General features: G+C 36.1%; 1 protein-coding gene across 1 annotated transcript; it reads right to left on the bottom strand.

Moving 5' to 3' along the window:
• Positions 1 to 47,669: 47,669 nt before the first annotated feature.
• On the bottom strand, positions 47,670 to 48,492 carry LOC307160605 (uncharacterized protein). Its single transcript, XM_079874783.1, has 3 exons — positions 48,387 to 48,492; positions 48,193 to 48,231; positions 47,670 to 48,116 (listed from the first exon to the last, which is right to left on the bottom strand). The coding sequence occupies exons 1-3, from the start codon at positions 48,395 to 48,397 to the stop codon at positions 47,771 to 47,773; spliced, it is 396 nt and encodes a 131-aa protein (XP_079730909.1). The 5' UTR covers positions 48,398 to 48,492; the 3' UTR covers positions 47,670 to 47,770.
• Positions 48,493 to 72,089: the final 23,597 nt, after the last annotated feature.

Here is a 72,089-nt window from a genome sequence, read left to right as displayed (position 1 = left end):
AATGCTGCTTGAAAAGTATTACTCTGATTCGTGATCTGAAAGTTTGGCCTCCTGGCTCACTAGCTAGAGAGCCCATCTTTCATTCCAACTGTTGTGAGATCAAATCTCGCTGTTTTAGCGTCCTGTAGGTGTGGATTTTTGCTTGCCAGGACAACACCAACTCAAACTCCTCCACAGAAAAGCAGCAGCAAACTAATATATGGTAAACAAACACTTAAGATGAACTTTATTTCCATAATCTGTGCAAGGAAATATTTTGGCAATGTCCGTGAAGTTTGAGACTGTGCAGTGGTTATGCAAATGATCCCCACAAAATGATGCCTTTGTGTTTTATTTTTATTTTTATTTTTTTACATGACGGGGTGCCTGTTCATTTGATTCTCACATATGGCAAATTGTTTTTTTACAGCACTTCCTCTGATGCTCAGTGGAACAGAGATTAGGGTACACCACACGCCTTGGTATAAAAGTGTCGTTCAGTTCTCCTACACAGCAGTGCATGACCATCTGCTTATTATAGCATGCTTTGGACCATCTTTTGCTTATTATCTATCTATCTATCTATCTATCTATCTATCTATCTATCTATCTATCTATCTATCTATCTATCTGTCTATCTGTCTATCTATCTATCTATCTATCTATCCATTGTTCTATCGTTCTATCTATCGTTCTATCTTTCTATCGTCTGTCTGTCTGTCTGTCTGTCTGTCTGTCTGTCTGTCTATCTATCTATCTATCTATCTATCTATCTATCTATCTATCTATCTATCTATCTATCTATCTATCTATCTATCCATTGTTCTATCGTTCTATCTATCGTTCTATCTTTCTATCGTCTGTCTGTTCATATACAAGTAGCCTACCAGTGAAAATGCTTCTATTTTATATAACTATGTAATTACATTTTTTACTTTTTTCTATTTAATATTTATTATTCATTTTATGTAATTACATATCTTTGTTTCACCTTTTTTATTTTCAAAAGTTCAGTTTATTTTTTTAGATTTAAATGAAAAAAAAAAAAAAAGTCATATTTTCATTTAATATCAGATCTTTGTATTACTTAGATTGTTGCTTTGTTTTTCTCCTGGCTATAAACTGAACACTTTTATTAATTTATTGTTGGCACTGTCTGCTTAAACCACAATTTAACACTACAAAAACTATAATCTACATTTTGATGTGTTGTGCTAAATTCTATACATAAACTGTTGCATTGGTTCAGATGTTATACTTTGCTACTAGTAGCAGGTTGGTTCCGGTAACATGTCAATGCATTAACTGTGTTTATTTGTCAGGGCCAGTGGATCCCACGGCCCTTCCTGCCAGGGTGGGTTTTGGAGGAAAAATAAAAATAATAAACCATGTTGCATTCCCTTTAACGAAAGAAAGGAGCTAGACAGAGTTCAACCTGTGGGAGGAAACTCAGTGTTCAAGGCTTTTCTCTTTGATTCTTTAAATTCTTTATTTATTTATGCTTGCAGTCTGACTGTCTCTCAGCAACCACTGCTTATGATGTGACTGCATGGAGCTTCTTTAAATAATATTTATTCAAAGTGACGTATTCAATACAAATCAGCCTGATACTGCAGTATAAAATTGCTACCATGAGGAAAACGAAAAAGAAATCAACCGGAACAAAATCTGCAAATGTTGGGGTCAGGGGGAATATATAGTTTGAAAATGGAGGACATATTAAGAGTTTGATAGAATTGGAGTGTTTTGGGAAATTTGCTTTTTAAATCTGGATTCCTATCAATAGAATTGCCATGAAAGTTTTTAATTAAATAGAATAAATTCCCTCCAGACTTTAAGCAAACCATGGCTGCGTTTCCCAAAACCTTCTTAACGCTAAGTCGTTCTTAAGTTAGTCCTTAATCTGTTCCTTATCGTTAATACGTGTTTACCGAAACGTTTTTAGTTAAGTATACCTTCTGTAAGTCATACGTTCGGAAGGTTGGTCTGAACCGCTCTTAGCTTTACCTTATCACTGTTGCAGGTCTATATGAATATAATTCTGAAGTTTTATTACACCCAGACAGTGTTCAATTAGGCTAATTCAAGTGTTTTCATACAAAGAATAAAATTGTCATTACACTGATTGTTGTTAGATTTTTAATTATATTATTATATTTATTATATTAACTGTAATTAAAGAGCGCTTTTAAAGGCCAGTGAAAGCATAGGATACTGTCAGTTAAGTCCTATTCGGACGCTAATTGTTTCTCATGTGTTCGTATTTTAACCATTTACAGGGGTAAGTCATGATTTTAGTGCCATCCGAATCCATAATGTCAGTGTTTTTCTTCACCCAACCCATGTAAAAATCCCTGGCCAAATTAGTACCTACTGTTTTTTGACAAGCAGGTTGTGTGGTAATTAAATTGCCGTCTGAATCCACATCACTGAGTTTACAAGAAGAGATTCAAAATTCACTGTTTAAATCCTTTTTGATCACTGCCGAGCACCGAATGTAAGATGTACACTTTTATTACTGAAATGCTGTAAAGTATTTACAAGAACAATATTTCATCGCAGCTCCACCTCAGCGAACAAAAATGTGAAAGAGAAGAAAGCACGTAAAAATTTGAAATGGTTATCATGGCAGCAATATATGATACAATTTTAAAATATGTAGGCTAGGCTATTATAGGCTATTATAGTTTGGATTCTTTTTTATAATATCCCATGAGTCCTGAAAAAATGCAATTTCAACTATTTCTGAAGTGCTTCTTTTATAAAGAACACCGCTTTCTCACATAATGCAGTGAAGCAGCCCCTGCACGAGAGAATAATTGATTCTCGATTCATCGATATCAACCATTTCAGCACCATCGCCACGGACTGCACCGGGTAACGTCGCATGTAAGAAGGTATATCTTAAGCAGCTTCCTAAGGTATGGTTCGGGGAACACGCCTAGAAATGATACACCTTTAGTTAATTTATTCCTTAAGAGTCTTCGTAGCACGCTAAGAGACAACGTTATCGGGAAACGCAGCCCATAATTATATGAACGTTTTCTTATATCTTTATAACGAACTAACGATGTAAAGTTAAAAACTGAAAATTTTGGCAACCCAGAAAATTACCACCATTTTGATATTGTTGAGGTTTGAATCGGGCTTGGAAAGTGCCAGAAAAAGTGTGACCCTCATAGTCTCATAGAGCCTTCTGTCTACTACACCCTTGATTAGGGCTAAAATATGTTGGTTTTCATATATGTTAGTAGTTCAAAAAACTGTAATTGACAGAATACTAATCTTCTCAACACAGACAGAACACAGATTGGAAACTTCTAATGTAGAAAGAGGGTGATTTACTGTGTCTCAATTCTTTATGGTCCTACAGACAGAAAGAAGCTTTTCCTCTCTCTGGGTTTCTGTAATTTTAGTTTGACTGACATTGAGCAGATGTATCATAGCTGATACACTTGGAAGGGCAAACAGAGTTCTGAAACAGAGCCATCTATACTTGTTGGAGACCATCAGAGGGACATTGTGCTACATTGAAAACAGTAATTTAGTTTTATGAGGCCGCTTTACACCCTCTCTCAGAACCTTAGAATTAAACAATTAAACATTTTTGGCTGCTTTGCCTCAAGAGGAGCCTATGTAAACACACTCTTTCAACTACAATGCATATTCACGGATTGCAGATTTGTTCTCTTATCAAATATAGTTTGCATTGCTCCATCCTTTACTAACAGTATTTTTGCGAAGACTCCATTACATTGTGCTAATCCACAATGAAACTGACAGTGTTGGGAAGGACACTTTCAAAACGTATTCGTTACAGAATACAGAATATATGCCCAAAAATGTGATTTGTAACGTATTCTGTTACGTTACTCAATCTGAGTATCGTATTCTGAATACTTGGATTACTTCCACATTGAATTGCATTTTATAAGTGTTGGCCATCAAATCCTGCTTAATAAACAGACCTATTCTTGTGGGGTGGGGGTGCGGTGATGCGGTGGTGATGCATATGCCAATAAAGCACCTAAAAGCTGTCACAAAGAACCGGCAAAAGTAATAATTATGAATATGTCAAATATAGAAAGGAGATATTTTAATTGTTTATTAATAAACAAGTGTTTTCTTTGTCAGTGTCAGCTACAAAGATGAAGTTGACGATGCTGACTCGCGATCTTCGATCTTAATCTTAATATTTCCCTCATATTAAATATAAAACGCATGTAGACCGATATTTTTCTAATGTCTGGACTCCTTTATTAAGGGAGTGTGGATATATAAACAGACGTTTCACTATTGGTATTAATGCATTTTCTGAGAATTTATATTTCAAGTTTTGACTGCAAATGTCACGTCCATATCGCTGGAATTGACCAATTAAAAAAAAAAAAATCTTCAACTAGTTTTGTGGTGTAGGTCTACGTACTTGAAAAAAACCTACTTTAAGATGCTTCTTCAGGTTTGAGGTGGAGTCTTTGGACGCTGAAAGGAGGTTGGTTGCTGTGCTACCTCACAACTAAGAACAAGCACAATGTTTGGTCAATTTTACTTTCAACGGTCTTTTTGGACAACACAATTTTTTTTTTTTTTACTGCACATTTACCTATTTAATTCAACTCCTCAATTTACAAAAAGGTCAGGCGATAACTAGAAATAAAGTGATTTAAAAATGTCTATACTTTAAAACTTTAAAAGTTTTAAGGTGATAGGTAGATATGTAGATGGATAGATGGGAGAAAGACAGACAGACAGACAGACCCGTACATGCGTGTATATAAGATGGCAGCACGTGTCCACTCATTTAGGTTTATGCTAAGGAGCCAAGACGAGGGCCATTCAGTGGTGGTTCAGGAATGTGGCAGGAGGGACGTAATGTCTCTGTTCCCTCCATCAGGGAACAAGGGTCACATCAGAAACCAAGACGTTCCCCATCTGTCAGTCACTACAACACACAACATTATGTCGACTGACAAAGAGGGTCCCAATGGAAAATGCCACAACCACTGAACTGTTTTACGAGTGATGAAAGCTGTAACCGTTCCTTTTAGCAACTGCTCCCATTGAGTCGTAACCTACCCAGCGCCCCACGTAAGCACAGAATGATAGTCCTCTATGCCAACAGTATGGAAGGGACAGGGCTTACAATGGAGACGGTCATAACTGCTGTTCCTTTACATTGTTATTTCATGGAAAGAGAGCTTCAGTTCTCAATTCCCTTTTTTTCAGCCATGACCAGTGTTTGTTAATACTGGGGAAGTGTACCTAGTCCAGTGGAGATGCACACTATGGATGCCACATCCTACCCATAAGGAGGAACATGTGGTAACACACATATGGACTGACCTGTGGGGCAATGCTACAGATGAAAAGACCTCTGCGGTAGGTCCTGCCTAGACAGGGATGAAACTACTACAGACACAGAAGTGGGGCAGAGCAAAATCTGCCCAGGGAAAGACATGGGTTTACCAACAGGGAAACCGTACAGTGGAATAATACACATATGGGATTACCATGGGGGAATCACAACACATGGGGCATCTTATAGACGCTGACCGAGCAGGAATGCACTTGATTACTGGGCCGGTACGCATCCGCCGCATCTGACTGGCGAAGGATGCTCGGAGAAAACACAAAGGTGAATTGTGTTGCAAGCGAGACACCAAGCCAGCCTTCCCGCACATTTTCTCTGTTTGTACCCAACACATAGGAAGAAACCGGCTCCACCCCGAGATTGTACAATCTCGCAAGGGTGTTAGGTGTCACCTAGCCTGCAGCTCTGCAGATGTCAGCCAAAGAGGCACCTCGCGCCAACACCTAGGAGGAGGCAACACTCCAAGTGGAGTGAGCCCTGACTCCAAGGGGGCATGGCTCACATTGAGACTGGTACGCCAAGGCAATGACATCCACTATCCAGTGGGCCAACCTCTGCTTGGAGACAGCTTTTCCCTTCTGCTGATCTCCAAACCAGACAAATAGGTACTCAGAGCTTCTGAAGCTCTGCATGCTGTCCACGTAAACTCACAGGGCATGAACGGGACACAGCAACGCCAGGGCTGGGTCTGCTTCCCCTGGGGGAAACGCTTGAAAGTTCACCACATGGTCTCGGAAGGGAGTGGTGGGAATTTTTGGCACGTATCTGGGCCGGGGTCTCAGGATGACATGAGAAGAAGCCGGCCTGACCTCAAGGCACGATTCACTGACCAAAAATGCCTGCAGGTCCCCTACCTTCTTGATGGAAGTGAGTGCGGTTAGGAGCGCTGTCTTTAGGGACCGGATCTTAAGCTCAACTGACTCAAGCGGCTCAAAGGAAGCTCTCTGCAGATCAGAAAGGACCAAAGAGGGATCCCAGGAGGGGGTGAAGTGTGGCCTGGGAGGATTTAACCTCCTGGTGCTTCTCAGGAACCTGACGACCAGGTTGTGCACGGGGGAGTGGCTCAGCATGCAAATTCCTCTCGCCAATCCCACTGGCTGTTTTTCTAAGACTCAGAGGTGATTGGGGCTCCCAAGTGAGAATCCATTTATCAGTCTATATAACTTTGTATTGACTGACAGATGTGGAACATGTAGAGGTAGTATGTTCCAGTTATTTGGAAATTTTGAAAGTTTTGTTCCCATGTTCTCAACATGGGGTGTACGATAAAGTTATGTTAGCGACCTTTACAAAAATGTGTTTGTAGTTTTAGTTTGAAAGTATTATTTGCTACATGATAGTTTGCAGAACTGTGCAATAACTTCAGAAAAGGCTGTGTAACACAGACATGGCATTTTACACAAGCTCAAGCAGGTGAATCACAGCACTACATATTGTAGCACATGATAATGATGAAAAACAAAACTCGCTGAGATCAAAACACAGTGGCAGGTTGCCACATAAGTGCACACCCACAATTGCTCCTGTGACAGAGGACAGTATAGCCACCTAATCTAAGTCAGAGTACTCTGGCTCTGATTTGTAGCCTAAATAGATGCTCTTTTGTCTGCTCCTTTATTTAATTTTTACTTCAGTGTGCGTGCGTGCGTGCGTGCGTGCGTGCGTGCGTGCGTGCGTGTGTGTGTGTGTGAAGGAAGGAGAATGAGAGGAAGAGGGACTGAACAATTTGTGTTCATATCTCTCCTCCATCTTCACATCAAGGACACTGCATGCCACTGCTGAAGCTGCCGTCGTCATGGAGACTAGTGCTAGTTGCCTTGGGCACCATAGGGATTGCAGGTGATGAAAGCTGCTTGAGCCACATGAGGTTGAATTGACCTTTGACCCTGGGATGGTTGGATCAGCAATATCAAATCACCTAAGTTTAAATGGTCCACTCAGAGACTATGGTGCAGGTCACACGAAAACATGCTAATAGACAGATAATATGAGGAAAATTAAGCATGTTTTAGTCCATTGTTTTTGCATTTAATTTTTGCTACATTATTTTCATGACAATGAAGCACATTTTATTTACAATTAAACCATTATGTTTTCTATGTTTATTTTTTTTGTAATTTATTATTAAATGTCACTTTAAATGTAATATCTTAATATATCTATTTTTATAATTGACAAATTAAATATTATAATATGTAATAAATCAGGGCCTGAATTTTAAAGGGAAAATGAAATTCCTCCTTTGTTTTGTTTTTTACAATTCCTAATTCCTAAATATTTGCTCACTCAATGTTTTTTTTTTTTTTCTTCAAAATGGGGTAATTTTTGTGCAATAGCTTACACACAGCACAAGGATGCTTGATTTCAAATTTTGAATTGAATTTAGAAACAGTCAGTTATCAGTCAGTAAAATAAGAACAAATAAATTACTGCACAAGCAGTAACACAAATAAATGCAATTTAATAAAGATACAAATGAAAGGTAGGTGTAGCAGCAGTCTTCAGGTACAGGATACAGAAATACTACAGAAGTTGAATAAAGTTATCAAATGTAAAAAATAAAAATAAAAAAAAACACTGGATATTCTTCACTGTAAATTTAAAATATGACATATCATGTTACCACAAGTTAATATGACATTCCCACGAGTTAATATGTCGTAGCCACGACAAAACAAAGTGAACCAAGCATGTCCTCTTCCAGTCACTACTTGGACCACTGAGCAACTTTTCAGACACTTTTTGACGTTGTCTCTGTTTCAGGATTGGCTTGTACTAGGAATATGACAGTTGAAGCCCATTTCCTGAAGATGCCTGTACGTGGTGGCTCTTGATGTACTGACTGCAGTTTGAGTCCACTCCTTGTGAAGTTCACCCAAGTTCTTAAATCTTTGCTTTACAATCAACTCAATGCTGTGGTCATCCCCATCTCTGTTGCTTGTGCACCTTTTCCTACCACACTTTTCCCTTCCAGTCAACTATGAATGTGTTTCAATACAGCACTCTGCGAACAGACAGCCCTTTCAGCGATGACCTTCTGTGACTTACCCTCCTTGTCGAGTGTGATGATGATCATCATCTTGACAACTGTCAAGACAGCAGTCTTACCCATGATTATTGGTTGCTTGTAATGAACTAGAACTAGAGATATCCAGTGTTTACACTGTATGAATGGTAATTTAATCAAACTCGGAATGAGATTTTTTTAAATTTTATTTTTAAGCTGTAGGCCGTAATTATTGACATAAAAAAGGATTGAAACAGTAGTTTACACGTTATGAGTCTAGAATATATTTGCTTTTCACTTTGTTATATACTGTATATACATTTGCTTGTGCAGTGAATGCTAGTCAGCTACACATAGAATCTTACATAGAAATTACACATAGAATCACAATACATACTGTATATATATATATGTAATGTTCGGCAACATTGCAGAGAAAGAAATTTGACTGACTGTCATTCCCTGCACAAGAATCTATTTTTGTGGCCTAACTTCAGAAAGCAAAAGTCAGTATAATGTGCGTTTTTCATCCTTATCATTGTGTATTTATTTATTTATTTATGTGTAAATACTCTTTAAAATGGATCTGTCAGTGAGGGGAAGGAGAGCAGGTCTGGAGGGTTTTGCTGTGTGAGGACATTCGGGGAAGGAGGAGTTATTCCTACATGGGCCTCGGTGATAAGACTCTGTGTCTAATATGCGCCTCTGTGTCCAAATCATAAAGGGACTTAGTGAAGGTTTTACAGAGCAATCCTCTATCCCAGCAGCCAGCCTCAACAAACCAGCATAAATAACCATCCTACCATTCTGGTCAAGGCAGGAAGAGGAATTCAGTAAGGGTAGAGATATTGTGTGTGCATGTGGGTGTGTATTTGCAAGTGTGTATTAGTGTTTTTGCATTGTGGTGGCATAAATAAAGCAGATGGACCACTAGTGCATTGTGATTTACTCACTGTGTACATTAGAGATGGTGTGTATTCAGTATTGGCTGAATGCTACAAGCTAAGGCCAGTAACTCATGCCATTTAGAAAATGAAACAAGATACAATCTGCTAAGATTTCATATACTTATACAATAAGCAAAATAGTGGTGACTTGCAAGTAAATACAACTCACGATTTCTTCAGAAAATGTAAAATTGCAGTTAATTTATATACCGTTGCAGGTGTTTTACCAGGCAAATAATATACTAATCGGTGTTTACTGCAGTGTTTCTCAAACTTTTTTGGTCATGCCCCCCTTTAAACCTTTAAAAAATCCTCTCGCCGGAACACGGCAGTGGAGCGGTGCATTCACAATAGCAGCGTGTGATACCGTCCACTGAAGAGGTGCTTTTCTATGGAGAGGAACTTCTATGTCTGGCTTGTTCAGAGGGTGACAAGTAAACGGTCTGCAAAAGAATGATTCCGTAGAATTGGTGTTAGGTGCCACTTTAAAAAGGCAATGTCAGGTGTTAGACACACTAGATAAGAAGTGTGCTCCACCCTTTGTATTTTTGTTTTCTTAGAGAAGGATTTTAGGGCGTTGAATACGCTGAAGAAATCGTTTTATTTTTCACATTTTATTTTATTAAGTTAGGGGTTGTGGGGAATAGGTTATTTTAGTTGGTGCCACCTTTCCCCTATAATTATTTGTATATTCTTTTTCCTTTATTTGTTTATTTTTTGCTTTCCTATTTACTTTGTGCATAGCTCACTCACTGTATCTAGTGGCTTCGGCTTGTAATAAATTATAACGTTCTCAACACTTGCTGTATTCTATTCATGGATCTTTCTGCTTTTCCCAATCTACCAGCAGTAGTGTGATATCTGAATGTTGCGTTCCATCTCCTCAACCTTTAAAGATCGTAACAAGCACCAATCGCTATCCATGCACTTGAAAGTTGTTGCAATGGCTGCTATTTCAGGTGCTATCAATGAAGAAGAATGAAAATAACAGTGCTTTCTTCTTAAATACCATGGCTTTACAATTCGTTTAACTGAAGATTTTTCACTGACATTGTGTTCAAGCATGCATGGTTGATCAAGTAAAAATATGATTTAGAGAGTTGACAAGGAAGGAGAGAGAGTGTCAAGCACTCATGAATGAAATATCCCAGTGCAATATGTGTCAGCTTGACCTAAAGAGAAAGTGTACGTCCATTTGAGCAAAACATGTCTAACAAGCACAACAGAGAAGCTATGATTTGATTCCCACATCTTTCACACAAATGACAAAATCATTTGGACGTGGAAGTCTTTGAATCAAAGCTACAAAGTGCCAAATTTTACCACTGGGGCCGTTCACACTGAACACATTTTTCCATTCCACTGCACTGCTTTTACTTTGTTTTTTTTTATGTAAATACACTAGATGGATGTCTTTAACTGCTGTGCTCGCGTTAAGGCCAATTTACACCACACAGACAAATGCCAACAAACCTGTTTGTTGGGTTTTGTGGGATCAGTGTGTTACCCCTGTCGGTGTCTGTTGCCATTGGTCGGGGTTTGTTTTGTCTGTGTGGTGGGAATTGGCCTTTAAAATAAGTTCAAAGTTTAAAAAAATTCTCTAACTTGTGCTTTTTTTCCCATTCCACTTACCTGCGTCTCATGTTTTTAACAGCAAAAACATGTGTGTGAGTTCCGTAAAAGCAGTTTGGTAGATTGGAAGTATTTGCATTTGCAGGCTGAATGATTTTCACCCTACAGTAATTCGGCAAGTCTCTGTTTCAATAAAAGCAGAGTAGTGTTAAATGCAAAGAGGAACGGGAGCATGGTTTATATGGTGAACCCTGCAGCATGGTGGCATTTTGTCCTTTTTAGGGGCACCAATTAAGTCGCTCTCCCATTAAACGGCAAATTCAGCCATTATGTAACAATTCATCAGCTTTAATAGTCGGACGTTTAAAGTGTGCCAGCTTTGTCTCACATTCAATGCTATGGCCGTTTGTTTGTGGCCTGCTTTACACCTCCACCAGCAGCATTAAGCTAGATGGCTTGTATCACAGAGGCAGCTTTTGTTTGTGCTGGCCCCCATTACTCCGATTTCACAGTCGCTTATGAATCACACACACTAGGGAAGAGGAAACGGGGTCATGTCTTCTGTAATTACCCCCATTACGGGTGTCCATAGTCTCCAAATACCTCCTTGTGTATGTTGTGTGTGAGTGTGTGTGGACATGAAAAAATAATACAAAGAGATTCCTTTTACAGCCATAAGCGTGAACATTTAAATATGTGTAGTTTAATGGATGTACTTAAAGCACGCTATCACTATTACTATTGTATATACTAGTATTAACTCATCCCACACGGTTTCAGACATGAATTGAACTTCAAATTATAATAAATGAGGTGGGAATTTACATACAGGTGCTGGTCATAAAATTAGAATATCATCAAAGAGTTGATTTATTTCAGTAATTCCGTTAAAAAAGTGAAACTTGTATATTATATAGACTCATTACATGCAAAGTGAGATATCTCAAGCCTTTATTTGTTATAATTTTGATGATTATGGCTTACAGCTTATGAAAACCACAAAATCAAAATCTCAGAAAATTAGAATATTACATGAAATCACACAGTAATTACACAGTAATCCCATGGTCATTGAAGCAGGTTTTGGTTCTTTTGGCAGTGTGGGCAGGTGCAAATCCTGCTAGAAAATGAAGGAAGCATGAAGTGCTCTGGAAATGTCCTGGTAGATGGCTGCGTTGACTCTGGATTTAATAAAGCACAGTGGACCAAAGTCCTCTTTTCTGATGAGAGCAAATTTTGCATCTCATTTGGAAACCAAGGTCCCAGAGTCTGGAGGAAGAATGGAGAGGCACACAATCCAAGATGCTTGAAGTCCAGTGTGAAGTTTCCACAGTCTGTGTTGGTTTGGGGAGTCATGTCATCGACTGGTGTTGGTCCACTGTGCTGTCCACTCAACACAGCCGTCTACCAGGACATTTCCAGAGCACTTCATGCTTCCTTCAGCAGACAAGCTTTATGGAGATGCTGACTTCATTTTCCTGGTTCAATGACCATGGTATCACTGTGTAATTACTGTGTGATTTCATGTAATATTCTAATTTTCTGAGATTTTGATTTTGTGGTTTTCATAAGCTGTAAGCCATAATCATCAAAATTATAACAAATAAAGGCTTGAGATATCTCACTTTGCATGTAATGAGTCTATATAATATACAAGTTTCACTTTTTTAACGGAATTACTGAAATAAATCAACTTTTTGATGATATTCTAATTTTATGACCAGCACCTGTACATTTTAAAGCACATCATGTCAAAAATGTGATTGGTCCTTTATTTAAACAATGATTTTGTTTTTCCTGACAAGCAGAAAAACAAATATTTGAAATGCCTTTCCCCTCATTGATAGCTCTTTTGGTATTCAGGTATTTATGCACTTGAATTATGAATTGTCTTTTTTGACTATGTCCATGGCTCCACAAAAAAAAATTATAATAATAATAATAATTGTAACTGTACAAAAGCACCCACAAGGACTTTCTGAGTAATTCTCATCACAATGGAGGCTCTATTGTGTATGTCTCTCTCTTTCTCTCTTGCAAATACTGCATTGTATGGGGGGAAAATGATTTTACTCAATGGGCATTTAAGGCTGACACACTATTAGAAACAATAAGGACCGCTAAACACTCATTATGCTCCTCAACATCTATGTAAAATCATATCTGCCTCCGCACCATTGTGTCATGTGTCTTTGGAAGGAACAAATTGAATAGAACAATCAATTTTTATCCCAAATATCAAGTTGATTACAGATGTAAAACACTTATCTACAGGGACTACAATAGCCAAGACTGAATTTTATATCACTCCTGATATATACTGTATGTGATAACCATAATGCCATCAATGTGTTCAGTGATAAGATTTAGCTATCAGCCGGTCCACACAGAACTGCATGACAAGCTTCACATTTTTTTCAGAATCAGATTGTTCTTCATGAAATTTAAATGTCACCTTGCCTGTTTATATATTTATATATGTATGTGTGTGTGTGTGTGTGTGTGTGTGTGTGTGTGTGTGTGTGTGTGTGTGTATGTATATGTATATATATGAAGAGTTAGCAAAAAGCCTCTAAGTGCCATCTGAAAATTTCTTCTAGAATGGTCATTTTTATCAAGCTTGTATATTTAAGTTCAGTAATTTCACTTAAATTACAATTTATAGGTAATTTTCATTGCCATTTAAGTGAAATTACTGAACTTAAATATACGAGCTTGATAAAAATGATCATTCTAGAAGAAAATTTCAGATGGCACTTGTGGCACTTGGAGGCTTTTGTATCAGAACTCTTCATATACAGTATATACATATATATGTGTGTATATATATATATATATAGCCTATATATATATATATTCGCGAGAAACGGGATAGCTGCTGATAATAGTGAAGGACGATATACGAATACAGAGATAGGCGTCGTATTCCTATAGGTAGACGTGGATCAGCTGAGAATGAGCTGATGCGAACTTGACTAACATGACTTGCCAGAACTACGCTTGATTTCTTTAAATACACATTGTCGCACTGTTGAAAAAAAACAGCTAAAAACAGACCAAGCTGGAGACATTTGAAAAATTAATTTGTTCACATATCGAACTTCACTGTTCAAGCTGTATGTTTTTGATTCAATTAAAGGAATTGGCTCATAAGACTCATTTGTTCATGAATTGGATTGCGCTGGTCATGCTGTATATTTTTTATTTTTGCACTAAATAGAACCACCTCTTAAGAGTCATTTGATTGTAAATTGGACCACAATGGGGTGGTTGAATGTTTGTTTTTGCATGCGGCCTGTGAGAACAACTCAACAGAAAAATGTTTATTGTGGCACGCACTGTATTTTTATTACATCACATTTAATACAGACAGCAAACCGACGTTAACAAGTAAAAAAAATGCAATTTGTTTTTCCGTGGCACTGAATATTCATCAGGGGGAGATCCACACCTCAAACGCAGGGAACACTGTATTTACCCTATCAAATGCAATAATTGACCATCTAATTTGTGTATCCAAGCTGCACGAAAGGGACACTGAAAGTGTCTTGATGAAGATGAGACAACGTATTTTGCTCTCTTATTCCATTCCCTGTTCTTTCTCACAGAAAAGAGTGAGAACAGATCTCATATTTCTGAGTTCCCTCATCAGGCCAGCATATCAGAGGATTCAAATTACACACAAAGCCCTTTGAGCAGCAAGTCAAGCCCTCAGTCTCTCAGGAATAGCATCCTCCGGTACGTAGTCCTTGCCTCCAACCAAGTAATCTCACTGGAGGACACTGCGGTGACTCAGTCTGGTAATTGCTTTCTGCTTAACCGGGTCCACAGCTCTTGTAAAACAGAGCTTCATCTGCTGCAATGTAGGCACATGAAACAAGAGACCAGAGAACTTTCCTCCAAACTGAAAACTCCTCCTCCCTGCCTCCTGAGACACCAGTGGGCATCTGAAGGACTGCCGATCGATATCTCTACTGAACGTGAGATCAATATTTCATTTTCAGGAGTTTTCTTTAATAAACAGAATCATTTGCGGGATGAAAATTGCATATGGCAGCACTATTACTCACATTAACACGCCACAAGGCCAGAACTCAGTCAGTTATTAGCCCTTGTGGAATAACAATACTTATTTGTCCTGTGAGTACACGGTTGAAATGCAACCCCACAAGACTGCGCTTTTGGCTGGGCCATTAAAACTGGTTCTGAATTGTTCTTTTTACATCTCACAACCTTTAACTAAGTGGTTTTTGCAATTATTGACAATCTTGCATCATCAGTGTTTTCCTGAGGTACCTCTATGATTTACATGTAGCATGTACACATGTACAAATTTCGAGTATGGGTTACCATACCTGGCCTTTACATCATGTCACTGTCACTTGATTTGGGCTGTTTGTGGGCTAATTTCAGGAGTGTTATTCACACAGATTGTAAATGAGAGAGCTACTCCAATAGTTTTAGAATTCACTAATTCACCCCAACATGACAGCAAGAACAGGATGAGAGGGAAAAACAAAGGATTTCTATCTTGGCGGGGGAAGACACATACACAAACAGATGCTTACACAGGCGCTTGAGTGGACACTTTTAGTGTGTTGTTGGTTGATATAAGGGCCTTGTGCAGCATCTCACTTTATTGAGAGGCTGCAGAAGAAATCTGGTGCATCCCCTACTGTTGCTCTCTGTATGCTAAAACAAAAGGAGAATTTTGAAGCAGCTCTTGTTTGACAGTTCATAGTGACAGTGTCTGTCAAGATCTAAACAGGATAAAAGCACCATAAAAGTAGTCTATATGACTTGGTTTATTTGAGATTTATCACAAAAATACTTACTATTTAGTCTCTCTTAAACACAAATGTGACTAAAGTAACTTATCCGTATGGTTGAATTGGATCATCAAAAGTCGGCAGCAAAGACATTGGTTAATAAAGTGAGATTAGTGTACTTACGATTTCTCTCAACATGGGGACAGGAGAGCTGTCAGTTAATAAATGGGAAAACAAAGTAACTTAAGTTACTTATTTGAACAAGCAAAAAGTAATGTGTTACTTACTTGAGAAAAGTAATCTGATTACGTAATTTATGTTACTTGTAATGCATTACCCACAACAGTAACACAATGTTGCACTGTAACCCCAATAAATTGGCAAAACTCAAATAATTTGAGGTAATCAGGTAGGCTACATCAAATGTTTTAAGTTAAGGAATTTAACGTTTAAGTAAGCAGAACTTGCAGATTTTTATTTTGTAATCATACATAGTAAGCTAACTCATGTATAACTTCAAATTATCATGTAATCTCAATTTAAATATTTTTAGTAGTGGAAACTTGTCTATCTTTAACCAGCAAATTCAGTAAATGCTACTTTGCTAATTTGTGACACAATGCTTTGATAGCATTAGTATAGCATATCACTTGCTGAATGAGTACAGCAATTAAAAACATATTACACTGTTCTCAAACCAAGCTCATGCTCCACCATGATGGTTACACCCCCGAACCCCCCCCCCCCCCCCCCCCCCCGATCTCTCAATCTCCCACTTAACATTAATCTGGCACAAAAACATTATATAACACTTAATTTTAGCATTTACCTTCCCTTTTTAGTGTCATGGCAAAGCATGCTGGGAAATAGAAATCCCAGCCCAGTTTCAATTAAATTTAAGTTTGTCTAATTTAAAAGAAACAAGTTCATAGAACTCAAAACAATGAAACAATTCAACATACTTACTGTAAAATGTGTCAGTTTTGTGAACTCAAAAGAAAAAGAAAGTTCTAAATACTCAATTTGTACACTAAAATACTCTAAACAAGTAATTTGTCTAATTTGAGTTGGCCCTACTCAAACCAATTAATTATTTTGAGCGTTAGGGTTTACATAAACAAGAACATGCACGCACAAACAAATGTATGTAAGTAACATAACAAATAAACTATATCAAATTACCTATAGCCCAAAGGAGTGGAGAGCAAAAGTACAAAGTTAATTTCAAAACTGATCCGGAATGCGAAATTGTAGGTTTTATGCATTGTAAGTGTTAAATCAAATACTGGATGGTGACTATTTGATATTATGGCGATGTTTTATATTTAATGGGCAATTTGTATGCTTCATTTCAATGTTGTTTCATTTGAATTAGATTTCTGAGCTTTGATGCAATGATGCAAAATTCTCCTTTTGTGTTTCTAAAGCATATATAATGTAGATTAAGACTAATACCTTTTTGTAAAAGCTAAGAAATTCATCTGTGACATTTCGACAGTTTAACTTGCTTTTAATGAATCACTCAGAATTGTGAAGTTCTTTGACTGATTCTTTAATCTGTTTCCTGAATGATTCAGTCACTTTTATGCCTGCTTTTTTTTAACTGCACTTTTGGCATAAATACTTTGGTCTTTTCTTTTATTCTCTGACTGATGATATAAAGCTTTTTACTGCTTTGTTTATCATCTCGTCCCTTGGTGAATCCTGTTTATTGTCTTTGTTGTTCATCTTCTGAGTTCATAATTATGCTTTCAGCTACTGTGAATCATACTAGAGGTCACTAACCTGTAGAGGCATACTAGCATGACTCCAAGATGAGACACTGAATTGACAGCTTTGCTATATATAGTCTTCAAAAACATGCAAAAAACATGTTTGATCCTCATATTCTAAAACTAGTGCATTTACTCATTTTCATATATTTGCCAGAATCTTTTGCATACACTAAATAATTCATATGTGTTGTAATATAATTAATATAATGCAACCATTCACCATTTGATATTTACAAAATGTGGTTTCTTCAGTGATAATCACAGTGAATACTGGGTAAATTAACTTGATATTCTGTAGGGGCAACTGTGGCTAGTTGTCACACTTTTTACTCCAGTGAATATTGAAATATTTTTAAAAGTCAATATCTATAGACGCAAACCTTTCTTGGCTACAAAGCTGGTTAGAATAACATTTAATACTGTAACTTAATAAAAGTGAGTTAACTGAACACATATTGACCATTAGTGAGGCTTGCTGTCTATATGGAATAAGTATTCATAATAGAACCTGCTTATACAAAAGTACTTGAGAAAACTCACATTTTTGTTATTGGACTTTTGACTTGAAACCTAGTTACTGAGATATAACTCTTGTATGACAACTTTCTTTTGACAACCAGCCCCATAGATACAATATAGTGATAGAGGTGTGATGAACACAGCTAATAAATAAATAAATAAATAAATAAAACTGCATGAAGTACAGTAAGGTGAACTTGGAAGTTTTGATCATTTAGGTCAAGAATGTCAATTAAAACCAATGCTAATGGAATTAGCCTTTCAATGGCATTCAGCTCCAAAATAATCCACATTCAATACCAATGCTGTTACCCAGAGCTTGTGCCTCTGAATTTACAGAGTTTGTGAATAATTTGCTTTGTTTTGTCTTAGATAATTAAGTTTGAGGACAGCCTCACCCTGCTGGCCAGTTTGATTTAGTTGAATGTGAAGTGCATTTAACTTTGCTTTAGCTTCACTTGAGAAGGCACATCACCAACCAGCTGTGAGCTCACATACCGAACCATATGCTGTTACATTGCACAAAAACTGTGAAGCTGATGTACTCTAATTTCTCTGAAAGGCCTGCAGGAAACTTCTGCTGTGTGCATACTCCTCTCTTTATTAAACCTTGTCTCAGCATTTGGCGTTTTGCTTTGCAAGCTCTATTAAAAATGTACTAAAATCTGAGACATCGTCTTTAATTTTTCAGCTCACAAACAGCTCATGCAGTCATTTGTGCATACTTAGAAAAACTGAGGTCTACTTAAGGTTTTTTACGTGTACAAAATGTATGACTCTATTATACAGTGCCTTGCAAAAGTATTTGTACCTCTTTTTTCACATTTTATGTTGCAGACTACTGCTAAAATTACTTTTTTTCACATCAATCTACACTCCGTACAGCATAATGACAAAGCAAAAAACAGATTTGTGATAACTGTAAATGTATTAAAAAATAAAATACTGAAATAATTACATTGCATAAGCATTATTTTGTACCTTTTTCTGGGACACTTGAAATTTAGCATAGGAGGATTCCAATTTCACTTTTAGATGTTACTACACTTCGAGCAGAGTTAACCTGTGCAAATTCAATTGAATGGGTATGATTTAGAAAGACACACACCCCTCAATGTGGAAAAAATGAAGGATTACGAATACTTTTACAGGCACTGTATATGATATCTTATGCTCACCAAGGCTGCATTTACAAAAAAAATAATAATAATAATAATAATTTTGACTATACAATATTATAACTACGGCGCCCCTAAAGGGACCTTTGCAAAAATACAAATATACAGACTTTCATGATCACACGAGATATGTTTCTTGTGAGCACGTGAAAGTCTGTATATTTAAATTTTTGCAAAGTAGGGGCTCCGTATAACTGTTTTCTATTTTAATATATTTAAAATGTACTTTATAACTGTGATGGCAAAGCCCAGATTTTCCATTTTCATTGTCAAGTGATAATTCAGAAATCATTCTAATATGCAGATTTGGTGCTCAAGAAACATTTCTTATTATTTTCATTAATGTTAAACAGTCTGTACTGTAACTTTTGATCAATTTAATGTGTCATTGCTGAATAAATGTATTAATTAAAAAAAAATACATTTTAAAAAAAAACTGTAGTGTGTGTGTGTCCAAACAGTAGAATTTTATTTATTTATGATAATTCCCTGAAAATATTTTTTTTTTTTTTACTGATTTAACACACCTTGTATGTTGTAGCATGCAATAACGTTCAAATAAAAAATGCTAATTTAGAGAAATTCAGTAAGAAAGGTCAAGTGCATGTCAAATATTTAAATGAAAAATTCCATATGTGTTTGACATTTGTTTGTATTTTCAAGTGCTGTACTGCATGCATCCTTGAGTGTGATACCACGCTCTATGAAGCTGTGCTATTTTGGATATTTATAACTGTTGACACTTCATTGCATTTCCAAACGGTGCCTGGGGAATTCTTGACTGAATGCACTCAGCCGCAGAGCTATCTTAGCTTATACTCTCAAATTACTCTCAAACAGGTACTGCACCGAAAATAGTGTATTCCTATAGTATTATGCAAGGTCCTATTCATCTGTTTACCACATCAAATGTACAAATAACACTGCCAGATCCTACACTGTGCCTCTGAAACCTCCTTCTCTTTATGTAATTCAGTTTGTCATCATTTGTGTGAGTGGGTGAAAGTATGTTGGGCTTTAAAATGTAAAGATTTAGACGTATTTTTCTCCATATATTTCTGCCTCTCACCCTGTCTGAAAACAGGTGAGACTCAGACATTTTGCCCCTGCTTTTTTTGTTCACTAAGCTTCAGATCTGTATAGAAAATGCATTTGTGTTTAACTGAACTTAGTAAATGTCTCAGATCTCTTAATCTGACAGCTGTTTAAAGAAAATGTATTATTGTATTTAGTACGAACAACATTAGGTGGAAATGTTATTCATTTAATTTTACATAACTATTTCAACTTTATATTTAACTGTTAGAATTACAAATATATGCATGTGTTTGACAACAAAATTGGACCCCAATGATTTTCTTTATGGACCAAACAAAAAACATTCAGGTTTTGATTGGCTTTAGCTGCTCTTAATTCATTTTGATTAGAATTTTTTTTTTTTTTTTTTTTTTTTTTTTGAATTTCAGTTGAGCTATATAATTCTTGGAAATAATTTTTTCAACTCTCCCCATGTTGGATTACCATAACTTCTTGATTTGATTTGTACAATCATTTTCATTTATCTCAAAATGTATGTGAATTTATTGATTAAAAAAATAAAATAAATAATTGTATTCAATTCCTTCATCAGAAATAAAACAGTTTGGACTGTGGCTTTATATTGTTTTAGTCCGTTTCAGAAATGAAGGCAGAGGTCCTGATTACATAGTTGATGGTGTTTTTGATTAGATACATTTCAGATTTTTTTTTTTTTTCCTCAAACCATTTGTTAGTATATTTTTTCTTTGATTTAACAAGCATCAAATTACTTTTTTGTGCTGTTTTGCAGAATATGTTGTTTAGATATTTTACTTCCCGATTGATGCCAAATTGATGAATGAATGTAAGAGGGGTTGTATTTCTGAAGATTAAATAGCATGGATGTAATTAGTGTTACTGTTTTCTGTCCATCTGAATGACATTATTGGTTCATTTGATATGGTGTCCTAATTGGTTGGAACATAATTGGAGCATGTCCTAATTGGACAATGTACTCACTTTTTCCTTTGCAACAAAACTGAAATAATTGACATGGTCATGGTGGTTCCCTTTCTTGTGAAGATCCCTGTCTTTTTTCGCGTGTGTTTGAGTGTGTGCATGAGTGTTACTTGCAGAATAAATGCTATTAATTCCTTGAATCTTCCCCTCAGGACGTCAGCTTAATCTTCAGCACCGCTGTCGAGACAACAACCTGTGTTACTAATTTATTAAGGTCAGCTTCAATTACCCAGCCCAGAAGCAGGAGATATCTATCACAGGGGTCCAGCAATATGTTCCAAGGACAATTATTTTTTATGTGGCTGAGTCTAATCCATCTGCATAAGAGTCAGTTGCAGAGTATGACAGATCTGTCCTTCAGCAAGTCTCTGTGTCTGCTGCCACCTTTGACATATTCTCCACTTGGCTTATTACGGGAGCCATAAAATGCTCATCAGGTTCTCCTCAGAGTCGGTGGCTGACCAGTGAGGGGCTGAAATCAGCTTCAGTGTCTCGCTTTTAATGTGTTTGTTCCCATATGAGCATCTTTATAAGGTAGAGACTCAAAGTAGATTTCATCATAATACACAGCTGCACACTAACAGCATATAATGGATTTTAGGTGTTTGTTCCCATATGAGCATCTTTATAAGGTAGAGACTCAAACTAGATTTCATCATAATACACCGCTGCACACTAACAGCATATAATGGATTTTAGGTAACTAATGGCAAAGTGATGGAAAGTTTTGCATAAACACTTGAAATGAGTCATTTGTGACAGGGAGTTAATGGCTTAATCTTTGTGACTTAAAAACAGTATTTAGTATTGCAATGAAAAGTGGAGCATTGGCTAGGTTGGTGTATTCAAAGGATAATTTAAAAAGCTTAATTTCAAGTCAAAGTGAATAGAGTGGAGTCTGCAGTCGTGACGTCACAACCTGGAATTCGCAAGTGGTTTCCTCTAGATTTTCCTATGGGTTTTTTTTATAATGGGGCTTTACAATTTATGAGTGAAATAATCTCTGTGGTAAACATATCTTGACGATTCTTGGACGTTTTGCTCTACAACGTTAATTACACACACCCATATCATAAGACTCAAGTCATATCAGTGATCTGATTCTGTATATTCTACATTATTCTTGATGCTCTATATTCATCTTTATTCTGCAAATGGGGTATTTCTGCAATGGTATATGTTACATACTGAAAATTGTATATGATGATGCATCCATAGGCATTGATATAAAGTCCAACACCACTGCCAGCACAATAAGAAATGCACCTTTGAATGTGCAATAGATGTTCATCTATTAATTTATAGCCATAATATACATTAAATTATATCTGATCAAAATGTTGACCTCTGCACATTGGCTGTTCTGAACAGTCATGTTTCTTATCCAGTGGCGAATAACTTCACAATGCTGCAGAGTATTTCTGTCAGGCTCAAATTCCTGCTCTCGTGTGTCCTCGGGAGATTGGATGGATTTGATAGCTGCCTCCACCAGCCTTTGATCATAGGTTCTCTCTCTGAGTGGATGTTCCATGAGGGTCCTGCTCCATGGGGGATCCTAAGAAAGCTCAAGGATAGGGGGTCTTAAGAGGAATGAGTGTTTGTTACACCAGTCCAGGATTTTTTTGTTATTCCCCAAGGCTGGTGCAGGCAGTCATTCTAACCTTTATGCCTTAGTGTACTTAATGTACTGACTGATAAAACCAAAGAAACACTGTTCACATGCAGCTTTATGGACCTAGTGTATCAGCGGGTCAGATCTACTGAGATAATGATAATGATTCTGAAATGAACAGCATCCTGTGGAAATGGCCGAGCACCCACTAATAAACATGAGATTTTCTCCATTCATTTTAACCAATCAAAAAAAAAAAAGAAGATTTAGATTCGAAAACCTCTCTGGTAACAACCTGAAAAAAAGGCTTGTGCTTTTTTGTACTGTGATAAATTAGATTTTAAGTAGTTAAATCATCCGGTATATCAGTGAGAGAGCAACTCATGACAAGACTCATGGAAACAATATCTGCTTTTGTTTGTTAATGTATTTGCAGTCTGTGTGTTTCTCTTTTCGAGACACTAATAACTTTTGTGTAATGAATAAAGATACTACTCTTGAGAAACTAAACTCTGGTTAACAAATTAGTAGTAATTGTGCTTAATCCAATGTGGTAGTTCACTAGTAACTAATCAATAACTACTATTTATTTTCACAAACTAGACCAGGCTGAAACTACTACATACAGGTTCATAATTGACATGAAAAATGCATAATGTAAAATAAATTCTAAAGTGAAGTTAATGGCAACCCACTAGTAATGACTCTGGTGTTACCAAATCCTTCAGAAGGAATTAGTGTTTTAAAGTGAAAAACATGAAAAACTCTCTAGTAATGACTGAAATCATTGTAAGCTTTTGAGGTTTTTGTAAGGCTTTGGATAGTAATGACTCAAGTGTTACTACATCCTTCAGAAGAAAGTACTAACTATTTGGATCAGTATTCTAAAGTAAAAAGCATGAGACTGAAGTCATTGCAAGCATTTGATGTTCTTGTAAGGTTTTGGATAGTAATTCCTTCTGACGGTAACACTTCAGTCATTACTAGTGTGTTACCTTGATCTTCACTTTAGAATACTGATCCATTGATTTTACATCTATACTATAGTTATACTATAACTATATCCCTATTTTAGTTAAATGCATTTTTATAACCCTATTATATTATAATTATAACCCTATTGTGGAACAGCTCAGTTTAAACTTTCAATTTTAAACTTTGGAATATCCCTTTTACCATTTCTGTGACTAATTGTACTATAATAATGTCTGTATAATGTTTTGATGATGTGACTGCAAAGGCATATTGTGGTTTTATGAAGGCATTGAGCCTTTGGAGCAGCGTTATTATAGTTAACTAAAACCATAAAAACCTTTTTGATACTTGAAATAATATAAACATTATCCAAAAAAAAAATAAAAATAAAAATGTTTCCAATGCAACATTTATCAGTTTCACTTTATTTTGATGGTCCCTTTAAAACATTCTGTTGACTAAAGTAACATTGCACCTATTAAATGAGATGTAGGTTAATCTTTGTTAAAGCTGTATTTTTTAATTTTAATAACATTAATGAATCAATTAATGAATGTTTGAGCACTATCTGAAACACCCCCCCCCCCCCCCTCACTCTCTCTCTCTCTCTCTCTGCGTTTGCGCTTCGAGTACAGATAACAGCGCACGATTCCCGATTTCCGCCTCTTCTTCCACGTTTAAAATGGTTTGAATGTGTAAATTGCCCAGAAAAAAAAAAAAGTCCAAATGATAAACTTTCTCTCTATGATGGTTAAACTTAGCAGTTAAACCACGAATCACATGCGTGCCGAACCGTGGGGTCTGGTCCGTACGGATCACGGATCAACTGCAATCCGTTGCACCCCTAATAATTAATGAACAAACTTTTCGTCATGGTTGCCATCTTACCAGAGATGGAGAAAAATCCTGCTCCAGTAAGTAAACGTGTCCTTGTCCCCGAAAGTGCCAAAAAATGTTGGTACTCAAAAAGCGTTTCCCCCCACGTTTTCTGCTGCGCATCATTTATTTTTACCACGCACACGCACCGGCGTACCACTTATGTGCACCCCTGAATATATCACATTTTGTATTGCGTTATCACATATCTGCACAGTGAATTTAGCTTTACCGTGACGTTAATGTAGCTATTAGCTTTGCTAATCTTCTCAAACAGCCTGCAGAATGGCTGATTAGAATTGTCCCCAAAGATCCGATGTATTGACCTAATTAGCGAACGGAATTGGGGTGATTATTTTGCACGTGAAGTGTTGTTCATGATAAACAAAGATTATGATGATAGCTGTAAAGATTTCCACAGTTTAAATGTTGGTAATTACCCTGTTCCAATCCACCTCAGCTGGGCTGTGCGGAAAGTTCGGTTAGCATAATAAGTGGGGATTATCAACGTCTTCTGTAGTTACATTGCGTACTGTTTCATGGCACTTATTTTTACTCCATTTGATTAGCAATGATTAAGAAACGTATTTGAGCTTGAGTTATTTTTTGTTTTCTTCCTGTTCTCCTCCAACTGTCCTGTGAAATGTGTGACTTGCATTAATGCTGGTGATCTCTATGAATGAAATATTCCCTCAAGGTTCCCATAAAGACATGAAGCGATAAAGTTGAAAGTAAACCAATCATATAAAGAACAGCATTTACAGTATAGAAGCAGGGAAGCTTCACAAAAAAAGATACATGTCTTACAGATGTTTCAATGGCATGCATCCACAAGCTTATCGCTCACTCAATGTTTCATGACATTAAAATGTTGCATATTTGATATGCCGCACGCCCGGTCACAGCATTCTACAGCGTTTTGGTCTTGGAGGCCTTGACATTACCCAGTAGAGCTTATAAGTGCTGCCTCATTCTGCTTGTGTCTGATTCTGACTTGAATAAATGCAACTGATATCATTGCGTATATGGCGATGCATCACTATAGATCTTTAGGAGAAGACTAGTCTGGTTCATCATCTTGTTTGCAGTGGTTTCCTGTGGTTAAGTTGTTCCTCTGGTGAATTATGCATGGCTAAAAGGACTAGATCCCTGCAGGCAGAATCACTGAGCCAAAACAGTGGGTAGTATCATGTCTTTTTTCTTTCAATTTATATGACATATCATATTGTGCATGATAAAATATACTGTATCAGTTTGTTTGGGAAACATACCGCGAACGCTGATGAACGCTTTTTTGAATTCAAAAACCGAAACATGAAACGAATCCATGGCACCCTTGATTTTTATTTTTAGCTTTTAAATCTACTTGATATTATCATGTAACTATCCGAGACCGTGCTTGTTCCATTTTCCAAAATAAATATCTGAGACAGAAGCCTGTGCGACAGTGTCAGGGGATCATCTTCTCTCGAACCCTGATGACTCACACATGTAGAAAGAGACACAGAGAGAGAGAGAGAGAGAGAGAGAGAGAGAGAGAGAGAGAGAGAGAGAGAGAGAGAGAGAGAGCTGTTCAAAGCCACAATCTCCCCCAACAACAAACAAGAGTTTCGTATGTTCAGAAGAATTCCATTCCTTCTAAAAATGCTACAGGGAATAACTAATGCATTCTCTGGATCTGAATGAGTGGGCGACCATAACTAACTATAAAAAGTCAGCTTTGTTGCTATTCGTATTTTGATATGCTGAGAGACGTGCGGTGCCTGCTGTAGCAAGGCTGTCATAAGTCACTGTCTGCCTCCTATTTAGCTCATGCATCTGTTGCATTAACCCTCAGATTATTTGATATTTTTGTGCATGCTAATTTCGCTAGCACGTACAGGAACAGACACTCCCCTGGTCTCCAGATTTCTGGTTAATCAGCCCAGATGGTGATTCTGACCATGGTCATTTAATCGTTATGTTTACGAGTCTGCTCATGAGGAAAACAGTAGCACGCCCCTGAGATGGAGAGCAGGGCCCAGCAGTAGTTATTCTTGGAGAGCGAGAGACACTCATTAGGTGGGTAGGAATATGAGTGGCACAGTGAGTATGCCACTGAGCCCCAAGTCCAAACCTTCCTCCACCAATTAGGGATCTGCCGGTGTGAGTGAGTGAGTGAGTGAGTGAGTGAGTGAGGCAACGTACAAGAAAATGCCCTGAATTTTAAGAGTGTGTGCATACGTTTTTGTGCCAACATAAATTACTTTCTGCTCTGTAATTGTGTTTCAGACAGATTGCGTTCTAAGTTAGACGGGTGAGACTTATGAGAACTTGTCGAGGTCACATTTTGCGAAGAAAAAAAAAAAAGCGAAAAAAAAGCCTGTTTTAGGTCCATTAAGATTTTTTTAAAGTGAGACATTATTTTTATGACCGTTAAGCACATTTTCTCCACCCAAATTCTCATTACTGTAAGGCAGTTATAACTCATGTTATTCTCTATGGTAATTCTCATTAGGTGAGAGGTATTTTTCTAAAGTAATTAATAAATACCGTATAATTTAAATATCACTGTTTTTATTTAAATTAAACAGAGGTATTAATATTATTATTATTACTGTAAGTCAAAAAATGCATAAAAAGTTTAGAATTAATGAGATCCTTCTCAATTTAAATGTAATTGTCTTTTTTGGTTTGTTTTAGTCATTTTGTTTATTTTTGTTTACTTTGTGCATTTAATATTTATATACAAAATTTTGAGTTTGTAAGATTTTTTTATGTTTTTGAAAGAAGTAATTTATGTGATCAAAAATAGAGAAAAAATAATTACAATATTAAATTTTTCTATTTTAATACATTTAATTTATTCCGGTGATAGCAAAGCTCCCATTCTAAAATGCTGATTTGGTGCTCAAGAAACATTTCTTATTATTGAAACAGTTATGCTGCTTAATGTTTATGTAGAAACCATAATACACTTTTTGTTTAGGATTATATGATGAATATAATATCATTATTTATAAGTCTTTACTGTCCCTTTATATATATATATATATATATATATATATATATATATATATAGTAATTCATATTTTAACTCAAAATCAAAAGATATATATATATATATATATATATATATATATATATATATATATATATATATATATATATATATATATATATATATATATATAAACAAGTCTTCAGTTTCTTTAAGCACATGTATAACTTCTTTTGATTTTGAGTTAAAATATGATTCAGACACATGCCCTCACAGTTTTAATTATTGCCTTGGATATGGTATGGGATGAGACCATAGACAGTTAAAATATAAAGATAGCTGTGCACAGTCATTCCTGTCTGTGGTGATGGACATTCACACAGCACCCTAAATGAAAATGTCCACCTGCGATCATAGATACAGTACATGAATGGTCATATCTACTGTATTGCCCTTGAGCTTAAAAAAGGCTGAGTCGGATATGTCCTTGACAGATTTAGTGAATATTCCCCAGATTGGGTGGTCCACTGACAGAATCCCCTTTAATAAAAGAGTTTATTTAAAGAGGTGGCTTTTCTTTCCCAATGTCCTTTCACTCGCATCGGCTGCTGTCAGAACTTCTTTAAGACTCTTTGATCAGCAGGCTTCTGTGCTCCGACCAGAGAGCAGCAGCCTTAAATTATTCACCAGAAATTCGGGCTCTGCCTTTTAATGGGCAAATATTGAGGCAGCGGATAGGTAGAGAGGATTCTGGGAGGCTCGGAGGAGAGAAAGAAGGAAGAGAGAGAGAGAGAGAAAGAGAGAGAGAGAGGGAGAGGGAGCAATATTAACTGAAAGAAATGCTGTTTCATGGCTTTTCATTCTGCGCTGTCTTCCCTCTAGTGAACTGTAGGGAAGCACACATGAGTTACTCTTTATTTCGGATGTAACTCATCCTGTCAACATTGGCATGGGCCAAACCAGCTCATGAGTACATTTAACCCTCTGCACCATGATGCGATAAAAATATGCCGAAGGCCAGTCGAGATTTTGCTTTAGTGTTCTTAATGTGGTATTTGTAGATACATTTGTGGCCATGTAACAGTTTATGTTATGGTCAGAGAAGAAACATTGGGTAATATGAAAATAGTCCCAAACTTTGTAAAGCCTTCCATAGAGAACTGACCGTACACTGTAAAGAAAATACATTTAGCATTTTTACCGAAAATAAACATCAACAAAAACTGGCAGCTGTGGTTGCCAGAATAATTCTGTAAAAATACAGTAAAAATGTAAATATAGAACAAACTGTACATTTTACAATATAAAACAGCAATTTACACACACACACACACACACACAACATTTTTAATGGGTACATCCAAAACCCCTTTGTGCTGAATTAACAAGACCTTACTTTAAAAAATCTGTTCTGTATGTTTAATATATACTGATATCAGCCATAACAGGTGGTAAAGAGAAAACGACATAATAAATCAAAGTTCATCACAATTGATGTATAGAAGGTGCACACAATGTCATACACACAACACAAAATACCACAATGGGAACACACACACGATACTGAAATAATGCAATAAAAGTTCATTTAGCTACATAAGATGAAATCTAAAACCCTATAAATAGAATAAAACCTGACTTCAGAACAATGCATAGCGCCACTCGTCATATTAAATATGGTCTATTGAATTAGCATTGATATATATATATATATATATATATATATATATATATATATATATATATATATATATATATATATATATATATACATATACAATTTTTTTTTTTACAGAACTGCTTTTGAAATTACGATTGGAATTATTATAGGCTACAGATGTAAAGTCATTGCATAATATTTGTTCCTTAGTGTAAAATGGAAATGCATGGTAATTTTATTTTATAAATATAAGCAAAAAACTATGGTGTAACTATGGTGAGTTTTAGAACTAGACAAATCTCTCTGCATCAATAATAGGCAATAAAATGTATTAATAGGCTAATATAAAAATTACAGTAGTCCAAGTTGGTTCAGGATTTGAACCCATGTCATCTAAATGATCGAAACGTAAGTTCTACCACTCAGCCATGAATTTACTCTTTGCAAAATGCCCAAACGTTCCAATGTGTGTTCGCTCACATGAGCGAGAAGCGCTCTTCATTTGTCTTATTCCTCAATAGAATAGTACAAATAATCAGCTTCATTGCACATAATTTACTTTTGTTTGTTATTTTTGGTATTAAATTTGTTTTTGTGTTTTTTTTGTGTGTGTGTGTTTTTATCGCACTGCTCCCCGGGGAATAGGCTTGTCACCCAGCGACGTATAGGTCTACAATATTAATTATATAGGTTATATCATTATCGTCTCTATTTTTAACTTGTTATTCTATTTTTCTGGCCTTATAAAAATGTTCTATTCTGTTTACCATAGTTGTAGTATTTCATCCTTACTGTAAATTGACATTAACCCCACTTAAGGCAATTGAAAAAAATGCAGCAATTGCTGCTGTTTTGCACAATATCCCTTTGCGCCTCCTGGCAGTCTTTCGCGAATGACTTTGAAATGCGACTGGTTTATTTTTGCCGCGGTTGTTTTGCCACGGTGGCTGGCGCGGCGGTAATAGGCATTCTGGTTGGCTACCATCTGTAGCCTAACTGATAACAAAAAGAAGAAACACAATTATTTAAATAAAAAACCATCAAATTTAAAGTGTCACACATTTTCAATGTAAAGATGATTTGTTCTTTTTTACTTCCAAAAACAGTGCTTTACTGTAAAATTACATTAAATGTAAGGATAGATCTATTACAGTTTTTCCCGTTTACTGTATAGTAAGAGAACTTACTTTTAACCAATTCACTGGTTTTTACATAGCAATTTTACAGTCTATTTCAGTTAAAATTACAATAATTTTTACTTTCCAGAAATATGAGTCACGTTTTTTTTGTTTTTTTTTATCTGGCTGACTTAAATTCCAAAGTGATTTAATGCTATTAACGGCAATCGTACAAAACATGAGCAAAAAGCATTCATTTGGATTTGTGCCGAACGAGCTGAAGTTTATAATAATATATTGTTTATATTGAATGCCACTATAATTTATGTTTGATTTATGCTTATATTGTTTTCATTACTATTCTGTTCCGATTGAATACTAAAGAAGTTGTTGTGGAGTGAGCAGAACTACAACACATTTACAGTTTATAATGTTTGTACACGTTTTGTTTTATTTACTGGTATAATCTAGTTTTTATTTTAGGTGTTACTTAATATAAAGCTTTTCATGCTCTGAGGATGAACTTTAAAGTCGCAAATAAAGAAAATAATCAAAAAGTGGAAATAAATTGACCTAACAGGTTCTTAAAAGTGGGAATGAAGTGTTTAACTAGTATTTATTATGACAATAATTAAAATGGGAAAGACAGAATTTTTATTTTGGGTAGAACTATTCCTTTAAAATGTCTCATAGTGCGATATAAGATTCTGACCCTATTGGGCATGTCTGTACATTTCTGCAGATAGTACATCATTTGATCTTCTTCAAAACCTTGCATCTCTGCCTACTTCCTACATAGTCAGCTGCCTTCTAAGGCAACATTTTAACAGTTATGAAACCTCTTATGTGACTGATTTGGAGCTCAAGAGATGTGATACTTTAATAAGCATAAATATGGCACACACAAAAACATAACAAAACAGTCTGTTTTTAAACATTAATTATTTCATTTTTATGATTTATTTTTATCAATACTTTTAAACAGAATTATGAGCACACTTACAATCAACATTTCTTTCTTCATCTGCCACCTTAGATATTTTTCCCCCCACTTGCTTGTCACAGTGCATTATAAAAATTGCCTTCTACTTGTGTGTCTGCCTTAGAATTTGGCCAAAACAAGGTGTCTCAGGATGCAGCATAATTAAGTTGCCTACCTTCATGTGGAGAGACGAGCCTGTGATGCCTTAAAACGCTGCATGCGTAAGCAGCTCACTAGGTTTTAGAACAAAGCAGTTGTGTTTTGTGCCTGTTTCTCTGTATGTGTGTAGAATTACATATGTGTGAGATGAAACGACTCCAGGCTAGAGACTGTGGAAATTCGTGTTTAATCCCCCTCGAGTTGCAAATATTGTGTCAAATAATATTAATCTCGAGGTCCAGTTGCTCGCCATGTAGTTGAAACTGCAGGCAGCCGGTCTTTGATGAGTCTATCGGTGGTTTAGTGTTTCTGTAACATCACAGACAGGCGAAGAGAAACCCGGTGCATATCCACCGATCTCCTGTAGACCTGCATTATTCAGTTCTGAAGTCTTCAAAGAACTTAAAGCCTGTCCACAAATCCACGAAGCAAGCAGTTCAGTACCTCGAAAAATCCTTCAAAACTGCATAAGGAACTCCAGGGATTTATTCAAGATGAGACAAAAAAAAAATGTTCCCGACAACATTGTTCTAAATATAATTATGCAACAAACTGTTCGATTTTTCTCTGCCACACAACGTGCCAGCAAAACGTTCCCTGCTACTGCATCGGGTGTTTGTTTTAAGTTGACAGCATTTTTGAAAATAATTAGTTTGAAATTCTTTTGAGCAAGATAACAGGCCATCTGAATTAAAACGGAGAGGTCTGTAATTCATATTCCACTTGAAGCTAGAGGTGTCCTCACGGTTTTGCTCTGCTATTAATCACTGCTTTGCATTTAATGTGAGACGGGGCCATAGACAGGTAAAATACTAATTAGATTGTTGAACACAGTCAGTCCTGTCATGGTCATGGACATTCACAAAGCATCCATACTAAAAAATGGCCTGCTGTGTTCATACCCTTGCCCTTGAAGCACCAAACAGAGTATAAGGTAGAATATAGAATAGAATATAGAATATAGAATAGAATAGAATAGAATAGAATAGAATAGAATAGAATAGAATAGAATAGAATAGAATCTATATTTCCATGACTTTCACATGATGTCACTATAACACAGTTATAACACTATAACACTAATAATTCACTGTATAGAGATCATTATTATTGTTTTAAATAAACTACAATTCAAAAGTGTGAGTATTCTTGTGTAATATATTAAGCAGCAAAAACATTGTTATTCAATATTCAAAATGTTTCATGAGCATCGAATCAGCAGATTAGAATGATTTCTGAAGGATCATGTGACACTTAAGACTGGAGTATAAATCCATCTTTAACATGATAGGAATAAATGAAAAAAAAAAAAAAAAAAAAAAAAATATATATATATATATATATATATATATATATAAGAAATCAGTGCTTTTAAACTGTTTTTACTGTATTTTTGATCAAATAAATGCAGCCTTGGTGAGTATAAGAGACTTCTTTCAAAAGCAAACAAACGAAAAACATTTATTCCAAACTTATTTTGTAAGGTTATTCAATTTTGTCTTCAAAGCTAATTCAATGCTAAGATCATGAGTAACATACTTAAAACATAGTCAAGTGTGTCTCTGCTTGTTTAATGACGACATGTGACTGTTTAACATGTCTGCGCTACATACCAGGCTGTCATTTCCAACATTATTATGAAAAGGATTTTCTTTGGACCAGAGTGAACCATGCAGTGAATCCATTCTGCTGTGTAAGTAAATGGAGTTTGCACAGTCATAATTTACAAGATACTTCTAAATGCTTATTAATGATCTTGAAAATGGACAAGCCAGCAAAACAGCAGTGATAGATTCTCAGCAAGACCAAACAACCATAGATTTAGCAAATGTTTGAGTTTGTCTTCACATAAATCCCACAAAATGGACTGCGTGGAGTAACGTTGCAATTGTACTAATCCATAGAACTGTGTCCTTTCTTTCAAATGTCTTACTGAGCATGTTGCACTATAATCTGTCAGCATTTTAATACAGCTGCTTTTCTTCAAGATGTTGCATGGTGACCTTAAAGGAATATTTCACCCAAAAATGAAATTACTGTCATTGTTTACTCCCCCTCATGCTGTTCCAAAAATGCAATGACTTTCTCTTCCATACTTTTGAGCTCCAAATGCACCTTGAAATGTCAAGTAGTTTGTACAATTCATGCACTATTTTGCATGGATGCTTGTTGGGCCATGAAACGATTAAGTGTGATTAATCGCATCCAAAATAAAAGTTTGTGTTTACATAATAAATGTGTTTGTACTGTGTATAATTATTTTGTATATTTAAATACGCATATATTATATTATATTATATTATATTATATTATATTATATTATAAATATATATATATATATATATATATAAATATATAAATAAAAATTCTTAAATATATACATGCATGTGTGTGTATTTATATATACAAAATGATAAAAAAGGTAATTGTGACTTTTTATCTCACAATTCTGACTTTTTTCTCAGACTTAAGATATAAATTTGCAATTGCAAGACATAAACTCTCAATTGAAAGAAAAAATGTCATAAGTCCAAATTGTAAGATATAAACTTAAAATTGCAAGACATAAACTCGCAATTGCTAGAGAAAAAAAACTTGCAATTGCAATAAAGTCTGAGAAAAAAGTCTGAATTGTGTGATATAAACTCAGAATTCTGACTTTCATCATTCATAATTCTCCGGAAAAAAATAATAATATTTGCAAGATGCAAACTCACAAGTGAGAGAAAAAAAGTCAATGTCTTTTTTTTTATTGTTCATCACACATCCTTTTAGGTTTGGAACAACATAATTTTGTGTAAATGATGGTAGAATTCTCATTTTGTGGGTCGACTATTCCTTGAAATGCTAAAGAGGCTTTTGTAGTGTTTAAGGAATCAAAGAATCAGTGCAAGGCCTCAGTTACCTTTTAACAAGGAAATATCCAACCTCCTGCTAGTCAGCTTCCTGTCAGCTTAATTTTATGTGCATAGACCTTTTGTAGTGATACTGTCAGGGTTTTTGCTTTCATAGTGTCAAGCACATGCCACAGGCCAAGCAATGTAGGAGAAAGCCTGCAGTTATTCTGACAAGCCTAAACTCCCTTTGGGCACAAGTTAGAGATAACCTTGAAAGCAGACTGTCAAAAGACATCCTGGCGTATGACCTATTAAAAAAACATCTGCCTGCATTATTTTCCCAAACAGGAAAAAACAACACAGCTGAATATTATGAATGCAATATGTGACACCTTGGTGTGCTCATGGAGATAACTGCAGTCGTGAATGTGTCACTGGCCTCAGTGTGGAGGAAAAAATGACACAAGTAATGTAAATGAAGGACACGTGTATGTGCACACACAGCCCAGAAGGCATGCGACTCGGATGGCATCGCGCTGTGAAAGGGCTTGTTAAGTGCTAACACAAAAGTAGATTCAATAAGGGAGCTCAGCTCCTTAATACACAGAGCAAGATACAATATACACAGGCTCTGTAGGGAGGATAAGGAAAATGGCGGGAAGATGACAGAGGGGTGAATGAAATGACCACAGGGAGGGGGGAGAGAGAGAGAGAGAGAGAGAGAGAGAGAGAGAGTTGGGACTAATCATGAGGATGGCAAACGGACACGGTATATGTTATATTTTAACATTACAACTATATGTTATACGTCAGTTTTATGTTTTCAGCATTACTGCAGTCTTCAGTGTCACATGATCCTTCAGAAATCATTCTAATATGCTGATTTGCTGCTCAAGTAACATTTTATTGTATTATTATCAATGTTGAAAATAGATGAAAACAAGTGCCTTCTTAATTTCACTGTTTTTACTGTACATTTGGTTCTTGAAAATGTATGCAGTGATAGCACAAAAGATTGTTTTGATGGAGGGAACAGATCAAAGTTGTTGGACTGGAAGACGGCAAAAGGCATTTCAGTGCCAGATGGCTCCCGTGTCGCTGACCAGATACGCTGCTATAAATGGAACTGGTACCCAACAGGTCTGAACACACTCACGGGTGCCTAGCTGTGCATAGCTGAACGCAATTCAGTTACAGACACACAGCCCCTAACATTGTTTTAAATAGGTTTTGAGTTGTTCAGTGCTAAAGTGAGTTGAAAAGACTCCCATATTGTGTGAAGTAAGTGATGCTGTGTTTTCTCTCAGTGTTTAACACCTTGCACCCCCTCACCCTCCACGTTGGCACAGTATTGTTGATTACCCATGGATGTGCTAATGTAAACAGTCGTCTAGCAATACGAGTGACTGTGAAGAAGTTTTGTTTTGTGGTTTCATAGTATAAGAGTATTGGAGATATGTTGGCTCCTGTTTTTGGCCTGAGCAATATGTGGCAAGGGCTTTAGCACTATTATTTCCTGGTTACCAGTCAGTGCTTATTGTAACGATAACCAGCTGGAGTGCCCTCGAGAGCCACCAGAGGGCGCTCCACAATAGACTAGGATCACTTCCTCATAAACTACATTTCCCATAACTCACTGCCCGGACTCATCATCACTTATCACTGATCACATTCACCTGTACCTCATTCACTGATTGCATTCACCTGTGTCTCATCATCCTGTTAGTCTCAGTCTATTTATACCATGTTCATTCTTTCACTCACCGTGAAGTCTTGTTTAAGTGTTACACTGCATTTCTGAGCATTCTCCTGGTTTTCTTGTCTCTTGGTTTTGGATATCTTGCCCTGTTCCCTGGATTACTCTCTTGCCTCTGGTCCCTGGATTACTCTCTTGCCTCTGGTCCCTGCCTGTTTTGTTTGTTTGTTTGTTTGTTTCTTTGTTTTGACTGCCTGCCTGTGTATGACCCTTGCCTGTACATTGGATTACGCCTCTGGATTACCCCATACAATAAAGCTGTGTTTGGATCCTCTACCTTCGTGTCTCGGAGCAGTTCGTGACACTTATAACCAGTACATAAATGTGTCAAACTACTGGAAATTGACAAAGTAAACAACTCATCCACTATATAAATATATATAGTGATATAATCACTTTAAATCCAAAATTTAAATGAACTAACTTGGAATGATAATCAGTGAGTGAGCTGTTCTTTCCAGTTCGGGAAAGAGAAAAACTGCCTCACTTTGAGTGAGGATTTCAATCAAACCTCACAGGATGTTGAGTTGGAATGACAATTAGACAATAAGACAAAATTTAGTTTGTTTGTTTGTTTTTGCATAGTAAAATAAAACCTGTAGCAGTAGTTTGCCTTTTTTTGGACACATAATTTTGTCAGATAATTACCTTAACCAAGTTTAGTGTTTTGATTTTTGCTTCATTTAAAATATTTCAATTACAATTTTCACTCATATTTTGATCTTTTAATCGAACTTGTATACGGTCACAAAAAACAAATATCCCCTCCAGACATCACTTTTAGCCACTACTGTAAATGCTGCTTAAAGGTTTTTTTTTTTGTTGTTGTTGTTTTTTTTTTTTTTTTTGTGCAAACTAAAATCAAGAGTCTTTGAATAAATATTGTTTGGTAACAAAGTAAATGTCTTTACTATCATGTTTGATCAATTTAATGCACCCTTGTTGAATAAAATCAAATTAATTAAAGAAAATCTTACTGACCCCAAACTTTTGAAGGATGTGTGAAACCTTTATCATTGATGTCATTTAATATTTCTGGTACCCCATATGTAGTGTATGAAGAAAATTATGTTATTTAATGTAATTCAAACTATTTATTTTATTATATTGTCCATCCGTCCATCTTCTTCCGCTTATCCGGAGCCGGGTCACGGAGGCAGCAGTGATGATGATAAGCAAAGATGCCCAGACTTCCCTCTCCCTAGACACTTCCTCCAGGTCTTCCGGGGGGACACCGAGGCGTTCCAGCCGGGAGACATAGTCCGCCCAGCCACCCTGCGGACAAAGCTCATTTCGGCCGCCTGTATCCGGAAACTTGTCCTTTCGGTCATGACCCTTCGGTCATGTTAGGTGAGAGTAGGAACGTAGATTGACCGGTAAATCGAGAGCTTCGCCTTGCGGCTCATCTCTTTCTTCACCACAACAGACCGGTACATTGACTGCATTACTGCAGAAGCTCGATCCGTCTGTCAATCTCCCGTTCCATCCTTCCCTCACTCGTGAACAAACACCCCAAGATACTTTAACTCCTCCACTTGAGGCAGGAACTCTCCACCAACCTGGAGTGGGCAAGCCACCCTTTTCCGACTGAGACTATCCGACTATTATATTATATTATATTATATTATATTATATTATATTATATTATATTATATTATATTATATTATATTATATTATATTATAAAACAAGAAGTTAGTTTGACAAATTTGTTTGAATTGCATTCCATTTTAATCATAGTTCCTTAAATTCAAATTCAGTTCAGATTCAAAGTCAGTCAGTTCAAAGTCATTCTTAATTCCTTTGTGAATGAGACACAGCCTTAGTGCCTTTGCACTGAGAATGCATGGAAAGTGTGTCAGTGTCTGTGTGGCTGTTCTTCTCTATCAGAGCTCAGCCACTGGCACTTGGCTTCAGTCTGCCACGCTGGGCCCTAGAGCACCAGTTCAAGTTGAGATTACTCCACGCTCAGGGCACACGCTGCCCAATTAAAACAGAGATTACTGAGAGCCCAGCTCATGAGACTCCTGCCTCCTCTGAGGGTAGACCTTACCACAACGAGAAACCTGAGCTTTGTCTGCCTGCCGAGAGGCAAGCAATTACAAGCATACTTACAGAGAATCCATCCTAATGAGGACGCCGTCGAGGTCCACAGCGGAAAGTCCAGTTACAGTACAGCCGCATTACTGCTGAATCAGATCTTCTAAGGTTGAGGAGCAGTCTTGCTGCATGGTGACTTCAAAGTCGGCTCTTTCACTGTGTGTGTGTGTGCGCGTGTGTGTGTGTGTGTGTGAGTGGACGGAGTGAGAAAATAACTTATTTTGTACAATTATTCAAATCCCAGTGCAGGGACTTGATGGGGAAAGCAAAAGCTCTATTTATTGTAAAACAAAAATGCTCTTTTTTTACATTCTAGAGGATAGCTATAAAGCTGAGTAGTTCACAACAAAACAATAAACAATGACCAAAAAAAAAGAAAAAAGAAAGCATTTGTTCTGATATTCTTTGGGGAAATAAATGGAGTGTTTTGTTTATGCTCTGCAATTTCAGGCAAACAAATTTAGCCCAAGAAAGCAGAACCCATGTGTGCTGAATGGCTTGAAGATCCAAACAAACTAGTAAATACTAAAGAAAGAAATATTACTAATGGTGCCTGCTTATACAAGCAATCTACAAAAGAAGGCTACTTAATGCTTTTTTCATAATCAAAATACAAACATGGAGATTTTTGTATAATGATGTAGCTGAGTCATGATTGATTGTTCATATTGAAACAGGAGTATTTTAAGTAAGAACAGACCCCAAAACAAACACTTTAACATTCAGGAGTGAGTAAAAATCAGGGCATGACATTGACCCTACCACAAACTTAATGAAAGAATATAAGCTCTTTTTTCTTCTCAAATCTGAGTTTGTTGTGAAAGTGAACACCCTATGACTTAGATTCTTTCAACCTTGTAATTGGTTGATGCTGAATAATTAGCAGCTCTAATTAATTATCAACAGCAGAGTGAGGAGATATTCCATTGAGACGTCAAGGTCACCACCGTTGTTTCTCTCCATCCTGGAATAGAGTTGCTTGCAATAGAAAGGCCTTAATCAATTGATCCAATCTCAGGGTGCACCTGTGTTCATTTACTTCACCCCTGTAGGACGTCCTGCATGGCAGATTGTTTCGGACAGTGTTGTCTTGTATATTAGGTTTCATGGTTTGCATGGCGTGTAGAAATTATTTAATTTGTCACAATAGAGCAATTTACTTTGTTAGAGTTTTCAAGCCGTGGGTTCTTTTGTGAATTTTTTATGTCAATGTCTATTGAAGAGAGTATCTACAATATTGCACGCAAATCTATTGTGAATTCTGAAACTGTTTTGAGCTTTTAAAAATGTTAATACATTAGTATTTACATTAGAACTAGCACTTAAGGATGTGAATTTATGTGCTTGGGTTATCAGACATCCTGTCTAACTTGTTAGCAACTTACAACAGTTTCAAAATTCATGTTTATCTCTATTTTCTCAATGCATCTTGATGTTGTTTTCAAACATTCATATATATATATATACTATTAAATGTTGTAATTCTTAATAAAATAGCTTGATCTTTCAGCGAAACAGCAGTATTCTTAGATCTGCCTTCTTCTAATCTGTGTTTTCATTTCCTTCTCTCTGGGCCTCTGGTCTTTTCACGTAGTGTTTTTGCGTAGCGCGTCTGTGTTGTACGTCACCACGTATCACACATGACCAGCGTCGGCCAATAGTGAGCCTACGTGGTGACGTGCAACACAGACGCGCTACGCTTAAACACTATGTGCAAAGACCCGAGGCCCAGAGAGAAGGAAATGAAAAGTGGAATAAAGTCGTTATTTTTGTTTGTTTTTGCGCACAAAAAGTATTCTCGTCGCTTTATAAACTTAAGATCGAGCCACTGGAGTCACTTGGACTATATTAACGATGTCTTTAATACATTTTCTGGGCCAGCAAGTTTCAGTCCCTTAGAAGCCTATGGAGGAGTGAGACAACTCTCAGATTTAATCAAAAATATCTTAATTTGTGTTCCGAAGATGAACGAAGGTCTTACGGGGTTGGAACAACATGAGGGTGAGTAATTACTGACATAATTTTCATTTTTGGTTGAACTATCCCTTTAAAAATGTTCCATGAATCTCAATTTTATCATTGATTGAATTGATTCTGACGATATGTTTGAAGTCCAAAGGCTTCATGAACTATGCATTTTAATTTGGGAATGCCATTTCATGGATTTGGGCTCTAAACAGGTTAAGGTATTTGTTATGTTGTTAAAGCTTATAATACTGTTGAACTGTATCTCTCCTGGTGGTTTCTTAGGCAGTCAAAGAAGCCAGAATTGTTGTAATCATTGTATGCAATGGTGTGATTCATTGGCTAAAAAAAAGCAAAAAACAAAATAAACAAAGTAAAGATGAATTTGACATAACATTTTTTTCCCCCCATGGTTTCTATAGATATTGCGATATATTGGTACTGTAAATTATTTTGGCCATGATAACCACGATGTGAAAAATCTGATATCGTGACCGCCCTGTAATAAAGAAAACAATTTCAGTGTTGAATTAGGGAAACTTTCCTTTTTTGAGTGTTGTGAGAACATTATCATTGTTGGATTGTGAGAACATTTAGTATTGCTTTGCATTTACATTTACGCATTTGGCATGATGCTTTTATCGAAAGTGACTTGCATTGCATTCAAGGTATAAATGTTATCAATTCATACACTCCCCGGGAATCAGAACCATGACCTTGACGTTGCTAGCACCATGTTCCACTGTTTGAGCTACAGGAATGAAATTCCAAGTGTTGCACAGATAGAAAAGTTCCTGTATATTTGAAATTTTGATTCAGCGGATCAGTGATTCATCATCTGTTCACATTCACTGCACCTTGAAGGGGAGAGTGCTTTCCTGTCTTTCATTGGAGGTTATTTCTAATAGGCCAATTATGTGGTAAATTAGACCAATTATGCCTAATAATCAACATTTTTGTGCTACCGCTTCTCATCTGTTACATTGATCTCCTGGTTACCTAGAAGACCTTTGGATTTCTCTAATGTGAATTTCTTTCAAACAGTAATGTAATAATTGAAAAGAAAAATAAATAAATAAATAAACAGACAAAATGGAGAGCAAAGCCACTGTGTTCTAATCCATTACGCTAAATAGAAGAAAGGATAGCACACTCCTCTGAATGCATTAAAAAGAAATGAAGCATATTGATTTAAATTAAATGAATAACTGATTTCACGCCTCCAGAATAGCTGAAAAGAGCTGCGAGGGAAAATGGGTTTTTGTGTGGAGGCAAAAGAGCAATAGAGGCCTGTTAGAGAGTGTGGAGGAGCCAGCCAGCAGTCATGTGTGACACACGGTCCCAGCGTTCCTCCCTGCGGGGCGCAGTGGGGGGACTGTGGGAGTGGTGAGCGTTATGATGCTGGTGGGGGGTCTGTATCGAAGCTGCAGGCAGAAACACAGACAGCTCGACACTGGCAGGGCGCTCACGTACGCACCCGCAGACGTTCGTGTCACCTGTAGGGGGTCTCGGAGTGCACACAGCGCTGGCAGATGAGGAAGAAGAGAAGGACGAAGAAGGATGTGGCGTCTCACTCACTGCATTCCTTCACTGGGTGCGTCTCAATCTGCTCCCCAGCTTCCGAGGTCGTGAATCAGTATATCGTGTGCACGAATTCACACACTGGTAAGGACAGTACGGACTCTGGTTCACTACAGATTGGGACACTGATGACTCATGACAACGTCCTCATTGTACAACATCACTACTTTATGAACAACAGCAGATCTAATATCTTTCTGACATGATTTTTTTATTTTATCCTCATCCTTCCCTCGCGTCCTGTAACAAATCCTTCCCTTGCGGGTCAAAATTACCCGAAGCCCTAAAATTATACTTTTTTTTTTTTTTTTGTCCAGAAAGCTTATTTTATTTCATTTTGATAATATTTTTTCTATTTTTAATGCAATTTATTTATTTACATTTAAATCACTAGATGTAATCAATAAATAACAAACAGACTGTAATTTAGTAATTTAAGCACATTCCTCACATTCTTTCAACTTAAATTCAATATAACTAATAATATAAAAATAAAATAATATTATATTCCATAACTCTAGCCACTAGATATCTAGCCTTATAGCACTATTTGGAGCAAATGAGCTGTTCTGCTGGGTCCTAAAGTCAGTTTTTCTTCAGTATGCATTTTAGATACACATGTACAGGTAGACATTATAAAATAAATCTTTGGTAAAGTTGAATTTTGAGCATTTTTAGATTGTTCTATGTGTACTGAAGCATTCCTCGCATTCCATTCATTCCTATGGGAGTCAAATTGTAATTTATTTTTTAAAAACATTTGTGTATTCAAGTGCGACAAAAGTCCTGGGGTCTTGGAGCCCTCCGTTGAACACTCACTATGTAAAAAAAAAAAAAAAAAAAATCCAGGTCAAAATGACCCGAGGGAAGGATGAGGGTTAAAGTACATTATGATTAATACTCTGCTTGTTACATATATGTGCAACATTTCAGCTGTAAATAAATTATAAACGTTAGCTAGATTATGTTCATTATCTGTCGATGTATGTTTTTGCTGAAATATAATTAAATAATGGGTTGTATTTAAAAAAACAAAACATACATCACGTCTCATATGTAGTGAGTTGGCTCATATGATTTATGTTTTGCGCAGGGAACATAGTGAGATTCGATGCTCTCTGGTTTTCACGGTGTATTGTGGGACGTTTTAGGGGGCGAATGTTTTCTGGAAGGATTTCACGATTGAGACAGCCCTAGAGAGTTGATTGAGACGTTGCTGTCTCTCTTTTCTCTCCGAGTCTTTTCTTTCTTTGCTTTTTTGATTAATCTGTTTATTTCCTTTCCTTTCTACTTTCTGTCCCTCTCTGTTTTATATTTTCACTTTTCAAAGTGTACAATTAGGATGACTAACAATGAACTAGTTCCAAATTAGTTCTGTCTGCATGCTAAAAATATGTTTTAAAAAAAGCATCAGAAACATAATTCATATTGATCAGACAAGAAAACATGAATTGTCTTAGCACCATTATTTTCAATGATAATGCGGTAGTCTGTGATCTAATTAAAGTGTAGCCAGGAGCCAGAACGTAGATCAGACATAAAACTTCCTATCTCCATTTTTTGTTTTGTTTTGTTTCAATTTTTATTCAGTTTTTTTTTTTCTTTGTTTTACTTTATATCATGTTTTGCTTTTGCTTTGTTTGTTGCTTTGCTTAATTTTTGTTTTTGAATTTTGTTTTGCTTTTTGTTTTGTTTTACTTTTGTTTTTGAATTTTGTTTTGCTTTTGCTTTATTGTTTGTTGCTTTGTTCTGCTGCATTTTTTGTTTTTATTTTTGAATTTGTTTTGTTTTGCTTTTTTAGTTTTTTTATCATTTTGTTTTGCTTTGCTTTTGTTTTATTTATTTATTTATTTTTGTTTTGTTAACTTTTTATTTGATAAGGAGTATTATGGTGCCTTGCTGTGTATTTTTGTTTTGTTTTGTGTCTGCTTTCATTAGCTTGGTTCGCTAGATGACACTGTGCTTATTTCACCAACAATATGTACACTGCATGTCAGACCTCAACTGAACACCATGTGACTAAAAGAGAAAGTGAGATGGAGGAGAAAACTGTTATTGGAAGGCATTAAAGAGGTCCTGCTGATTTGTTAACCTTCATAGAGGACTGCTCAGTATCACTGATGCTTTTTCTGGAAACCCTAACTGTTTTTGATCAGGATATAGGAAACATGCAGTGTAAGTTTTCAATCTCGTTCTGGTGGGGTACATATACTAGTCAATGTTTGTAGGGCACTGTGAGTGGTAGATGCGAGTGATATTGATCTTTTTGTTTATGGATCTGCCATTCTTGGGTCTTCTCAATTCTATTTCAAAGGGAATAAAGGGAACACTATCATTGAAAGTAAAGGCTGAGAACAGGAATTTTGGGTGAATCATCTGGCATCAATCACATGAAAACATCCATTTTTCATCACATTTTATTTTATTTTATTCTAACAATTTTTTTTATTTTTTTTTAAATCTATTTTGCATAATAAAATTGAAGCCTATTTTTGAGACCAATTTTTGGATCTTTTTTATTTATTGTTTATGTATAATTTTTGATATGCTTCCATGTAAATACATTTCCTTCAAAGGTTAATATTATATTAATATTAAGGTTGATATTATCAGTATTTAAAAATATATAAATAATTGTTTGTAATTAAATCAGAATAAACTAAAAAGCAGTGCAACAAATACTAACTTTTTATGTAAACAGTGCAATTTCGTATAAATTCTTCACAATTTAAACTATATTTAATAGTATATATATATATATATATATATATATATATATATATATATATATATATATATATATATATATATACAATAATCTAAACAACTTTTATTGTCTTGACAAAATGAAATGTCATTCATTCCTGGTTTCGAATTTATTGCATTTATAGATAGTGAACTAACCTGAAGGATGCTGATTGGTTTGCTCTGCGAGAAGGCTAAAGCAAATCACAATGAGCTGCTTAACATAAACTCAAGGCTAGAAACAAAAGCACATTTGAAGAGTGTGAGATTCACTCCCAGAACCCAGTAAATAAACAGCTCTTAAACCACATTGTTGTCAAAATGTCAGGACTGATGGAAAGCAGAAGCCCAGGGCTTCGTGTGTGCGTGTGCGTGTGTGTGTGTGTGTGTGTGTGTGTGTGTGTGTGTGTGTGTGTGTGTGTGTGTGTGTGTGTGTGTGTGTGTGTGTGTGTGTGTGTGTGTGTGTGGCATCCTCACGTCTCTATTGCAACAGGGCCGCAGGTGTCATCCTAATCATTTTAGGCAGCACACATACAAACATAGATTGCATTATTTATTCAGAGAGGAGTCATATTCCTGATTTAGAAATTAAATAGGAGCCACCCGAACACCTGTCTCTCACTCAAAATAGAACAAAATAGAATACCTGTCTCTCACACACAAAAAAAAAAATCCCCAAATTGTATGCACATATACACATCCTGATGCACGGGTTGTTTGGGTCAGTGAACTGTGTTTCTTCCTTGTTGATTTCCACTGTTTGACATTGAATGGCAACAGTGTGTGTTTTGGAAACTCTGACTGTCACTTTCTCTTATACACACATGCTAGCATGTACGGGTGAATCAGACAAATGCGTTTGACATTGCACTTTGTGAAACATGAGCAGCGCTTTATCTAGCAAAAGAATGTGTGAGCATTTGACACCGAAGGAGATAAATATCACAGTGCAACTCCGCTAAACTCCAAGTTTCACAGAGGACAAGTTTAAAGGATGCCAGGTTATATTTAGCTGGCTCCGAGTGTTTGTTTCACAGAGTGAAGGATGGCCTAGATAGAAATGAGGAGGAAAATATATAATGAGAAATAAAGCAATCAAGACAAGCAAAACAGAAAAAAACAAAGGTCTGACAGATGTTTCGTTGTGCAGAAAATTCACGACTCCCAAAAAGACTTTCATTGACTCTAAAAATGGACTGAATGTGACTGTGTAGTCCCATATCAGGAGCTAATATAAAAAGTCAACAAATGTTGTACCTACTAAGACTGTGTCAGCATTGTTTTTGTTTTTTTTTTGTTGTTGTTTTTTTTAGAATCTAAGTCTAATAAGAATCTAAGAGATTATTTTTGTCTTTGCAAACCTGGACACACAGAAACACTCAGCACTTTTTTTGGCCCCAGTGATATTGCAATGCAGTGTCCTGTGCTGATGAATGTCCTTTTGGGAAGGTGCAGGGATGGAGAGAAAGACATGATATATAGAGATGATATTGCTTAAAACCATAAATAGTGTGCTTTTGCTCAATGAGTGGTCTTTTAGAGGAAATGTAGTTATGATATCTTGCTTGATTGCCATTGATCCCAAACTTGTGCCATTGGTTGAGCCAATGCTGATGTCTCAATGCTAAAACAATCAGAGCAATGTTTTAAGAGTATAGAGCCATGGTTCAATAGCTTGTTTGTAGCTGTCTAACCACAGTTAGCATTAAGGGATAGGAAAAAGTATAAAAATGATTCTTGATTTGTTTGCATGTCATTGCATTAGATGACAAAATATCAAACAAAGGGGCTTTTATTTTAACCCTATATAGGATACATAAACCAAAAAACCTACACGAATGCTTAAAAATGATCCATATTGAAATAAATGGTTTTCTTAAAAAAAAAAAGAGGTGTCATTTTAATGAAATAAATAGATGCACAAATTGTTTTCCTTGTACTGTATATGCATTACAAAAGATGAAATGTATTATTTTTTTAAATGCAGTTGTACTTTTTCCTAAACCCTTAACTAATTTAGATCTACTGTATATTCTAAATTGAACCATCACTCCCCACATTTCACAAAGACCATGTGAAAATGATCTTTTCAGACGGACAAAAGTTTTCATGATTTGCTTTTGGGCAGAGATTGCACCAAGCATTAACACTAAAAGAATACAATAACTATACCGATAAAGATATAGTTTTAAAAATCTTTATAGCCTAAATTTAAAAGAATGGCAGAATTTCACACTATAACGATAAGTCACAGAGAAAAAATATCGTTGGAATCAATGCTGCATCCAAATGTAGAACAACACAAACAAAACACGTGTTGTTGTAGGAGCCCTCTAATGCAGAAATAAATGGCTTTTTATATTTTATTAAAGGAGAACTCCGGTCAATTTTAACATTGAGCTCATTTTTTTGTGAGCTCAATGTCCACAGTAGTCGATTGTCGAGTTCACGCGCATAGGTTTAGTACGTACGATCATGCGCCCGAACTCGACAATCGATTACTGTGGACTTCAGCCGAAAACAGGATGTAAATACAGGTATGAGCGCTGGCTGAATTAACATCACTTTTATTAATATCTTTCACATCTACTGCAGTCAGATTCACCCGCGTTCACTCTAAAGGAATCACTCACATGGCTGGTGCACTTGTAATGACACATCAAGGATGTTAAGAGGCTAAAAGCAGGTTTAAAACTTGCCCCATTTAAGTCAACAGGGTGCAAATTTTAAAAAGAGGATAACACGGTGTAGGCAACACCGATTTTTGTTGTTGTTTTCTGTATTGACAGCACTCCAAATTTACAAAAAAATTAGCTCAATGTTAAAATTGACCGGAGTTCTCCTTTAAGTTTTTAGGGAAATGTAATATTGCACCGTTAGGTCTGTTGGGTAGCAGAATTTTAGTGATTTCACTCACTGTCTGAACAAATGTAGAGAACATCTAATTTAATGTTAATTTGCAGGGTGTACTGCTTATGTAGCCCCATAAAAGTAGCCTATATACTCTAATAATCACACGATTAATAATTGGACAAGTCATATTTTTATGAAAAATAATTTATTATAAAAAAATATGTTCAGATTGTTTTTACAAAAACTGATGAACTAAATGAAAACTTTGGCATTTACGTGATTTAGCCATATTCAATTATGATAGTCCCAAAGGCGGTTCTTGTCCTCCGAGAAGCAGAGGGGGACATTGCACATGCTGCAATATGTTTCCCAGACAGCAACATGGATCCGGGCCGCATCTGGTAGGCTGCATGTGGATTCAATGCGTACCAGATGTGGGCCGGATCTGGGCCGACACTATGTTGCTGTCTGGGGTTGGTGTAGCCTTTACCACAGTGTCTGCAGTGTCGTCTATTTTGTTCCTATCTTCAGACACAAACTTTCGGAAATACTGCAGCATCATTAGTGATATCTTGACCTGAAAAATCAGTTCGGACTGATAAAATCCTTTTATCAGCCAGCGATACCCGTTGCGGGGCATAGTCTGTGTTCTTGAATGACTTGATTTTTCTGGCATGATGTCCACATAATCATCAGATGGGTGGTCATTGGGTTGTTTATTTTCATTTTCCAGTTCACAGGCATCTCCAGATTCCTCTTCATCACTTGTATCAAAATCCATAAAAAAAGAAAATAATAAATAAATCACTGTTCCCATTTTGGACAGCATCCATGACATACACTTTGTAGTTAATATGGTCTTTCCTGGCTGGTGGCATTCTGAAATGAAAACAAAAACAAAACCCTGGATATGTTCCATATCCCAATCATACTTACACAGTTTAAAGAATTCATACATTCAGTACTGTTTAGCTAGCTTATTGTGACCTCTACTTAATAGCACGTATACAACCCACATTCCAGAACATTGTCACCTGCCCCTCATGCTTTAACGCGAAGATCAGAAGAAGATGAAGATATAACACAGGGTTTATTCACAACACAGAATAAGATAACCAACATGTGAGGCAGCGTGTAAACATGAACAATACCAGACAATGAATGAGAACTCAAGAGGAACTTAGATACACAGTGATGATGAGACAATGGCAAACAGCTGTGGTGATTATGTAGGTGTCCATTTTGACTGATCAGAGGCAGGAAAACAAAGACAAAGAAACACATGTGCTGAATGAAAAAGAACTAAAAGTCCTTGAACTGAATACAACTATACATGATGGTGACACATGCAGCATGCATTTGGGGAAACAAAGTCCAGAAAAGAAAACAGGACCAGTTATAGTATATTTTATAAATGATAAGATAAAGACAGTTTCAAATATTGCTACACAAATACTTTCGAATTCTAAAATAAATAATTGATTCCCTAATTCAAGTTGAACTTATCATTTAATAATCATAACATTTGGATTAAAACTCAAAATTGTAACAAAGAAGACATTTAAAACTTGTGAATGATCAAAAACATTATGTTTTTGGTGTGAACGGGCCTTAAGAAATTAAATTCCTTGTGCAACAATTCAGCATATTAGAATGATTTCCAATGGATCGACACTGAAGACTGGAGTAATGATGCTGAAAAGGGAGCTTTACCGTCAAATTAACACATTACATTTTAAAATAGATTATTATTTTGAATTGTAATATTTTACAATATAATTTTTTTTAACTTATTTGTGATCAAATAAATGCAGCCTTGGTTAGCATAAGAGATTTCTTTCTCATAAGAGAAAAAAAAAACCTTACTAACCCCAAGTTGTTGAAGTTTTTGTAGTGTATATATATTTTTGATAAATGTGTGCATGGTTTGGGATTTTTGTGTCTGTGTGAGTGTAAATTCAATGTGTTTGTGTTATTATTGTATTTTGGCATTGATGGTTGCAAGAGAGGTGTGTGCACTCCTATACCTGCTGTTTTACTCTCTCCAGCTCTGGCATGTTGAGTGGTTGTTATGAATTTGTAGTCAGCTTCTGTCAGGAGGAGACCGCTAAAGACTGATCTCTGATCAGGAGAGGCACGCAGGGCATCAATCTCCCCCTATGCTGATGGGTCCCACTCAAGTCCTACCCATAATTACCGAAATGTTAACAGTGACGCCCTGTTCATTAGAGAACAACTTCCCCTAACATTCATTCCTTAATAAGCAGATGCAGATGGGAACATCATTTATATAAAATTAAGGAAAGTGCAACCTGTGTCAGAGATTAATGTTAGTAGCAGTTGACATTACAGTTTAATTTCACATAGACTGCATGCTATTATATGTAATTATAATAACACTTTCAATACAAAGTTTTTGAGTATATAGAATATATTTCATATAAAATTTTCATAACAGTATATGTAAAATGTTATCTTTTTTGAAGTTCACTTTTTTAAACTTTTTTCACTTCAGCAATAGCCTGCCAAGTTTTGTCTTTTAAAAGAGGCCAAACTGAAGTCTGTGCTCCAAAGCATTCAAGATTTTTGACAGTTTAAGTTGGAAATTTAATTTTAGGTTCATGCTCAAAAGGTGAATACATGGATTATAACTACTGAATAAGTATAATTTAGTACCATAAAATCCAGACATTATTGAGCTAAAATATAGTACAATCATTTCATTGAAATAAAAAAAATTATAATAATTTTTGACCGACACTCAAACAGTACCAGAGGGTTAAAGGGTATAGTTCGCCCAAAAATAAAAATTCTGTCAATTACTTACCCTCATGTCGTTTCAAACCCATTACACTTTTGTTCATCTTCAGAACACAAGTCTAATGGGTTTAAAACTACATGAGGGTAAGTAATTGCCAGAATTTTCATTTTTGGGCGAACTATCCCTTTAACCCTATTTTTTTATGAAATCTTAGAGATCCCTCCATTGAAAGTCTATTCCCCCAAAACTCTGACATTTCAAAACTTTCAGAAAGTGATTGTAAAATAAATTCATATGAATTGAGTGGTTTAATCCAAGTCTTCTGAAGAGACATGTCTGCTTTATATGATGAACAGATTTAAAAAGGTTTTTTATTCAGCCATATGAAAATGAAAGCTTAACCATACTCGCTTGATGTGTGAGAAGAAGCCTCATTGGTTCTCACGGATGCTTAAACATGCGTCGTAACACGAGAATTAACCCCATTGGTTCTGGCGCATCATGTAATCATGCGTGAGCTTCTGTTTACCAAATATGAGTGCTATGTGTGCTCACCGATCAAAGCTTACAATGTGAATAAAAGCCTAAATTGCATCTGTTCATCATGTAAAGTGTGTATCTTCAGAAGACTTTTTTTTATTTCACGATCTCTTTATGATTGTTCTGAAGTTTTGAGTTTTAGGTGAACAGAGTTTCAAATGGGAGAAAGAAATTACTCAGATTTAATTAAAAATCTCTTTGTGTTTCGAAGATGAATTAAAGATTTTGGATTTGGAACGTCGTGGATGAGAAACTGACAGAATTTTCAATTTTGGGTGAACTCACCCTTTAAGTTTAGGATTATGTATTTTGTGTCTGTTCCCCCAAATGAACCCAAATGTTAATTTTGCATTCATTTTATTTCCAATTGCTTATTTCAGCTGAAGAATCAACCACATCCTGACCGCATTGTCCCATATGTCCCACCCAATGAGCGATGGTGGCGGAACGCTTTTAGGGACAGACGAGTGTGTGCGTCTGTGGACTCTTGATGGTGTGTGTCACCGGGTGATGGATGCCACCCCAGTTCTGTCAGCCTTCCACTAGGCTGACAGCAGCAGACTGCAGCTGCCCTCCCAGGATGCAGTTCTGCAGTGGGGGGTTGGATGGAGCGTGTGTGCGTCTGTGTCATAAGGAGCCAACGTCTGATCCTCTGAGCCTAAAACTCTCTGCGCAAACTCACTACCCATAGTCAGCTTTCTCTGCTTTTTGCTGCCAACTTGCACTTTAGGGAAATCTAAACTTTGAGTCAGAGTCCCAGAAACTCTTATTGAAACAGTGTGACCTCTCCAGTGGATGCCACTTCGAGTGCCACAGGGCCTTGTTTTCAATTTCACATAATTGTCTGAACTGTAGTGTCAACACTGGCCCAGAGTAAAGTTTTTATGGGTTTAACTGTTTTTTTTTTTTTTTTGTTGCTGGTTAGCTTGTCTGTAGTGTTGCAGCTTTAAGCAATAGCTGTCTTTTCAATGTTGCCTGGCAATGATTTAGAGAATCTACTGCATTCTCTACCCTTGCAAAATTTCCAGTTTCCTCCCAAGAAATAAATACAAAGTTCAGTTATTAAAAAGATGGCATGACGTCCTCAACTAAACTTTTGCTATCACATCATTCTCTAAATGGCACAGCTGATTGGTTCCTGCTGTATCAGCAGCCAATGATCTTACTGCTGAATTTTCAAATGGTCAGCGTTTGCAGCACACTTTCACAAACCCTCCACCTTCCCCAGCTCCACCTGTATAGATCTACTATGGATAATTTGTGTATGCTGTTATACAGCAGCATGTCTTACTTGCTCACAGCAGCGTGTCGTGTATGTACTGGCAGTAGCAAGTCCCGTACTTGCTCTGCAGCAGCAGCAGCAGCATAAATAAACAGCAGCAGCAGTGTAGTATAGCAGATCAATTCCAAACATATTAACATTGGCATCCATTACATTTACATTTAGCTGACGCTTTTATCCAAAGCGACTTACAATTGCTATATATGTCAGAGGTCGCACGCCTCTGGAGCAACTAGGGGTTAAGTGTCTTGCTCAGGGACACATTGGTGTCTCACAGTGGATTCGAACCCGGGTCTCTTACACCAAAGGCATGTGTCTTATCCATTGCGCCACACCACCCCATTACCATGCCAAACCCTCTGAGAGTTGTCATGACAGAACTACAATTATTGTTACTACCTTAAAATCATAATACGTTAATATGGGGTCTCTATCTAATGCTGCCACAATGTTAACTCTAACTAGTATTTAATAAAACTATGCTTAACATGGTATGTTTTTGTAATTCTTCACAAATGAATATCGTATGACCATATTTGTTATGAATAGGGATGAATTGATATTAAAATTGTGGCTGATAATAGTTTTAATGTTATAGCTGATAACTGATAATAGTCAATATTAAAACTCAATACAATTTTGGGTATACACTTCACAATAAGGTATCATTTGTTAACATTAGTTAATGCAACTAACATGAACTAACAATGAGAAATATATTCTTTGATAATTTACCTATCTTTGTTAATGTCTGTTAATAAAATGTTCATGTTCACATTCACAGTGCATTATCCAACATTATTACAAGGCTCTGTGGAATACTTGATTCTGATTGGTCAATAACGCCATCCAGCGGAATGTGATTCCTCGATAACGACCACTAAAAACAGATAACACGCTTCGCGTCAGGGCCCTGATCACCCTGTCGGGGTTTATTCTGAGATAACAACCGGCTGTATGTACATTATCCCTTAATTAACAGAAAACTTTTTAAAATGTATTAGTACATGTTGATTGCTAACATTAACTAAGATTAATAAATGCAGTATAAGTGTTCTTCATTGTTAGTTCATGTTAACTAATATAATTCACTAATGTTAACAAATGAAACCTTATTGTAAAGTGTTTTTCCCAATTTTGTGAATAAAGAAATTAAGAATAAAACAAATAAAACTAAATACCAAGTGAATATAGACATCACAGCATTTAATGTACACGGAAATGTATATTAATTTTGAGATTTGTTAAATAATTGTGTTATTAAATTATAGTGTTATTAGGAGATGCTAAATTACACATGCTAAATGAAATATTCAAATATCAAAAGATGCCGTTAAAATTAAAAATGTCAAACATTGGCTGATAACAAAAATGGTGCAAGATATATTGTTCATCTCTAGTTTTGACTAACTGAAATGATGTATTTTGGCTTTTTTGCTACTTATTTTAAAAGGTACTGTAGAGAGAAATGGAAGTAAATAAAATTTCAGATCACACATGACCTAACCGTTAGACCCCAGCTACGAACAGACTACCTTACTAAAATAATTAGTTATGGCTATGCTTCCTCTTACATTTCTTCACATTTGTAGAAACCATGTTAGAATTGTTTAGCAACACTGCTCAGTCCACATCCAGTTGATTGGAACAACTGCTATGTCAGAACCTCATGGATGTTGTTCTAGCTACTGCATTCCAGTAGAGAAGACGCAGCAGCCGTGTGCTATTGTTTTAGCAGAGGGTTTTTAATAGCATAACATTAGACAGGCTAGGAGAGGCCTGACATTTAGCAATGACTGTGACTAATGAGATAAATTGTTCCAGCGGCAGAAAGGTTGTAAATCAACCTGTCACCAGCATTAAAGGGATTTGTGTTTGCCCCAACCTAGATCCTCAACATTATTAGCAAATATTCACTTTCATTTCATCCCAATTCACATGGCTTATGTTATACAAAAGAAGTTTAGTTCTGGTTCGGATCCTTCACGTATGATATACACCATTGAACAGCATGCTAATTTAACTCTTTAGTACCTTGAATTAGTGCTTTAATATATAGCAAGGTACTGAATGACCATATTTATGTACCATGACATTTACATAGTATTTTAATACTGGTACTTCATTTTTTATTTTATTTTTTATTTTTTTGATAGTCTTCAGCACAGAAAGTTAACAAATTCAATTAAACCAATTTTCAAAACTAAGACAGTGTTCTCAACAATAAAATAAAATCAGTTTGTTATGGTTTTTAGTCTGTGTTATTGTGTGTGTTGTTTTTAGTCTGTGCGGCATTTAGGCCATCTGTGTGCTATGTGCGGTACATGATCGGTAAGATTTTAATGTTTTTGAAAGAAGTCTCTTATGCTCACCAAGGCTGCATTATTTTAATCAAACATACTGAAAAACAGCAATATTGTGAAATATCTTTACAAGCTAAAATAATGACATCACTGTTTTCTCCAGAGCGGCTATATATATATATATATATATATATATAAATGAACTAAATTATTAACTTTTTTACAACAAAAATGAACCATCACTGAACTTACTTAAGCTGGACTATAACACTATTTCCTTCTAGATCTGCTGTACTGCAGAAACAAACTTTTTTGCATTATTTTCTTGTTATCACTGTAACGCTGCTTTGAAACAATCTGTATTGTAAAAAAGCGCTATATAAATAAAGGTGACTTGACTTGACTTGATTTAAAAAATATATATATTTCTGTGATGGCAAAGTGAATTTTCAGCAGCCATTAGTCTTCAGTGTTACAAAATCCTTCAGAAATCATTCTAAAATGCTGATTTGCTGCTCAAGTAGCATTTTTGAAAAAGCTTTTAAATATCCGTTTTGAAAACAGTTGTGATTCTTAATATTCTAGAAGCTGTGGTATGAATTCAGGATGATTGGGACACGTTTTGCCATTGTGATGACTTGGAAAATGTGTCTTATTCAACCTGAATTCTTGCCTACATTTTTTTTTTTTCAGGATTCATTGATGAATAGAAAGTTCAAAAGAACAGCATTTGGTAACACTTCATTTCGATGGTCCACTTTAGACACTTTCTACTAACTATATAACTTTGCAACTACATGTCAACTAACTCTAATTATTAGAGTTACTATTACTATTATCAGTCTGTAGTAGACTGCTAGGTTAGGGTTTAGGTTAGTAAAACAAGTTTACATTTAGTTGCAAAGTTTAGTTGCAAAGTCAGTAGAATCTCTGTTTCGGGGCCATCAAAATAAAGTGTTAGCAGATATTAATCAGACAGTATAATAATACTCTAATGAGAGTTAGCTGACATTGAGTTGCTCATACTGTAGATTGTCTAAAGTGGACCATTTGAAATAAACTGTTTAATGTATTTAAAACTGATATAATCTTTTGTAACATTATATATGTCATTATAAATGTATTTATACTGTCCCTTTTTATCAATTTAATGCACCCTTGGTGAATAAAATTTTTTTTTTATCTCATTGAAGATTTTTATATGCATTATAATCTTTCTTTTGTAGAAAAACAAGAATATTGATGACTCATTTTGCACTTGTGTGTGTATCCAAAGATTTTGTACAATTACATTTCCTTTTCCATCAATACAGGAAAGAAAACTATGTCTGTCAAGCCATTTCATGGGGTCTTAAGGATGCAAATGTCTAACAAGGCCTTTATTTTAAATCTAAATGGCCAGAAAAGAGTGATACAAGTGTACCTGAAACATTGGTTGCAAAGAGGCTAGTTAACCTGGAAGTACACTGGCCGCCTCAGAGCACAGCCTAGCCTTCACAGGGGAGCGAAGGCCAAATAGAGTGTGAAGGGAAGGAGGAATGAGGTGCAGAGGAAGAAAGCATGACTGTCAGACAGGACATGGTTAGTTAGACAACATCTGTACATACAGGAAGGGAAAACAAGCTCCAAGGCCATGGTGAGATGAGAGCCTCTCTTGGAGCTGAGCTGGAGGACTTAAAGATAGATGGCCTGTTCTCTCTGGAGGATTTGGACTGTGTGTTCTGGCCAGCTTTCCTGCTGCTATGAGCCTGTTGGGAGGGAAAAACAACATCTTTTTCATAGAAGTTTACGCTTCAACATATACAATATGCAAGATGACAAAAAGCAGTAATAGAAAAAGAGATGAGAGATTTGCCTTCTCTAAGGACGGGTAACATCACTGACTTTGCAGTGAGAAGCCAAAAGCTCTTGACATCCTAATAGGGTGTCACTTATCGCTATATCGTACTTTCCCCAAATGAGTCCTTTAAGCAAAAAAAGTTGAGGTTTACCTGTTCGGTAATTACTTCAGTGAGCATTATACTAGAATACAGGCTGTGCTCTTTTAAATTGTCAATGGCAAGGTACAAGGAACTTTCATACACACACACACACACACACACACACACACACAGGCAGAGCTATTTTTCCTACGGCTTGACAGCTCACGCCATAAACATTTCGCAAACAACCTGCCATCTACAAATCAGTTAGCGGCCAACGGATAAAATCCACAGCTAAAGTTTGTGCATGTCATATTCTTCCAATCAAAGCCCACGGGTCAGAGAGAAAAGAGGGGGGAGGTGGACGCTTGTGCTGCTGTTTTCCACTAAACATCGATTTAAAAAGAGCTGGCGCCTCTCCCAGCCTATCTCTCAAATGGCATTAATGGCCTATCTCTCTCTTTTATTGTTTTCCAGGAATCTCCTCAGGGATGGTTTGCACCTTACATCAGCACACATTCCTCAGTCCCTGCATGCCACCCCGAAACAATAACTCAACCAAATTAGCATATCAAGAGAGCGGTGCGGAGCCAGGAAATTTGGGTCATGTTTCATGGGACCATGCACATTCTGTGTTTTTTCGCTGTGTACTGGCTTACGGTTCTATGCTGTAGTAATATGGGTTTGAGGAAATGTTCTCATGAACATAGAGGCTCAAAATATCATTAGTCGTCAGTTCACAGGCTAGATTTCCTCTCATTAGCTCATTTGGACAGCTAATGTCCTATTTGCATTAGGCTTATTTTTCCTCATGCAGCTGATGCTCTCCTGGCAGGTGCCAGAGGGCACACTGGTGTCTCTATCAGTCTCTGTCAAATAAACAACGCTTGATGTCATCTAAAACTCCTAAGAAGTCAGAACAGACAAAAGTCAATGTCTTCCTGCGGTATAAGATGCGACGTAATGGATGGAAAGCCCAGCTGCCATTCTACCTCAGGCCCTTGCGTTTTGTCTGACAGAAACATCGCAGCTAGCCCCCGTGTGACCCTGCATGGAATTGTGGGAAGGAAAAGTCTCTTTAGGTAGAGTGGGCTGGAATCGTGCAGGTGCTTTGCTTTGATGCACAAACTTGGCAATGCATTTAAGAGAATACCACTGTATAAACTTATCCCTGTTTGTTCTTTTTTCTCCATCAAACTTTGTTGAAAGGTGCTCATCGGCTGTGCAATTATCCACTGACCAACTTAACACAAAAAGCGACTGCAGTTCATTCAGACGTCCCTTTTGTCTTGAATTAGGCAGCTAATTATAAACCGAACAAGCGTATTAATTGATGCGGGTCACTAGAAAGGGCCAGTCCAAGTAATTACAAGAAGCAAAATGCATGCCAATGAAGGGAGCGCGGAGAAGACGAAGAAAAAAAATGCCAACTAACACTGGCTTTCAAGTAAAACATTTTGTGTCCTTCAGTTTTGGGCAGAAATTCTGTTGCCTGTGAGAAACATATGTTGGTATGAGAGGAGCTTTAATTTTTCACATGTCCTAGTTTCTGCTGCTCTCTGGGGAGGACAGACCCACTGAACACAGACAGAACTGGGGATTGGTGTCTGTCCAAAAGTGCTCACAGTGAAGAAACAACTATCTGACCGATGGGACAATCCTGAATCTTTCACAGACAATGTCACACAGATAAAGCTCAGTGAACAGTGTCTCAGTGGAAACACAGACATTCATGTTTAACAAAACCATGCGAGTCCACACTGGTTTGTATTATATTGTACAGGAGTCCTCCAAGTTTTTTTTATTTTTATTTACTTTATACCTACAATGCGTTATATATATTACAATCCCAATTGGATATAAGAAATGCTGTATGAGAATGTTTCAGATAAAATATGCATTTTGTGATCATACCATATGCAGAACATGAGAGAAAAGTGGAACATCATTTTGTTTGTAGAGGAACTTATATGCATTCCCAATGTATTGAATTTATTTTTGTATTATTACAGTATTGATTGATTATTGACTGATAAGTGCACAGTCATTTCTTACTTGCTTCTTTGCATTACATTTAGTAATTATATTTAGCAAGCAAGCATGCACTGTGTTAGCTCTTTTCTTTATAACTGTTAAAATGAATTAATGATTTTTTTCAAGTGAAGTTTTGTATTTTGATGAAAAATGTGTGTAATTTCATTAAGTTAGAGCAAATTTTTAGTGCATATTTAAATAAGTAATTGTTATGCTAGCACCACCAAATGGAATTGACTTTCAAATGGAAGTAATGACAGGTTTAGGGCCACTTATTTATACTTTTATGCCTCACTTATTGTTTCTGCATATGTATTAAACTGAGATAACAAGTTTTTAATATTGAAAAAAATACTTCATTTTGATATCTAGGGTAAACACCCACATAAGTGTTTTAAAAATTCCATGCTTGCACATTTTGTTTATTTGTTTGGTAACGAAATGGTTTTACTTCATTGGGCCTAGGAAGACATTTGGATCTGAATTAATGGAAATTACAGGCTCACTTTATGAGAATTCAGATTTCCAGGAACAAATGCTCATAAAAGGGCTGGACAGCTGTATATCAGCGGCAGCCTCGAGTCTGGCCACAGTGGTTCTTTGATGTGTATAGGCTGCATTTGCTCTTTTTCTTAAACACCATCAGGAGGGTGTAAATGATTTGAAGTGCTGTTGCACTTGATTCCTGCTGATCCTGTTCTTAAGTCGTTATTAAACTCTATACCTCTCAGCCCATATATAATAGCTTGTTCTCTCTCTTGTTGTCTCTACCCCTCTCTCTCTGTTACCAGCTAGGTTAATTAAGTGAGTAATTTAGCTTGGAGTTCCTCTGGGCTTTCAGAGCAGGTAGAGAAAATTGACTTGAGCCTTTTATTTCAAGAAAACTGGCGAGAGCCGCGTGCATCAATAACAGCCTGAAGCCTCTTGGCGATCAGCTTTTACATCCCACAAACAAGAGCAGCTTTGCGGCCCTTAATGACCTCAGAATGTCAGCAGTTTATGGATTGCATGTGCTTACGAGCAACTTTTTTCAAAAAAACTCATGTTGTCTCAGCATAATCAGTAATGTCGATGAAAGCATTTGTAGGCTAGATAGATCATGGCGATTTTTGATATGAGTTTTTAAACTTTGATTATAATTAATTGTTAAACTATTGCTAAGTCACCAGTATCTTAAAGAATAGTATTGTTTAAAATATACTTAAAACCATTCAAATGTTCAAATTCTTGTACAATTTTAATGTAGGGGTTCAATTTGACCCAAATTGGATTCATTACAATTCATCAAAAATCACACTAAGAGGTCCCATTTTATATTAAGTGGCTTTAAGTACTATGTACTTATATCGAAAAATAAGTACAATGTACTTCTTGTGTTCATTGTAAAACACTTTTGCTGCTATTGAGGTGTGATACGGGTAAGGTTAGGGGCAGGTGTGAAGGTATGGGTGGGTTTAAGGGTCGGTTAAGGTATAAAGGAAAGGGTCAACAGTGTAATTACAAATGTAATTACATAAATTAATTACAGCTGTATTTAGATGCAGGTATTTTTAAAATATAAGTACAATGTAAAAACATATATGTACACAATAAATCCATTGTCTCAAATTATTACAATAAGCCACTTAATATAAAGTGGGACCCATAAAGAATATAAAAAAAACTCTTAACATTAATACTTCTCACCATTATTTTGAAAACTGTATTTAGTTTTTATTTTTATTTTTTTTATTTTTTACATTTTTAAAACATTTTAACATAATAATTGTGTGTGGAAAAGCACTTTTTTCTGTGTGCTTTCCTGAAGCTCAAACAGTAGAGCATGACACTCTCAATAATTCCTTGATAAATCACACGCATGAACTATTAAAAATGTGTGCCTTCAACTCAATGCACATTTTCTTTGGATAAAAGCATCTGACTTTGCATAAATGTAAATGTAAAAACCCTTAAAGGGGAGAAACTGACATAACAAAGTACATCAAAAATATTTGTATTTTGGGTCTGTGCAGCTGCATTTAACCATGAAATTTGCCAAATTGACCCGCAAAGTAATATGAGGGTTACGTAATTTAAAGTGCACAAGACCCTAATTTTTGTGGCAGATAATTTTAGCCTTACAGTTACATTTATACTAATTAAACTAGAATTTTTTTATTATCTGTCAAAAACAGCAATGAACAGCAGTCGTTTACAAAATACTTTGCTGCAAACAAAATAACATAAATACTATGTAAGGACTCAAATTGAATCAGCTAATCTTTCATGTGAAATTTCATCAATCCAAACACACTGATTTACTAAATGAATCTTACTTAACATTTTATTTGAGAGAGTGAACAGTTTTAAAGGAGTTTGTTAGATTTTTTTCCTGGCTGTTACAAAAAAAAAATGCAGATGTGTTTTGCTCTTTTTTTCCAGAACATAAAATCTAATCTGTTTTGAACACACATGAGCAACTTAAAATGCAAGTTTGGATCATTTCTATGCAACCCCTTTTATTTTTGAGAATGTTGTTCTTGAAAGTTACATTATTTATATACATTATGCTAATTTAACTAATTTTATTCCGCAAAATTCCATATTGGCATTGTAACAGTTGCCCCTGCCACATCCTTTTTCCTGGCTCGCTGTTCTTCTGCACAGGAGAAGGTCACGGGAGGCACGTGCAGATGCTGAACCGGTCCCGCGGGAGAGCGGCTTTCTCTGGATCCCGCTGCCTGTGCCGCAAACAGCTTTCAAGCGTGTCTAACAGGAACAGAGACTTGATGCTGTGACATAGCCCACTTTATTTAGAGTACACATACACACAGGAGACAGAACATGGCTGATCAGCTCTAAAAGGACAGGTGTTCTGCAATGACCATTGTTGTGTGAATTGGTGTGACAGGTGTTTTATGTAACATCTAAATATTCACCAAGCTGGTGAATAAGTTAAAAAGCTCCCAAAGGGAGTTCACACACACACACAAAATTATGATATTATCATCATCTACAGACTCTCATTTTGTGCCTGTATGATTTTTTAAATCAGATAATTTCATGAAGCAACATTGCTTCTGGATATAATGATGTAGTGACTGTCGAATGGATTTAAAAGATTCAGATCACTTAGGCGAATCAAAATCACCATTATGGGCATCAGAATAAATGGTGACACTTTCAATTACTCACCCTCATGTCGTCACAAAACCCGTAAGACTTTTGTTCATCTTCAAAACACAGATGAAGATATTTTAAATGAAATCTTTAAATGAGATTTCTGTCCCTCCGTTGACAGTCCCCGCAACTACCACTTTGACATTTCAAAAAATTCATAAAGAGTTTGTAAAACTAATCCATAAGATTTGAGTGGTTTAGTCAAAAAGAGTCACTTTATTCACACAAACATTGATCAGCGAACATAAACGGAAGCTCAACCGTACGTGAACAAACCTCATTGGTTCTTAAAGAAGCTCAAACGTGCTGCGTAACATACGAGAATGAACCTCACTGGTTCTCGTGCATTAAGCAAGCATGCTCAAGCTTTCATTTACCACAACTGATGTTTGCGTTGATGTTTATATGTGAATTAAAGCCTAAATTTAATCAGTTCATCATATAAAGAGATTGTGTCTCTCCAGAAAGTTTGGTCTAAACTTGATTCATATGGATCAGTTTTACGATCTCTTTATGAACTTTCTGAAGTTCTGTCAATGGAGAGACAGAGATATCTCAGATTTCATTAAAATATCTTTATTTGTTTTCCAAAAATGAACAAAAGTCTAATGGGTTTGGAACGACATGAGGGTGAGTAAATTATGACAGAATTCAATTTTCACCCCTTTAACGTTAGTTAAATACAACTGTTCATCAAGAAAAGCACAAGCATCTCAAGCACAGTACAAGAATCAGATTGTTACAGAATTAAATGGAGGGAAAAAAGCAAAAAATAAACAAGCATAATAAATGCTCATATACAAATGAACATACAATCACAGTGATATATGCATATACATATATATACTAAATAAACAAGAAAAAAAAAAAAAAAAAAACGTTTTATCCAGAGCTTGTCTCCTTAAAGTAATCTAAAATGGGCTCCAAGATTTTGAGAAAAGATCGGGTTTCATTCTAACTCCGTAATTAACCTTTCCTGTTTTTTGAGGGCAAAAGGTAGGTCAAAAACCCACTGACGGTAGGAGGAGATGGCAGCTTCCAATTAATTAGTATAAGTCGTCTAGCCAACAGTGTGCAAAGTGCAATATTATCCATCTCTAAAGCTGTAAGTTTAACATTTTCCAGAAGAACCCAGAATAAAGTGGTCAATGGGTTGGGGTCTATTACAGTGGTAAACATTTCTGAGAAAGAACTAAAAACTCACCCCCCAAAATCTTAATAACTTAATAAAACAACGAAACAGAGAGGCTCCACAACACAGCTTGAGCAGGTAGGGTCTAAATCAGGAAATATCTTGCAGAGTTGCACTCTAGACCAATGAATATGATGCACTACCTTACATTGAATAAGCCTATGCCTAGAGCTAACTGATGAAGGATGTATCCTTTTTAAGATAGTGTCCCAGGTTTCATCTTCTAACAAAATACTTAAGTTCTGCTCCCAGAGAGATTTCAGTGACCTACTAGATGGGGTTTGTTTGTCATTTATTATACTGTAAATCTTTGAAGTGGCACCCCTTATACATTTATGCTGGCCTAAAATAAACTCCAAGACACCACTAGGAGGGGCACAGGGGAACTCCGGAAAATGTTTCCGGACAAAGCTCCGAGCTTGAAAATACCGGAATAAATGTGAATTGCGAACTTTTGATTTCAATAATGTATTAGTAAATGTTGAAATTAAAATGAATTAAGATTAATAAATGCTTAAGAAATATTTTTCACTGTATAGGTGAACGTCATTTTACCAAGTACAACATGTGCTTATCAGTGTTTATTCACCTATCATATGCTATAGGGTTAGGATTAGGAGAAAGGGTAGGGATAGGACTACATTTTCAGACAGGATCAACAAATATGTTAATCCATGAACATGTCTTACTTGGCAAAATCATGGTGACAAATGACATTTACTAATTGTCATCCATCCATCCATTCATTAATTTGTTCATTCATTCCCATATCTGCATCAAAGGCTATATTAATTGCAAACTCAGGAGTAACACATTTAAAATAAAATAATCAGAATAACAAATATATATTCAGTTAATTGTATACAATAATTTAACAACATTATACAAACCAAGCAAACCTTACTGTAAAGTGTCTCCAATTAAATAGCTCCTCGCAATGAAACAGGCCTTCATTTTGCCTCTCCACTCTGATGTGTAAAATCCGGATCAGCAGGATGAGGAATATTTCATATGTGAGGAAGATTATACTGTATTCAGTGTGTTGGTTAGCCGTTAGCCTCTAGAGCTTTGAGGTGTTGCACAGAAGCCTTTGATGCTTGAGATCCAGCTCCCGAAAGAGATCTTCAATCTGTCTTTCTGATGTTTAGCAGCTTCAGTACCTCCTGATAAAGGTTCTTTGCCCGGTAATCCATAAAGCATTATGCTCGGGTGATGAGAATTCCTCGCACTGCCCCGTTGACCATCTACTGATAAGGTAACTCTGCCATATCTGCAGTATTTCAGTGGTGTCTTCTCTTAATTACTGTGGGTCGCTATCTGTGCTATCCACATACAGCCTGCACGAGTGCTCTGAATGTGTACTCACAAGGAAATGTGACCCTGAGCTGGAACATGAGGAGGTGTAATCTAAATCAGAGAAAGATAAACACAGGTGAAACAGGGTCAGCTTGTGAATTTGACCTGTTAGATCTGAGAAGATAGAGAGAAAATTGGTCTAGTCCACATGTTCCCTACACGTGTAAGTCCATGATGTAGTGTCTGTATAGCTCAGCTGACTCAATTCTCAGGGAATGTGTGAAAGTGTGTATACACTACTTGTTATGTGTTGCGGCGATGAAGCACACGATTGAGAGGAGTTTTTTGAAAGAAATCACCAAATCAGCATTTTATCAGCATTTTATAATGATTTCTGAATCAGCATTTTATAATGATTTCTGAAGGATCGTGTGACGCTGAAGTCTGGAGTTATAATGCTGAAAATAATTATATTTCAAAATATTACTGTTTTTAATATTTTTGATCAAATAAATGCACCATGGTGCGCATAGACTTCTTTCAAAATCATAAAAATATAATGCTTGATGCAATTTAAGTCGCTTTAATAAAAATGTCAGCCAAATGCATAAAGGTAAAATGTAATGATAAAAAGGTAAGGAGAGTTCAAAAAGGTTTACATAGTCATGTAATCCATGTAACGACTGAGACAATCAGACACATAACTATTTGGTACATTTAACAAATAAGCTTTAAAGCCCACTCTTAGTAATGAAACATCCCCCCAAAAGAGACAAAAAAGCAGAAAAGACCTCAGGGTGACCATCAGATAAGATGGTTTTATTGCTGTGAAAAATGTGGTAAAACAGAGGTCATATAAAGACAGAAACAGACTTTCCTGTATTACTTTATAGACGAACTGATCTATAAATGAACATGTATACCAGGACATTTGTGGGTATGATTTACTGTCTTGTGTAGTGTCTTTTGATGGTATTAATTTTTTGATACTATGTATTTTGTGATATTGCATAGACTAGTCGAGTAGTCGATAGATCGACTACTTCAACCACTAGTCGACGCTGTCTGAAACAATCGACTACTCGAGCGTCCATTAACCATAAATTAATTAAAAATGGCGAACGTCACCAACAGACACCACACGTCAGATGTGTGGAAGTATTTCATCAAGGATGACAAAAATATTGTAATTGGCCAATTCTGCAAGAGGCCGTTCACATATTGCGTCTAAAAATGTGTGGAAAGTGCGGCTGTGCCGCTGTCTCCTACAAGCGCTTGCTCTCCCATGGCGTCTGTCATTGCTATGCAACCATGAACTGCGCTCTCCATGATAATGATGAAGAAGTATCAGCAAAGGATTAATTGATTTCTAGCTATTGCATTAGCTTTACTACTAGATATATTTCTGGAGATGAGAAGGAAAAACCCGCCCTGTACAGCTACGATCAGCTGTTCGGCCGAGCTTTCGATGAAGTTACGGAAAGGCCGAAGCTGATTGGTTTTTGTCACATGACCTGCGGTGCGCTTGAGGCATTCTGAAAAGTTGAGATGTTTTCATCTCGCCGCGGCATCGGCGCGCCTGGAAAAACTAGCGCACGTTGCTCCATTATGAGCGCGCCCGCCGCGCGCCTACATTTGAAATAACGAACTTGAGCGTGAAAAAGACGCGATAGTGAACGGCCCCTAGAAGCAGACGTCTGAAATGAAAGGCAAGAACGGCTATTTATTTGGCTTTAGACTGTTACATGAAAATTTAAAAATTAAATGTCATAATTATAATGTTTTGAGAGTTTACTTATGTAATTGTTGCATTAGGCTATGAATTAATAAATGTTTATTGATAAGATCTAGCTATTTCATGTCTTTTCATTTACAGTAGCATGAACCACGAGTAGTCGAGTAACTCGAGTATTGTTTTGATAAGAAATCGACTAGCAGAAATCAGTAGTCGTGCAACCCTTAGAACCAATGGTCAATGTAACCTCATCTACAGGTATACCATGTTTGGTCTCTATTAATTGGTACTCGAAATGGAAGATCGAAATGATCATGTATATGATATGTTGATACCTGCGCAACATATTAGTATTACAAGAATCTTTAATAGTTTCTTCATCAGGAACCAATACAGCTGCACATGCAAATGAGCATGCTTGAAACAAAGAGCCATATATTTACAACAGAGGAATTTTCACGCTTGGAAATTCCACCTCTCTCATTGGTCAAGCAAACCCGGAGAGGTGGGACTTTCCTCAGGTTTTATTAGAGCCAAATTCACAGTGACCTCTTCTGGCTTCTACTGCTGCTTCTTCGGGTTGATGTGTCTGGGGAACCCGACTGCCACAGCCTGCTATGCCTTCACTCTCCCAACAGAGTCAGACTGTAATTCTGAAGAAAAATGCAACTTTACCAACTCCTGGTTGCTCTGCGTGGCCTCTCCGGCCCAAGGCCGACAGACCACAATCTGCATTCCAGCCATGTGCTGATGGAGAGAGAGAAAACCTTCAACCAGAACAGAGTCAAACAAACCATACAAGTTCATCACTATTTCTTCATTCAACGCAGAAGAAATTGATTGAAACTCACGTAACCATCAAAATCCTTCTTCAGGAACTTCACAAAATGCTTTCACTGCAAAGGCCACGCAAGTATACATTTGATGAGGTGCTCTGAAAATAATAAGCTGATGGTTTTTTTCATAGTTAAATTAATCTTTTCCATTGCTTCATTCCCTGTTTACGGTTTCATTCTGTCACTTTCCATTTTACCCATGTGTGATTGTGTGTATGTGTATATGTTTAGATTAGTTGTGTTTGTGATTTACTGTAGTTAATAAACTTGTGCACAATACATTTGGTTCTGATTCTCTGCTTGTAACAAAGTCGATTTTACGTGTTCATGTGACAAACAGGTTAATTGATTGTAATATTAATTTTACTACATAAAGTTAATTCTATTAACTAATCCAAATATTCATAATTAATTATAAGAAGTTATGAATATTTATTTTGAGCTAATTTGTTACATCCACAAGATGAAAGCAAAGTAACAACATGTCTGCACACAAACACAAACAACAAGGGTGAAACGGAGGAACAAAAATACACAGTGATAATGAGATGATAACGAACAGATGTGATGATTAGATTAGTGTCCATGACAACTGATGACTGGCTGGAAACTAAGGAAAGAAACAAATGTGATTGAAAAGAACAAAACAAAAGTCCATAAAACAGAAACTAAGAACAAACAAAACTTAATATGAGTGAAAGACAGATAGGCCTATATAAATAAAAGTCCTTGTTCTAACATTTTCCAAGCCACAAATAAAGTCACAATTGAATAAGAGTTTCCCCTGTTAATATTCTCTCCGACAAATAATGCAAAGTGCACAATTTTGAGAGTCATATTAACAAATCATCTGTCAAAACAGCATCGACTAAACTTTTTTCATTCCCACACATTCATCTTGAGAATGACCAAAACACTTAGCTTGCAAAACAAGATGCAGCTCTGAAAATGATCGTTTTGTATTCTGTGCTGGTAATGGTGCCTTGTTTGGTTGAATTAGCGATCAGTCTGCAAAGTCATTGATGAATTAAGGCCATTGGGCGGCCAAATTTCTCAAATATACCAGTTCTATTTATCTTGGTAGCGAGTCAATGAAATCAGCCTAAGGAAATCCGAAGGTCTGCATTTTAGATTGAATTTATGTGTAAACATTTAGTTCTTTGTGTTTCACTCTTTGTTAACAATGCAGTGATATAGGTATTAGAATAATTGAACACTTACAATTGAATACAGTACATACATTTTAATGTGTCCTTGATATAATTACCTCAGATCTGGGAAGGCCTTAAAGAGTACTGTTGTACAGGTTTCACCGCCTAATACCATCGATTTACCTTGGTCTGCAACATTACTTTTAGCTTTTCCAACTGAGAAAACCTGATATATAGTCCATCATACACCACAGGTGTTGACACAAACATCCTCAAGCACATTTTGTGCGGAGGGCTACATGCTTGGCAATACAAAAGCTCCAAGCTGTGCTGAAAGTTATCAATTTGGGTAATCTACCATTTCTCTCACTCCCTCCGTCAGCGGACAATTACAATATTTATGAGTACAGGCTGAGATATAGAACGACGATTTATTCTACTACTTTATCTTCGTCCTCTCTTTAGGAGGTTTATTTTAATGAAAGTGCGGCTGAAAATCAGTCAAGCATTTGTCAGTGTAATTGTACAACACAATGACATGAATAAATATGAGCTGACAACGCTGGTTTAAATACGTCTGCAGAACAGGGGATTAGCCGAAGTCCTCTTTTCTTTATTTTCGTGTTCTTTTCCTCTCTTTCACCCATAAACCATCATTTAATTGACAGGAAATAAAACATTCATTGGTTTGACCTTTGCGAAGAATTATAGAAACAGTGCGAGCAGGCTAGTTAATAGGATGCGGAGAATAGCTTTAGCGTGTTATTGTAACGCTCTTCCCCATGAATGACCTAATTGAGTGTGACTCAGATGGTTATCAGATATGATTGTGTTAAAGCTGATTTAAATTGTAAACGCATGTACAAAAGTTTCATTTAACTTAAGTTGTCTAAGACAAGAATGACAATCACTTAATACTTAATACTTAATACTTAACACTGCTGGGTCATTCTTTGTATGCAGTACAATCTCTTTCCCCCTTAATATACACTCCTGGTCAAAAAAATCATAAATTATTGTTTTGTTTTTTAGTTTTCTTTTTAAAGAAAAGCCTCTTATGCTCACCAAGCCTGCATTTATTTAATCCAAAATAGAGTAAAACATGAATCCAAAATCATTGCAATTTAAAATAAGTGTTGTCTATTTTAAAATGTGATTTATGGCAGAGCTGATTTTTCAGCAATCTTAGGTGTCACACGATCCTACAGAAATCCCTTTAATATGCTTATTTGTTGCTTAAGTAACATTTATTATTATTATCCATGCTGAAAACATTTGTGCTGCTTAATGATATTTTTTTCAGAATTCAAAATGATAAATAAGAAACGTTCAAATGAAAAGCATTTATTTGAAATATAAATCGTTTGTAACATTATAAATGCCTTTAATGACAATTTGATATTTGTTTTAACATGTTGGATAAAATATCATTTTATTTTTATTTGATCACATTATCACAATTAAGTGAACATGGGGATAACATTTAAATAATGCCACTGTACTAACTTATAAAATTATTAGCTGGCCAATGATTTAAAAAAATATTCAAGATGTTTTCATCTTTTTTTCTGAAATCTGAAAATGTAAATATATCGGAAAATTATTTTAATTGGTAATTAGTTTTTCCTGTATCATCATATTATTTTTTATTCTGTCAGTGTTTTGTAATATCTTTAAAAAAAAATGACATCATTCTCCAGGAAGTGACCGTATTTGACAACAGCATCACAGACATCTGTAAGTATTAGCAATGGATCTGATGAATTCTGTGAGATGACTGTTTAAAGAACATGACTAATTAATTTTAAGCCAATTTATATTGTAGCCACATTCAGTGCTTGTAACGTTTGTAGCAAGATGTCATGTGGAGCAGCTCACCAGTCAAACAGAAGTCTATGTTAGACCACAACACTGAGCTCACTCCCTTTAATCGGGAAATAAAATGATGCCAGTTGATCTAGGAGCCAACAGGGCAAGCGATCAATGGATGAGGCCGTATGTATGAAACATCAAAGTGTTAGCTGAAGTGTGTGTTCTCTCTGCACATTGTCAAAACAAATTGACTGTTGGAGGAAACCGGCTTGTGTAGTGCTGATTAGCCTGACTTTCACAGGCGAGATTCTGCATGGCTTTCAGTCAACATTTGCCATGGTGCTTGTTTGCTTTTGTTTAACCCCTCATCGTCCTCGACGGCCTGTCATCATGCTAGACTTGGATTAGCTGTCAGAAAGTTCAACTTTAAAGAACAACTATAGCAAAAAAATCAAATAAAATGAGAGCTGTTCTGCTTAGCTGTACATGTCATATCAGAAAAACAAAGGAGAACCACTCTGGGTGCTAATTAGTCGACCTTTTAACTTTTTGTGTTGGTCTGGTCAGATCATAAACCTCATCAGCTTGACTCATGAATATTAATGAGGTGATGTGACATTCGGCCAGTGAGAAGGCAGGAAAGCGGACACTAGCTATACACTGTTTTATTTACAACTCTTTTTTTTTTTACAAAGATTATCGGAGATTGTTTTACAAGAAAATACTAACTCAGACTTTTCACTTTTCACATTTAATTCAATGTGTCACTTACCATTTCTTTGTTATTATTTGTAAAATGTACTAGAAATTTCTAAGTGAAAATTGTTTCTACCCTTTATATATATAATATATTTATATGATCTATGTTTTTTAAAAAATCATCTTAACATGTTTATAAGGCCACCAAGTGTATGTGATTATTGCATACGAGTGGTTTCAGTTGTTCCAGCCTGATCTCACGGCAATTCGTACGAATTCTACGAGGTGGCTAATTCGTACGAATTCATACGACCTCACTCGTACGAATTCGTACGATTTTTGCTAAATCGTACATATTTTACGAATTGCCCAATTCGTATGAATTCATACGAATGACCTACCCCTGACCCCGCCCCTAAACCTACCCATCACGTGGGTTTAGACAAATCGTACAAATTCGTACGAGTGAGGTCATACGAATTCGTACGAATTAGCCACTTTTTTATCACTCGTACGAATTGGTCGTGAGATAGCGTTGGTTGTTCCTACATTTTTTCGTAGATTTTGAATCCATTTTAAAACGAAAGTAATTGATGAATCATGATTTGTTCATAAAAAAGTTTGTACGCAGATTTCACGCACAAATTTGTGTGTGCTCATGCTTAGGGAATAAGACCCAATGTTTTACATGGATGGCTACATGTCTTTCAGAATTATATGGTATATGTTAAATATATAGTGAAAATTCTGTGTTTATCTGAGTTTGTGCATCAGCTGCAATATGTATATTCTCAACATATTTATTGAATTAGTAAATATGACTTTTCATATGATCTTTATTTGTGTGATTTATTCCATCTTTTTATGTTTGTTAATTGGGGGTTGTGGACACATTCTTTTAGACTTAGTAAAAAGTAAGTTCAATTTAGACCTTTGGCATAAGATGCTCCCCTCAGAATTGGGGCAGAAGACCCCCAGTGGCATGTATTTGCTGGTGTTTTATTGATGTAGTTTCATAATTATCATAATTCATGGAGTTTGTATTTAATAATTAATTCATAGAATTATATGAATCCTAAACGACATGCAACAGTGCACATGAAATATCAGATGAACAGCAGCCAGATGTTGTTTTCCATACTAACTTTAATCTTCCCTGGTAGTTACCATCTAATAAATATTTGTTCTAAGAACGTTTTGCTAACGTTGCCATTTAGTTATGGAAACGTTATTCCTGGATGTTCTCTGAATGTTATAAAATGTCCTTTTTTACATTTATGTTTTTTTACATTTTATTACTTTTTTAATGTGAACATTAAGGGTTCATTCCATCTTTTTGCAAACGTAATGGGTACTTTACTTTTGAATTAATGTTCTGAAACAAGTAGCAACCTTTTAAAAATGAATCAATAAAAATATAATAGATTAAAAAAAACAATGTTCCGTGAATGATGTATAGATATTTTTTATGTGCTAACATTTTGAAAACATTTTAAAGACCTGATAACTCTGAATGAACATTCTAATAATGTTACTTGAAGAACTTTTGCTCGTAACTGTGAAAGGACCTTGCTAGAACGTTTGGAGAACATTCCCTGTTAGCTGGGTATTATATGCAGGGAGTGGGCAAAACAACAAGTATCTAGTCTGTACAGTCTCTGACTCTATTCATTTGACTGTAATTCTAATTAAAGGGTTAGTTCACCCAAAAATGAAAATTCTGTCATTAATTACTCACCCTCATGTCGTTCCAAACCCGTAAGACTTTTGTTCATCTTTGGAACACAAATGAAGATCTTTTTGAAGGTATCTGAGAGCTTTCTGTCCTTCCATTGACAGTCAACGAAACTGAAACTTTGATGCTTTAAAAAGTTATTAAAGAGATTGTAAAACTAATCCATATGAATTGATCGGTTTAGTCCAAATTTTCTGAAGAGACACGGAAATTGTATGAAGAACAGATTTAATTTGGGCTTTTATTCATATAAACATTAATCAACTCACACATCAGTTAT

This window comes from Squalius cephalus (genome assembly GCF_949319135.1).
Source record: "Squalius cephalus genome assembly, chromosome: 6".
Lineage (NCBI taxonomy): Eukaryota > Metazoa > Chordata > Actinopteri > Cypriniformes > Leuciscidae > Squalius > Squalius cephalus.
The sequence above is the reverse complement of the archived record's forward strand: the minus strand, read 5'-3'. Positions and strand labels throughout refer to the sequence as shown.

Coding starts and splice junctions, on each gene's coding strand:
- LOC307160605 (XM_079874783.1), bottom strand. Junction 48,117..48,192: donor GACCATATTAACTACAAAGT/GTATGTCATGGA, acceptor TTTTGATACAAG/TGATGAAGAGGAATCTGGAG.